Source organism: Chanodichthys erythropterus, chromosome 2 (genome assembly GCF_024489055.1).
Source record: "Chanodichthys erythropterus isolate Z2021 chromosome 2, ASM2448905v1, whole genome shotgun sequence".
Classification (NCBI taxonomy): Eukaryota; Metazoa; Chordata; class Actinopteri; order Cypriniformes; family Xenocyprididae; genus Chanodichthys; species Chanodichthys erythropterus.
This window is the reverse complement of record NC_090222.1, coordinates 21,105,899-21,166,846: the sequence shown is the minus strand read 5'-3', so window position 1 is coordinate 21,166,846 and position 60,948 is coordinate 21,105,899. Positions and strand designations below refer to the sequence as shown.

General features: G+C 36.9%; 1 protein-coding gene across 2 annotated transcripts; it reads right to left on the bottom strand.

Moving 5' to 3' along the window:
- Window positions 1-3,238: 3,238 nt before the first annotated feature.
- tgfbr2b (transforming growth factor beta receptor 2b) lies at window positions 3,239-32,596 on the bottom strand. Of its 2 annotated transcripts, none has more exons than XM_067404723.1 (7): window positions 32,310-32,596; window positions 23,959-24,112; window positions 23,122-23,312; window positions 12,799-13,589; window positions 9,759-9,900; window positions 6,072-6,199; window positions 3,239-3,957 (listed from the first exon to the last, which is right to left on the bottom strand). In XM_067404723.1, the coding sequence occupies exons 1-7, from the start codon at window positions 32,368-32,370 to the stop codon at window positions 3,769-3,771; spliced, it is 1,656 nt and encodes a 551-aa protein (XP_067260824.1). In that variant the 5' UTR covers window positions 32,371-32,596; the 3' UTR covers window positions 3,239-3,768. The 2 variants fall into 2 exon arrangements, with proteins under 2 accessions (XP_067260824.1, XP_067260816.1); XM_067404715.1 differs by having other exon boundaries at window positions 32,356-32,596.
- Window positions 32,597-60,948: the final 28,352 nt, after the last annotated feature.

Here is a 60,948-nt window from a genome sequence, read left to right as displayed (position 1 = left end):
AACATGCGCAGTGCAAGACTCATGATAAATACCTATGATAAATATACCCATGGACTGAAATCACGTGATTTTGGCGCTCCGAACTGCGGATTTGACTGCTACGTCCGAAAACCTAAGTAGCTGTCTTGCTGCCTCGCTATCTCATAAGAGAATGACTTGTACGGCAGCGTTTGTGCATGAAGGTACCTCACGAAATTGACTTCGGACAGACTACTGAAGCAGTGTAACAGTTTAATGATCTACAGCAATATAGCGTGAGCTTTGGTGAGAACTAAACAAATATTTAATTATTACAGTAGTAATTTCTTGATAGAAATGATATCAAAATTGAAATATGTTGATCAAAATCGTACATTTATACAAAGCAGCAAACGCAACCTTCGGACGCCATCTTTATTTTTCTAGCTCAACTGTCACAGAATGGAAAGCACAGGATTGTGGGATATCAAAGGCAGCTAAGGTAGGGGAGGAAGGTATCTCATGAGAGAGGAAGTGAAGCTAACATTGGATTCGGACGTGCCTTGATGCCTTCTTACCTTGAAATGTGTCCTCGGAAGGCAGCATTTTTCAGTTTTCGGACGCAGCCACTGATTCCTAACGCTAACGCTCTGATGCTTCCTGAAGCAGTGTTTTGAAATCGGCCATCACTATATAAGTCGTTATTTATTTTATTTTTATTTTTTATTTGGCGCACCAAAAATATTCTCGTCGCTTTATAATATTAATATTGAACCACTGTACTCACATGAACTGATGTTATGTTTTTAGTACATTAATGGATCTTGAGAGAAATGTCATTGCTCCCTATGCAGGCCTCACTGAGCCATTGGATTTAATCAAAAGTAACTCAATTTGCGTTCTGAAGATGGACTGACGAGAAATAATCTGTTAAAAGTTAATAATAATTGATGTTAAAGGTAGGGGAGGCAATTTTGGAGAGGCTAGCAATAGCAAACTAGCTTTGAAAGCATGAGATCCCACCCTCTCTTCAGAATGCTCTCTAAAGCCACACCTCCTCCAAAACACATGAATGCACCAAGCGGAAAACTTCTGGTCAAAGCCACTGAAAGGCAAGCCTGCAACAGATATTGTATATTAAAGGGAGATGAGAGGGTCTATATCTCTTACCATTTGAGAAAGCGTAAAGGCTAACTAAATCACGTGCGGCACCTTTCAGCCTATCGTGTAATGGCAATGACATCAGTCGCAACATTCCCTAGTCTGCCTTCTCTTAAAAAATACATTTTTATCAAGCTAAAATCTACATGTAGTTCCCAACGAAAGTATTGTTTAGTGTAAAACACGCTGAAGATTAGCGAGCAGGCTGTTGATTAATTAAATGATTAGCTATTTCCCCACAAAAGCTGTTTAATCAGCATAGTGAAGCCTCTCATCCATTGACATCTATTCAAAAAACAGCCTCTGTTCTCCTTTCCTGTGTACCGCCGGAGGTTGAGTGTTAGCATTAGCTGTTACGCTTTTTTGGCTAAAGGTTGCAAGCTTGCCTTCCTGTGGCTTTGCCTGCAACCTTTAAGGCCAGAACACACCAAGCCGACGCCAACGAACTAGAGGCGACGAAAGCAGACTGTGGGGTTGGCTCACGTCGGCAGCGTCTGTGTCCAAATTTGCCCTGACACACCAAACCAACGCTAAACAGCCGACGGCCAAGTAGCATGTCCGTTTTGTGCCTGCGCAAGATGAAATGCCTTTCCGTACCAGCAGGTGGCAGTATCTGAACAGCCAATCAGAATGATCAGATGAGGACCAACTTCAGCTGACGGTGCAGAACACACTGAGAAAACTTAGTCGGCCGACAAAGAAAAACTGCCCGACGGCCGACCGTCTGCTTGGTGTGTTCCTGCCTTTAGCCAAAAAAGCGTAACTATTTTGTCTGAATAAATAAAAAATTCAACACTAAGTCAATCATTTTAAATGCTACAAGTGGCAGCAACATTATTATGTACAATGTGATAAAAATTTACATTTAAAAATTACAATTACATTTACAGTGTTTACAGTGTTTTTTAAAGACTGACTTTTGTTAGATAATTGCCAAGATACTAATTCAATAAAAAAAAAATGAGGTAAATTAGAAATGCGTAAATATCCAGTATCAAGCAAAATATTAAATAAAAAGCAGTACTTAAATTTAAACGAAAAGGAAATGTTTCATTGTTAACTAACTGAAATAAAATAAGTACACTAAAGATGAAATTTAATAAAGCTAAATTTAATAAAGCTAAAAAAAAACAAAATGACTAAAACTTAAACTAAAAAAACTACAGAACTAATTCAAAATATTAATAAATACTATAATATTATATAAATAATATTGAAATAACAATGCTTAAAATCCCCTACAGCAACAACAGCGGGTTTGGGATTTTCTTTTGAAAATGACAAAAATCCAGTTTTACACTGTTACCCACTGGCTTCTGTGGTAAAAGATACTTTCTCACAACAACTTCTTGATTTAGAAACAGCGAAAGGTGTTCTTGTAGTAGAAACCCTGAGGCCTATGTGCTGAAATGCAGGTGTCAGTTCTCCGAGGCATATTTGACAACCGATTTTCATTAAAGAGGTTCGTTTCCCACAACACTGAACTAGTTGGCGTGCGTGACAACTGGTTAATGGAATGTTTGTTAAGACTAACTGAAAACATTGTTGCAACCCGCAGCGGTATTGCAGTTAATAATGGCTGTCAATCATCATTAATATGAAAGGAACTGTCACACATTTCCCAAAACTCATAATTCAAAGAATACTACACAATGAACAAAATAAAAAAGGTGACCCATTTTTAGTGTCAATACTGTACATAAATGTATTTTAATCAAAGATTTACAATATATTACATAAAAAGTAGTAAAAGAGAGGCACAATTCAATACCCAGAATATGTGAACATATGAGGCATTTTGCGATTTAAAAATACTATTCGATTAACACATTTTTTGGTATGTGTAGGGCTGGGCGATATGGCCAAAAAATCATATCTCTGTATTTTTGACAGATTGGCACATGGCAGCGCTTGTTCACTGAAGTCTGGTAAGTCTATCTCTCCTATCACTCCTGACAGTAAAATGCATGATCTTCTAAGAATATACCTGTGAAATGTAAGCGATGCACTGAGGAAAACACCACATATTGATATAAACAGTATTGCCTCATCCTATTTAGTTTATAAAAATATATTGGTATACCGTACAAATGCGATATACTGCCCAGCCCTAGGTATGTATAGCATATTCTTCCCTTTTTTGGCTCTCTCAATAGTGTGGGTTGATTTTTATGTCGAAAACAGTATTTACAACATACTTTTTCTTTGGCTAGCAAGAACAATACACTTCTCTGTAAAAGCAACACCAAACATACAAACACACACGCTAGTATTCTTACACACTCGTGCACACAAACACACAAACCTCTCACCAAACACATTCTTTCATAAATCCAGAAAATCCTGAACTGATCTGTAGAAAGTCTTACAATCTCCTATGAATCTTTAGTGTCGAGGCAAAACATTTTCCTGATTACATTTGGCTCTTGGTCAGCTGTCAGAGGAGAAAACCCAGCGTCTGTCCAGCTCCTCTTGCGCAGTAGCCTGACCTTCCTCAGTGTGAGCTATGCATAATCTGATAAAGTGCATGAAATCTTTGGTTATGAAACAAAGCTTAATGAAAAGGCCATATTCTTCCACTCCATCTCAATGGAAGGATCCAAACATTCAGTTTTTGCAGAGAGAGGGTGACCTTCCTCTCTCTCGCTCTCATTTGTCATCGCTCACGCTCACAGAGCATTCTTCTGGAATCTTCTCCTCGGAGCTGCTGCAGGTGGACAACTTGTCTAGGTCGTCGTCCATGTCGTTGAAGCGCTCGGCCACACACTGCGCCGTGAGCCGGGCCTCGGGATCGTGGTCCCAGCACTCGTTGATGGTGGCACAGACTGTAGCCACACCCTGGAGACAAAACAAAGTGTTTGAGCGTGTATTTGCCTACAATACAGTGTTTTGTTTTGCTCATAGTTTTTGTCTTTTGATGAAAATGCCCTTTAACTACAGCTACAGTAGTTGAGCTAATCGACATCTTTGGGTTCAACACTAACTAGAACTAAACTCTACATCCCTGGTGTTTTTTCCTCTTTAAATCTCCATTTTAGTCAGTCAGTATACACTACCGTTCAAAGGTTTGGGGTTGGTTTGACAGTCAAACTAATAAAAAATTTAAACAAGCACAAGCACTAAATTGTTTTCTTAAAGGCCATTCACACAAAACACGTGAGACGCAGGCCAGTGAAGTGAAAAAACGAAGCGCCGTCAAGAGCATGTCAAACCAACAGGTGGCGATATAACCCTAACCGTAAAGCCATGTTGGCCAATCAGAAGACTGAAAAAAAAAAAAAAGGTTATTACCAGTGCTGATTCCAACGTCACAAGCCAAAATCTGCAACCGGATTTTCTGAAAACCCTGGCAGTTTTCAAAAACATTCAGTTTCAGCGACCGTTACTGCGTTTGTGTGTGGACAAATGGCCAAACCGCATAGAAAAAGCTGCGGTTTTGAAAAATACCCGTGTTTGTGTGGACAGGACCTTATTTTAACTTGAGCACCACATTTTTAGAACTCGACGTCATGAGATGCTGCAAAAGACGTGACGCAAGCGTGGTCAAACACGTCCATCTAGCACATTTACATTGAAAAACAAAGTGGAATGGAAAAAACATGTTCTTTGTGAATTACTCTTTACTCAGTATCTCGTTTTCAAGCAAAAATATCTAAACATCCTTAAAAGAGAAAAATAACATTTTATGTTAAAATGTATGTATACTACAGTTCAGAAAACATTTTTTTTTTTAACGAATTTTTAAAAAAAAAATCTTATACTCAAGGCTGCATTAATTTGAACAAAAATACAGTAAAAATAGTAACATTATGAAATATTACAATTTGAAATAATTTTTTTCCACTTTAATACATTTTAAAATATGATTTATTTCTGTGATGGCAAAGCTGAATTTTCAGCATCATTACTCCAGACTTCACATGGTCCTTCAAAAATCATTCTAATATGCTGATTTGGTGCTCATTAACATTTCTTCAAAATCTGAACTCTTTGATTCACATGATTTATTTAAAACAGACATGTTCTGTAACATTGTCTTTACTGTCACTTTTGATCAATTAAATGCATCCTTGATGGATAAAAGTGTTAATTTCTGTTTTTTTTTTAATCTTTCTTACTCCAAACTCCAACGGTGGTGTATTAAAGCAATAAGCTCTGCTCCGTGTCGTGCCTAACAACGCCCCTTAGCTCTTATAAATTCACTGTAAACCACGGTGTCACAGGACTTATTGCTTTTATAAAACGATTACCACACAATACAAATATTAAAGCCAAAAAATATGTATCAATGCAACTTTCAAAAATCATTAAAAGCCTTCCTTCTGCTGGAAGGAAAGTGAACGGCAAAATAAGCTACATTATTACACCATTAGATGGTGTCTTTATAAGAGAGTCACTCACTCGCAAAGACTTTTATGATGAAACACAGAAGAAGATGCAAATGCTTTGACTAGCACTGTCAGTGTCAGCAGTGCATGAGAAATCCCATGTTAAAAGGAAAAGATCGCAGCGGACATTCAAACGGATCTTTTATGAACATAAGACTGACCTGAAGGAAAATGCTAAATTTGCATGCAGGTAATAAACTCGGTCACTCGATATCTCTCTCACAATACTCTTCTACATAATGCAGTAAGCTTTAATGAACAAAATCAATAGAGAACAGACATATGTTTACGTTGCTAAGAGACAGAAGCAGCAACAAACACATTCCAGTGGCGCAGCGATACTTATGTAATTCGGTCAGCTGTATGTTTTTGGGAATTTTGCAACAGCTTCGAATGTGGCTCAACCAATCAGAATCAAGGGCTGGAACTATCCGTTTTATAATATATAATTAAAGCTATTTTTCCACAGGAGAGCTGTTCGCTTTCCAAAAGTTCTCAATAACAGTTGACAAAATTCTTATCTCTCATGTTCTGAGATCAAAATACAACCCTATGCTCTTTTACCTGGTGTTTCATCCAGCTGTTGGGGATCTCTGGCCTGCCCCGGTCTCGTAGCACGTTGTCTTTCATGCTCTCCACACAGGGGTGCTCTCGGACTTTAGAGCCGAATGGAGGTTCGTAGTCCTTAACCTCTGTGAAGACAGACACAAAACAATCAGATTATTAGACATATGATCTATCTGCTTATGAAAACTTGAAGAATCGATCTTTTAGAGCATTTCAGAAGAAGCTGGAAACTCCTAAAGCTGGAAGCAAGCCCTGACGGAGAGGGGAAAGCATGTTTCATAAGTTTCAGAATTCTATCCAGTCCTGAAAAACCTAAAGTGTAAATGCAGCAACTGGAGAAAAATGAAACAAAATCAGTTGCTCCATCAGAATGCCAACAATTTACAATGCTGAGTTTGTGGATCATTTGTTTTGTTCATGAAAACAAATTGGTGAAATACGAGGCTAATCACTGGACTGTGCCAGCGAGCTCCAAAAACAGATTTTCCAGCTGCAGAGGCCCAATCATATATCTGTCTTCAACCTCCATAGCCAAGTACTCGACCAGAGCCAGCTATAGATAACACGCACAAACACGGGGGGCTAAACAGGAAAAAAATCTGAAAGAAATACCAAAACCTCCCATAAAACAGCAGTTATTGTCCTCTTCTTGGCCAATATAAAACCCATTACAGCAAATGATGGTTGATGAGTACGTTTACTTTGGAGCGGCTTGCTCATGATTGGAGAGCGTGTTTTGTGGTTCTTGCCCTGCACTCTGGGCCCACAGGAAGGGGCTAGGCCAGCATACAGCCCAGGACAGGAAGTAGAGGACTGTGATTGGGACCCTGCGGAGAAGCTGACTCCACAAGCGAACGCATCCTGTTTTTGACAAGTGGACTTCCCCTGTTTCAGCTCTTAAACAAAATACTCCCGCCCCTGCGGTGCTATTTCTGCTGTCCTCTGTGCCCTGTTTGTGGCTCTGACCCCAAAATGGGAATTTAGCATGCATGCAGTCTGCAGATGAGGACAAACAGCTGCCTGTCTGCAACATTAAGGTCACCTAGTATCTTTCTTTTTTGGTCTCCATCTCTTTTTCTATACGTTTTGCTTTGCTTAAGAGGCCAGGCTCCACAAATGCACTCGCTATGTGAGGAATGCCGTGGTTTTTGGGAACAGATGTCCTGCCGGCTGAGGCCTCCCACCCTGGGCCCAGCTAGCGCTATCCAGGGAAACGCTTTTTTACTACAGTTTCCCCTTTAGATTAACTGTCTGCTACCTCCACAGACCTGCCTATCTGAGTCTCTGTCTGGGAAAGAGTGCAAGAAGAAGAAAAAGAAAAACAGTTTAAGGGTGTTTCTTCATTCTTGAGCACTTTTAGGTCCCAGAGGCTGAATTTTATTAAAATTAAAAACAGCTTTTTTTCTTTTTCTTATACAGTAAGGCCACACAGTAAAACTTTCTTGGAAAATTTTCATCATGCCTTCATCATTCACTTTTGTTACGTTTTCTTGTCCCAGACATAGGCTTTGAAACGTAAAAAAAAAGAAAAAAGAAAAAAGAAAAAAAAAAAGTTTAAAACTAAAAGTGATGTAAACAAACTATTTTAATATTTACTATTTGAAAAGTATTTATATAATGAATAAAATAATGAATTAAAAAAATATATAAATATATATTTTGTATACTTATTTCTATTAAAAAAAACTGTCCAACAGTTTTTTTATTACATTATTTCAACCACTCTGAACAATTTTGCCCCAATAATTTTCAAATCAAAATTTTCAAAATAAAAAATCAAAAGTTAGTGTGCTAGGTCACTAAGAAAACAACAGTATCGTTGAAGAGTAGCTTGTGATGTTAAAAAAGGTAAATTACGCAAAAAAATTTAAATATTATTTGATTGCATTTAGGATAAATAAAATGCTAATTGTTAAATTGTGCAAGATTTTATAAACTGACAGTTTAGAAAAAAATAAAAAGAGATACTATTTTCATTAAATAAAACATCCATAAATCACAGTGAGTGAGACAGTCAATCAGGGCAAACGGGAGGTAAGATTCCTGCTTAAACACTTTGACCTATTTTAAAGTTGCCTAGAGAGCAATGCAGCAGCAATGTTGCCGGAGGATTTTTTCAGGCTTCAGTCAGTGTCTTTTGGGGTGGATCATGAGAACACAACTCCCTTGACTCTTCTGCACGTCTGTGAAGAGCTTGAGTCAGTCAGAGGCGTGGCGGCAGCGAATCTGAGACCTGTACTGATTGATGGCCACCCTGCATGGGGTTCTGCCACCTGCTAGCCAGCTGCTGTCCTCCATTTACTTGTTTTCCTCTCTTTCTCTGATGAAGGGAGGGAGTTCTCCTTGACTGGCAGTGTCTCAAGTTTGTTCTACTACTCTAGACCAGGCAGGCCGCACCCCGTGCTAATTCAGGACTTACTAGCATACACACTGAGCCGCAGCAGCAGAACAACGCAGCCACAGCTTTCCATTTCACCATCACCCACACATTGACTTTCTGCAGCCGCTGTCTGTCCCGAAAACTTCCTTTACCCCTTTTTGCAGGAGATCCCAGGTTTTTAACATTGCATTTAATGGAAGGTGGTAAAAAAAGAAAGGAGCAAGGGCTTGAAGAGACAGACCCTGGGATGTCTGTCTCTACCCCCCTCAACACAGGCTGGAATGAGACAGTCTGTCTGGCTGAAAACACCTCCAGCTCTTCAGATAAGCTCCAAGCAGCATGACAGGAGGCCTCCTGCAACCCCTGTCAACCACAGAGGGCATGCCAAGGCATGTGGGTAACACAACTCTACAGGCACAGGGACAGGGAGAGAAACAATATACACTTGCAAATACACTCATACATGCACACTGTCACTCATATTCCCAGAGCGGATTTAAAGGGATTCATGAGCTTGCGATTAGATTTTGATTCAATATCTATTCATTTGGAGGTACATGGATATAGTACATGTTAATTTTTCTTCATCCTTTTTAAATGCAAAAGGATTTTTAGCACTTAGGCAAAAAAATGCCAGATACTTAAATTTACTTCAGTGGACTGTAATTTCACATGGCAGCTACTGAAAAATTTTCAATGCAGGAAAAACCCTGATCACAACAACAAAAATCCCTCTCTCTTCCTCAATTTCCACATGCATTTATGTTTATATTCACACCATAACTAATTCCAATTTTTGCTGTTGTATTTCATAAATATGAGAGCATAAATAGTCAGTGAGTGACAGCTATATATTGTCGTTTACGCCTATATCTTGGTGTGCCAAGAATCTTCCCACCTGACCAAAAAAGGGAAAGTTCTTAGGAAGCACTTGACATTTCACACATTCCTTACATTCCCCAAATAGAGTGAGTACACCGTACCATCTCTGCTCGTTAAAGAACGACTCCTTCAATAACAGGAAGCTGCAAATCGGTCAAAACACAGTGTGGGCCGCAGTGGGCTTTCCATGCAGTGTACTGAAACAATAGCCCAATGATGGAAGAAAAAAACAAACCAAAATGCCACTGACAGAATCAGACAAAGAAGCAAGCCTATTTTCATCCCTGTTCTCCTTGAGGGACAATTACAGGCAGAATAGAAATAGAATAGCATTGTCTCAAGTTTACTAACCATATTGATTTGGGAAATGCCAAAATAACAGTAATGTTTCCAAGTGAGATCTTTATGATGGTTGTACTCACCACCGATGGCATTACACCTGGACGTGATCTCCCACAGTACCAGGGCCATGGAGTAGACATCGGTTTGCTTGAATGACTCGATGTTCTCAAGGTTGATCCTCGATTCCAGCACTTCTGGAGCCATGTACCTGGCTGTACCCACCTGAGAATCAGATAAATAAATAATAAATAAATAATTTGTCTATCAATCAATGTCATGACAACACAGCACTTTTAATAATAATAATAATAATAATAATAATAATAATAATAATATATTTTGTAAATATTTGTTATATATATATATAAATAATTTATTTATTTGTTATATATATATAATTAGTATAATTATTAGAAAATATTGTTAATAATAAAAATAATAATAATACATTTATTTTACTATTATGTCATGACGACACAATCACATTATTATAAATAATTAGTTATATTAATAATATATTAGTAATATATTTTTATATATTTGTTTTATATATAATAATTTAACATTATTGATTATTATTAATTAGAAAATATTATTATTATTATTAATACATGTATTTTTACTATTATGTCATGACAACACAACTTATTATTATTATTATTATTATTATTATAATTAGTTATATTCCAAAATAACCATAATATATATTTTATATATTTGTTTATTTATTTATATATTAATAATAATTATTTATAATTTCAAAATATTACAAATACATTTATTGAACTATTATGTCATGACAACACATTATTATTATCATAAATAAGTAGTTTTAATAATAATAATAATAATAATAATAGTATTTTATTATACAAATGTAAAAATAAAAGTATTATTTTAAAAAATATATTATTATTATCATTAACATTGATCTAAATGACAAGTTTACTCACTCCTTCCATATGGATTCAGATTATAAATTCATCTAATCGTTCATTGATTTCAGAAAACTGTTTTGAGGGTACCAAGCTTCTTTTGCACCTTTTTTAAAAAGAATTTCTTATCTTTAAAACATGCACAACTCACTTCATTACTAAACTTCACTTTAAGAGTACAAAAGGTCACACCGATGAACCAACAAAACTAAAACGTGATAAATTAAACAACCTCAGCACTGAAATCTAAACTCCCTTTGAAAGTGTTTAGGGTCACTGCCTGGGACCAGCAGAAGGATGACAAACATCAAAGCACTCTGGGTATGGAGAGACGACGCTCAGAGTCAGGCGATTGTTAGCTAGTTCATTACTGATTCACTCAGCGCCTTTTGTCTTTTCATTTTTAGCCTGTGAATCATAAATTTGAGCAGACAGTTTGTACAAAGGGCACACATACATACATACACATCTGCACATGGTGAGATGCCTGAGGGGACTTTCCCTGCAAGTTATGACAACGGCCCTGCCGCTGTAAATCTGCACAAATTTACGTATACGTCAGCGCTTTACCTGGTACTTACAAAGCTATAAAAGCATGTGAATCTAAGTAGTCTGATGCACTGGGGCTGATAAAATGTACGTTAAGCTGCTTCAGGTGACAAACTTTGTTATTGAAATTAAAGAGGTACAATTTAAGCAAAAAAATATGAAAATGAGGAAAAATTGCTTCATAAACATTTTTTATGAAGGAATTACAATCCCATAAAACAATGGATCTGACGTAAATAAATAAAAAACAATAGTATAATATAAAACCATTGATTTATAGTCATTTGTTGGAAGAATAATAACTATTTAAAATTTATTGCAAAAATAAATAAGATAAAATGTAAATAAATAAGATGCCTGGCCTTATTACACGATTCACATTCACACGGGTGGACGGGATCTCTGCTGATCTATTTCATTGCTGATTTCTCTCTTTCATTTGTTCACAGATTGGTGGATCTTAAGTTGAAATTACGTTGACTTATGGCTTCAACAGTCTTCAGAGTTTATGGTAGGTCTGTCTTGAAAGATTTATATAAATCGATTGATCACTCAATAGAGAAAACAAATGACTTGAGTTTACATTAATTCTGAAGAAATTAAATATATAGGCCTACACTGTGCATGCATATATAAAATTTTGGTCACACTTTAGTTTAGTGTCCAATTCTCACTATTCACACACAATTCTCTCAACTATGACTTTTGCCTCAAATAAACTTCTAATTACTGCGTATTAATGGTTAGTAAGGTAGTTGTTAAAGGCATAGTTCACCCAAAAATGAAAATTACACCATAATTTACTCACCCTGAAGCCATCCTAGGTGTTTCTTCTTTCAGCCAAACACAAGTGTATCCACTGATGATAAAACGTACTCCACGCAGCTCCAGGGGGTTAATAAAGGCCTTCTGATGCGTTAAATGAGGATATTTGTCTTACTCAAATGCACCGATTTGCTTCAGAACGCCTTTATTAACCCCCCGGAGCCACATGGAGTACGTTTTATAATCAGTGGATGCATTTTTTTTGGGCTTCAAAATCTCATCCTCCAATCACTCCCATTATAAAGCTTAGAAGAGTCAGGATATTTTTAATATAACTCTGTGTTTGGCTGAAATAAGAAAGTCATATACACCTAGGATGTCTTGAGGGTGAGTCAATTATGGGGTAATCTTCATTTTGAGGTGAACTATCGCTTTAAGTTTATGTATTGGGTAAGATTAAGAGATGTAGAATATGGTCATGGAAAATAAGGCATTAATATCTCCTTTATAAGTACTAATTAACAGCTAATATCCAAGTAATATGCATGCTAATAAGCAGTGTTGGGGGTAACACATTACAAGTAACTTGAGTTATGCAATCTGATTACTTTTTCAAGTAACTAGTAAAGTAACACATTACGTTTTATAAAAAGTAACTAAGTAACGCAATTAGTTACTTTTTTAGGGAGTAACACAATATTGTAATGCATTACTTTTAAAAGTAACTTTCTCCAACACTGCTAATAAGCAACTAGTTCATAGTGAGAATTGGTCCCTAAACTAAAGTGTTACTAAAATCTTTTGTGGCAATAACAAAATTTAGCAGTAAACAGACAGAATGCACCATATGAAATATTGTTGCTGAATCTACCTGCCCACTGTTGGCCAAGTCATCCACTGACAGTGAGTTGTCAAGACGGAGGCCAAGCCCAAAGTCACAGAGGCAACAAGTGAGGTCATTCTTCACCAGGATGTTAGAGCTCTTCAGATCTCGGTGGACGATGGGCACTTTGGGCCTCCCGCAGGGGGTGTGGTCACTATGCAAATGAGCCACACCCCGGGCCAGCGAGCCCCCGAGCACTCTTAGATCCTCCCAGCTGATGAGGTGGCGCGTGAGGTACTCCTGCAGGTTCCCGCGTGGGTGATAGGCGGTGATCAACCAGTACTGTTTCTCCACCTTCCTCTCCTCGGCAGTCAGGAAGTGTAGAATGTTCTCGTGCTTCAGATCGATGTCCGAAAAGATGTCCTTTTCGTTCTTCCAGGATGCGTACTCTTCGTAGGGGAAGATCTTTACCGCCACTGTCTCAAACTGTTCCGAGGGGCTTTGTCTCAGTTTGGCTTTGTAAACCTCAGCGAAGCGGCCCTTGCCTACTTGAAGGTCCAGCTCAATGGGCAAAGGTTCTGTGTTGTGGTTGAGGTTGTTGGCGTGCGTGGAGCTGCTGTCCGAACGGTCGTCGTCCATCATGATGGCGCAGGCGTCACTACAGTCCAGCGGGCCTTTGGGGCCCTTGCGTTTGGATGGCTTCTTGGTCTCCCACTCATCAAGTTTGCGGCGACGGTACATGCGATACCAGTAGAAGGAGGCGATGACCAGCACAGCCAGAACCAGGAGGGGCAGCAAACTGACCAGGATCACCAACACCACCTGGTTATTCGTGGGGTCTGGACCAATAACCGGAGAGAAAGCAGATGATGTCACAACATTTACCTCTACACAGCACAAGGCAAATGTTTGTATCAAATCTAGTTATGTACATCTTATAAATCAATACAATTTAAATAGTTAACAGTTCAAAAAAGTAACAGTTCATCATGTATACAGGAATTTACGAGACCAAGAATTTTGATCATTTTACAAAAAATATTTTCTATGAATCTACATAAAAACACATGTTAGACAAACAATATTGCCCATATGTTGTCCCAATTATCCTTAAAGAGTTGCCTGAACAAAACTTTTTTCAGAGGCCAAAACTTTACCTAAACAATATAGTATTACTGGGAACATTTATAAAAATAAGTTAATAAAAATAGCATTTATTTATTTATTTAAATTAATTTAATAACATTTAATTTTATTTACAAATTAATAAAAAAATTAAAATAATAAAAAATAATTATTATCTTTATTATTTTGATCAAATTTAAAATAATATATATTTTTCATTATTATAAGACTAATTATAAGATTAATTCTATTATTACAAAATGTTCACCAAAAATTATTAAAACTAGGAGTTTATAAAAGATCTCAATGCATCATGTCGCGTTGAAAAAAAGTGATGTTATGTAGTAAGAAGTAGTGATGTTTTGTAACACCTTTGTGTCCTAAAGCAAAGTTTACTCTAAGTCACTCTGAATCGGTTCATTAACTACTTAGCAGAAATGTCCAGAATTTAGAGCCATTTCAAATACCAGCTATAACCATTTAGCTGTACCTAGTTTGACTGAACTCTTAATCATTAACTCAGTTTGTGAGCAGCTTTTCCTGCCACATCAGGAAGCATGAGTGAAGCTCACACAGTGGGAGTCTGTTCAGCGACTACATCCTTCAAGGGAAAGTTTACACTGCTACGGTGTGCGCCTGCCAACCGGAGGATTGGCTTGGAAGCCCTAGCGCTGCAGGTTCAATCCAGAGACAAAGTGAGACCTGCCAACTACGTGGGCAGAGAGTGGAGTCAGTGTTTCGTCTGTCTGCATTCTTCCATCAAACACAGAGACACGCCTTATCATTGAGACACAGACATAAAAAGAACAGAAATGGATACACGACACTGGGAGAGGGAAAACGTCAATAAATGCCAAAGCGTTTGGCAGACAGAACAGTCAGCAAACGCATACATAAAGCATAGATGTGTGGTGCAGAGGGAACACTCAACCCTTCACATACAGCAGCAGAATCCTCTTCTTCAGCCAAACAACCAATATAAACATGCATGAAATCACAGAGCCTTTTCCAGCCACATAAAACAGGATGCCAGCCACACTGCTGTGGTCCATGACATTATCAGCTAATAAGAGGTACTTTTCTGCAGGCTCTACTGTTAAACACATCACTGTACATCTGTGCCAAGGTCTTAACAAGAATCAAGTGGATTACGCTTTCCAAAGCCTCTGACTCACAAGTTAATCTATTAAAATTTAATTGCTTCTCATGTCACACCAATAGACATGTTTCTTATTAGTGCATTAACAAGCACCACTATTTCTATTACCATTGCTCATACTTACTGGAAAAGGATTAATTAAAAGGAACAATAAATAAGATTTTTGTATTAAAATCCCCCCCCCCAAAAAAAAAAAACAAACAAACAAAAAAACAAACTAGAACAGTGTTATATATTTTGTTGACTTACATTATCCTAAATGTTTCCAACAAATGTTTAAATCCGCAATTTGAACCAGTGTAACGACCCGTGTCACTGCGACGCCTGTCAGTGACGTCATATCCGCGCTACCGTCGATTTCCAGTTTTACTTCTGCAGAAACCAATGGAAACACCTTAGACGCTTTTAATATATTATGTGTTTTATTAGACAGGTGAGATTTTGGGTACCTCTATTGACAGAATATTAGTCATTCTTATATAGCTCAACACGGTTGAGCTATTGTTTGCATCTCATTTTCTTGATTTACCGCGAGTAACATGTTTGTACCATGCCTCAGAGACAACACTATTTGGTCAAGTGGCTAACATAGCATAATCAGAAAGAGCTTTAATTGAAGTAACAATAACACAGCATTTTCTCTGCCATACAATATATTCACTCCACCGGCCTTGTTCCGCTCCCACGGCTCTTGGCCCCGCCCTGCTTCATACTACAGTAACGTTAATAAAACATGATTTTTGCTTGAGACCCGTCGGATTGCTTTCCATCAGCTGTGGAGGTGAAGATGACAACTGTACGTTTCTCTGCTAGAGGTCGGTTATTCGAAACAATAACAAAGGCATAGTCTGATGACACTGTGAATGAGTATGGAATCAATCATGGAATCATTCCATGCTCATTCACAGTGTCATCAGACTATGCCTTTGTTATTGTTTCGAATAAGTGACCTCTAGCAGAGAAACGTACATACTGCGCCTATAAGGGGATCCAGAATATTGAGTTTTTAATTCAACAGTATTGGTCAATATTAGATATTAATTTGGTTATTTCTGCCTACGTTTACATCACCTTTGCCTTTCTGTAGCTTAAACATCAAAGCTTGGCACAAGCAACGGCAAAGGTCATGGGTTCGATTCCTAGGGAATGCGTGAATTGAAAAAATGCAGTGCAAGTCACTTTGGACAAAAGTTTCTGCCAAATCTATAAAATAAATGTAATTTTTTTTTTTGCCACCATCTAACGCTTACTTAAAAAAACTCTAATTTAAAACACTATTACACAAACTCAATATTAATAAACATTTTTCATATTGTAATTGCATTGCCTATATTAACTAGCATTTAAACAATTTTAGTGTTTAACGATTTTTTTCCTTAGATAAAATACAATACATTTTTTAAATAAACATTTTACTTTTTTACATTTATAGGTTAATATCTTAAGCCATTTCCTTTCTATCAAAACATGACATTTCACATATCCTTTAAGTTTACTGATTTGACAGGCCAATTCTCTCCACCCTACTGCGAACAAGCAAACAAGCTTCTGCCTGCTTTGATTTGTTTGCTGGGCACATTGTGAGCTTGCTTTACTTTTGAAAATGTCAGAATTCAAAGTGAGGATTCCCATACTGTATGTACGTGTTATTGCCTTTTGGATTTGCCCTGTCCTGATGTGGAGTACTAAGATTGATAACATGCTCTACATGAAAAAGACAGACCTGTTACTGTTTGTTTGTTATGACTACGGCTTTGTTTTATAGCATGTCTCATTCCGCAAACAAGTCTGACTTTTCTTTTTTCTCTCTCTCACTAACACCGTCTTGGTCTCTGGTTGGCTTTCTCGGTGTGACTAAGACCTTTTAACTATCTGCTCTATAACCAGAGGCCAAGATTCCTCAGCATGTGAGCGTGGGTGTGTTTGCAAGCCAGCATATATACGTGCAGGTCAGGGTTGGGTTGAAAATAAAGTCTAAACAGACAGACTGATCCTCAGTTTGCACTCTTCTTCCTTTCCTTTATGTTCTTCTTTCCATCAAAATAACCTATGATAAAAGATCAACTGAGTAGAAACATATTGTCAGGTTGGAAATATTCCAGTGAGACACAGACACATGCTGCTACTTATTTGTCCTGTCAGGCAAATGGCCTGGATTGTCATCCTGGGAAAGAATAATGAGTACTTTCCACAAGATCTGAGAAAGAATATTTTGGCATCTATCGTTTTGTGTTTTTGTGTGAAGATGACACTGATGTGTCAAAATAAGCACATTATATATATATATATTTATAAAAAAAAAAACAGTACATAGATGCATACATACATACATATGTGTATATAAGTTATTTTACCTGGAATTACATAATATGAATATAAATAATACAATAATTAATGATAATAATAATTAAATATATAATGTTTCTATGTATATGTACATGTATTTTTCATTGAGTAGTTTTTTTTATTTAATATATGGTTGCTGAGAGAAAATATCTGCAAAAACTAATAAAAAAAATGTGTCTATGGAAACAAAGTTGTCAAAAGTACGGACCGCGATACAAAACGCTTTGAGCGCTGTTGAGCAGATTCGTAAACACCTCTGATTGGCCATTGTGTTCACACACTAATCAGATATGTCTGTGATTGGCTACAATGATCAACACACGGGAGTGTTTAAATTTGAAAGAGTTTTGAAAGTGTGAGCGGGAGCATTTGAAAGCAGGCGCCTATCAGCGGACAGTTACATTCCAAAAATGTAACAGTGTTACATAATTAGTTGCAGAAATCAAAGTGCAGACAAACAGGAAATCCGAGGAAATTAAACTACAGAAATGACCTACAACAACCTAGTTGAGTGTGAATCTCGTTCAGTGTGCCACTGTGATGGTATATACACTGTTGCATTGCATGTCGTGAAAAAAAAAAAACACGAGAGGCTTCCAGGACCTCTAAATCAAGACGCCTCCAAGGTTCCATATTCACTTCATGTTCCTTCCGATTGAGCCAATCAAGTTTACAAGTCGAATAACAGAAAAACATGTGTGCAAACCACAATGAAAAGTGCAATGCTCCTGACAAGCTTTACGAGTTGCTTATTAGAAACAAATGTACACTTGCTGGAGCACTCAGGCAATAACGGCCATCATTGTGAAGAGAGTAGCAGCAAATATGTCTGCATCAATCATCAATGACATCAATCTGTCTTCATGTCTCATCATCCCATTTCAGAGCCAAATTGAACAAACTGTAGAACATGTTGTTACAAAATCACTTTCACTTTAAAAACCAAACATTTCCATGGTTCACTTTCAAAAATGTTTCTGTGGTTTGTACTTTCACTGATTGTTTTCATTCTGGAATGTCCATTTCGAGGAACAGCTTTAATATTCTGCAGGTGAATTAGATACATTTCAGCAGAAACTACATTACAACATTTAATTTTTTTCTTTTTTGGTAAACTAATGACAGTAATCCACAGTTAACCACAGTTTCTCCATTTCCCTCTTTCGCTCTATTCATTTTTCTGGAGTTTTGTCTAGAAGACATAATGATGTCTTCATGCTGACAGACTGTTTCTCATTTAAAATATTCAGCATTCATGCGGCATTCAAATTTTAAAAACACCATACTTGGTCTGAATGTGGAACTGAAATCTTGCAATACAAACCCACTGAGATATATACTTTGGATAAACCAATAAATCAGTTAATATTAATAAATTTTGATAATCCGTTCGTTTTTCCATCACAACCAATATGGAGAACATTTATACAGCCTTAGAAAGTAGATTTAGGGGGAGTTCTCTGAATAATTTCGTGATTAACCTCTATATAAACTTTTGATGGTTTCTCCGGTAACCCATCAAGAAGAATATATGCTTTTTTGGAGCATATATTATATATATATATATAAATATATAAAAAACACAGAGCTCAGCGTAAATGAGTACACCCCCTTTGAAAAGTAACACAAAAACAATTTCCAAAATGTTGACAGGACTAAGTTTAATATAACATCTGTTTAACTTATAACATGAAAGTAATGTTAATAATATAGCTACATTTTAGATTACAAATGTCTAATTTAACAAGAATTCAACCACAGGTGAGTCTAATAATTCATTACACAGGTGTCCAGCAGACAGTAGACTATAAAAGGGTATTAAAACCCCTTCCCATTTCATGCTGTCAGCAATGGCACCACATGGAAGAGAAATGTCACAAGACCTGAGAAAGAAAATAATTTCTTTACACCAGAAAGGTGAAGGCTACAAAAAGATTGAACTGCAACCATCTAACAGAGACGTCCAGGTCGTCCACGGAAGTTAACATTTTGACAGGAGCATCTTCCGATGAGAAGGGTTTAAGAAAATTAGCATGCAAGTTCACTGCAGTTATCTAAAGAAGTAGAAAGCCAAACTGGGGTGACACAATACGGCGTACACTGCAGAGGAATGGCATGCCTGGGTGCCATCCACGAAAGAAGACCTAAAGCCCAGGCACAAAAAAGCCCACCTACTGTTTGCCAGGGCCCATGCTGACAAAGATGAAGACTACTGGGACTCTATACTCTGGAGTGATGAGACCAAGATAAATGTTTTTGGAAGTGATGCTTCAAAACTGTATGGTGTTGCAAAGTTGAGGAATACAAAGAAAAATGCATACAGTGAAACATGGTGGTGACAGTGTCCTTATGTGGGGCTGCATGAGTGCTGCTGGTGTCGGGGAGCAGCATTTCATTGATGGCATCATGAATTCACAGACGTACTGCTCTATACTTAAAGAGAAGATGCTACATCACTCCGTGCCCTTGGTCTTCGTGCACTTTTCCAACATGAAAATGATCCTAAACACACATCTAAGGCCACTGTTGGATTTCTGAAGAAGAACAGGATGAAAGTGATTCAGTGGCTCCTGATCTGAACCAGTCGAACACCTATGGGGAATTCTGAAGAGACAAGTTGAGCATCACTCTCCATCCAGCATCCAGTCTCTAAATGAGGTCATTCTTGAAGAATGGATAAAGATACAGTAGATGCTGCAAAATGTCGCCAACTTGTTCATTCCATGCCTAGAAGTCTTGGTGCTGTCATTAAAAATCATGGAAACCATACAAATTACTAGATGTAGTAGTTTTTGTTGTTTTTGCATCACCCTGAAAAATGTGTAATCTAAGTTATATTAATTTCATGTTACAAGTTAAACAAATGTTATATTATACTTATATTAAAATTAGTCTTGTCAACATTTTGGAAATTGTTTTTGTGTTCATTGAGATATTGTTTAAAATCTTACTATATATATTATATATATATATATATATATATATATATACATACATATATGAAAATGTAATGTAGTTTCCTAAGTACACAAAAGGGATATTTGAGGCACCTTTAGTTTTCACAGTGTACTTTCCACCTAAAAAGTCCACCTAGGCCAAAAGTAGTGCAAGTGTGACTTTCTGTTTATTTGATTCAGCAAAAAATATGTGTAAAATTGCTATACGACAAAGCTGTGCTGTGCAGGATATGATTATGAGCTGGTGTGTACACCCTGCAGCTGCCATAATAAAGTCGAAAGAAATGTCGGCGTCTCCAGTCGAATACAGAATGGGGAGCTTATCGCAGCAATGCTCAGGCTCTCAGTTCACAGTTAATGTCATAAAAATGTTATGGTCCGGGAAAACAATGCCAGGCATTTCTGGAGAAATATGCCATGGAACTGTTCCAATAAGTAAACATGGACTTCCTGCAATACTTCCCCACTCTGGCAGGGAATGAGGCCTCGTTCACCGGATGGAATTACAGCCTCCCTCGACTGCTCCTACCTACATAGTCAACACTACAGGCATCAAACACCTGCAAACAAAAGCCATATTTTTGTAACTTATATCCACAATTTAACATCATATCATCTCTCTTCAATAGCTTACGATAGATGTGTTTACATACTGAAATAAAGGAAGCGCATTCACCTCAGGATACTCCGCACCTCAGAAATCCCCACGTACTGTTTTAGGTTTACCAAAACACACAATGTGGATGTTCCTCGCATAAAAAATGAAATTGTGGCTTTTTAAACGTATGAAACATGCTATAAACTTTCCAAATAGTGGTAAATAAGGTTATTTTAAAGCATGCCTAGTGCACACAGCTGTTTTGCCATGTGGTTGTGATGTCTCTGCTTCAAGTTACACAGACAGGAAACCACATGTCTGAGATCCTCAGCCGTCCACACAACCAGAGCCAATAGAATGTCTGCCTGAGACAGCACAGCCTGGCTAGCAACAATGCAGCTGCTTTAGAACGTTACGACAACCTGAGCTCACATACCAGATACTACACGTTATGAGCCAGTGCTAAATAGTTAGCATTGTATGCTAATGCAGACTGTTTCAGCTTGTAGTTAAACATGTTCTGCAAGGGTTTGGGATTATATTCAGTTGAATGTTATTTATCTAGTGTGGTGAAGTGTAGCACTAGCAAAACTGAAACTAGCTGAAACACAATTCATTATTTATACAACTTTTCCAAGTCTATGGAAATCCTCAGAGAGGTGTGATGTAGGATTCATCACATGAGACGGCTGAGAAGGTTGCAATGCTCTGGTTTTCGCTTATCAATTCACAGGCCCACACGGAATCTGCGACTCACTGCAGAACGCTGCAGATTTCCATAGAATTGGAACAACTGTCATTCGTAAAATTCCCGCCCTTTCCATCAGTGTTATTTTTGCATTATTTACATACTAATATGTATTATCATTTTGAAATAGCTTACACTTTTGTATTTTCAGTATTCATTTTAGTTTATGTTTTAGTAATTTTATGTGCTTTTGTCATTGTATTAATTTCAATTTTTTTCATTCAGCTATTTTATTTAAGTTTTAGTCATTTTATTATTACTTTAACTTACTTCAGTTAGTTGTCAATGCAACATTTCTAATGAAGTGTTTTTCATCTAATATTTATATTACACTTTATTTCAGGTTTATTCCAATTAACAAAAAACAATAGTTTTTTTTTTTAATAGTTTTTGTTTTAATTAACAATAAAACTGCTTGGCTTCTAAATGGTTCACACCTAGTTTCCGTAAATCTTTGTTTCCGCATCCTACTGTATTTCAGAGTAAAACAGGATGTTCAACAAGAGAAAAAAAATAACATGGGGGCAGGGCTTAATTTGATCCGTAATTGATTGGATTTTTAAAAGTGGGTGTTACCAGAATGGAGCCATGTGACTGGCAGGAAAGTTTTGTAATAATTAAAAGGTGCTCTAAGTGATCCTGGGTGGAGTAACTTTCTGTTGACGTTCGAAGTGGTATCAAACAAAACAGAGGCTAGCTAGACCTTCCCTACCTCCTCCTCCTCCTCCTCCTCCTCCTCCTCCTCCTCCTCCTCCTCCTCCCCCTCCCCGCTTCCTGAAACAGTCATGAACGCGCATTTAAAATCATTCTTGTCGGTTATTGGCTGGAGCGTGTTTATTATGTTTTGTGGTCCAGGCTGGACCAGTTTGTTTTTATTGCCGTTTTCGGAGCTTGTGGCGACTATAGACCGCGTTTTTTTACAGTGTGTTCAGGGGACAGGCAGCTAGCGCATAGTGAGGAGATGTTTGCTGTATGTGACAAAAAATGTTTTGGCCTAAAAACACGTGACATTACTAAGAGCACCTTTAAAAGTCAAAAAAGGAAAGTCACTTCAGAGACGATGATGATTTTGATGAAAAATTATGACATCACACTTTTTCTTTGGAATAAAACATTGAGACAAGGAACATGTATAAACATAGTAAATAGAGTCATGCTGAATTTGACTATACTTTCATCTACAAATAAATATGTACTATTCAGCTCTGTTAAACAAATTATCATGTTTAAATCTATTCTTGCAGTTTTCCACATCTCTTCCTTCAAAATCAGCAGAGAAAACAATCCTGCAGATTCCGTCTGGGCCTGTCAAGCTGAAGTAGCCTACCTTTCTCAAGGACACAATGGTCTGAAATTACAACTTTTAGTTATTATCCTAAACCACTTCTATCAATGACAAAAGGATAGACAAGAAGGAGGAATGAAGAGGGAAACTAACGGAGTGTGAATATCAGCTTGTCGTTGCACTCTTCGGCGTTGCAGGAGCAGATGTGGAAAGGGCCTCTGTTTGACATCCTCTTTCTCATTTCACACTTGGTGTTGTTGTAGTTCTCCACCATGATGCCGTAGAGGGGCTCAGAGGGTTTGTGGCACAATGTCTCAATCGTGGTGTTGTCATTAATCTTTCTCCTGATGTCATAAAGAGGACACAAATACAATTACACTGCGTTTAAAGGGATTATGATATCAAATGACAGTCAATTTGTCAATTCAAAATACAATTTTGTTATTTTACTTTTTTAATTGACTTTGACAATAAAATATAAACTGCATATCCCTTTGTTGCTACACCAGTAAATATAATAAGCACTTAGATACAGCAATGACTTGTTGCTATTTTTAACTGCACTGTTTCCATAATTAAAGACAACATGAAATGGTATTCACAGCTCATTTAACTTCAATGTCACATATTTCAGAGTAAAACAAGATACTTGATATTATTTTTAGCACTGGACTATGAAGTATTAGACTTTTATTGGATAATATTATTTTTCCCCTAACCATTTGGCCTTGGTTATGTCAGTAGAAAAGAAGTTGTTTCAAAAGTGGCAAAACTCTGATCAAAAATTTATTTCATTAGAATATATGAGACGAAAGGCATTTATTAAAGGTAATTTCGATGTCATGTTTTTTTTTAATGAGAATAATATCTGTAAACAAGATGCAGATTTTTGACTGTTGTGCAAAACAGATGTTTCACACGTGCATACAGTACAACAGATGTTACACACATGATAAAAAGTTAAAAAACAAGGCTTTGACAATGACATACCAGATAGCCACACAGATCTCATCAGGCTGGGCACAGATGGACGTGATGCTGCAGTTGGTGTCACAGGTGCCGGTGCCGTTACAATTGGATACCTCCAAGTCACAGAACTTACACAGTTGAGGAAGCCGAAACGGATGTAAAGGATGTATCCCATCTAGGATAAAACAGAAACAAGATCACCCATTAAATATTTACCTGTGATCGACAGAAGTGCAAAGTGACATTTTACGACAAACCCTAAATAATTAGGTCCAATTGGATGAGTTTTTCAGGGGTTGTTTATATAATATGCAATCTTGGCTTGTATTCAAAATGAGAGTTCTCAGATGTGTTTGACAAAGTTTAACTTTTTAAAAGCATCACAAAGCGAACCCTGGAGATCCACTTTGGATAGCGTGAGGGTTCGTTTCTCTTAAAACTCAATGCTTATGGGCATTACACCGCATCTACAGTGGATGTGAGCGGCGAATAAAACCGATTATAATCAGTGATGCTGTCTACACTGGATGCAGCACAGCGCAAAAAATCCCCAACAGTAAACTGTTGCCCCATTTGATTTCTGACATACTTTAAGGGCTCACGCTACTTCTGACACAAAGAACAAATGGATTTTTGCAACCGTTATGTCTAGTCAGGGTTGCCAGGTTTTCACAACAAAACACGTTACTCAAAACTAGCCCAAAACCAGCCCAATCGCGTTTCAGGGGAATCCCCTGTAAAAATCTATGTTTTTGGAGGGGTTCCTCTGGTAAAATTCACATTCCAGGGGCAAAATATCATGTTATTTGGGGTCGCTTCAACTCACGGATATCAAAAATAGCCTGCGGCAACAGTGTTAAAGTATTCCAATTGCACAGGAAAATTGCAGACTTGGCAACACTGTGTTCAATGTAGACAAGGTGTTACACTAAAATATCAAACCACAGTATCTGATCAAATTAAGAAGTCTAGAGATGTGCAAGATCTGTATAAAGTCCAATACTGCATCTACTACCCTTGAATAGTGTCCTAAGGGACTACAAAAGAGTGCAAGATGAAATGCTGGATGCTTGTGTTATCAGATATACATGCTGCTCTCTTTTATCTGCTTTTCAACGCCCTGTTTGGACCTGCTTTCATCTCCAGTACTCTTGTCAGGTTCCTGAGACTCTGACCTAAATGCACTGATGCGATCAAGCAAACACTAGCATAAAGAGACTAAATGGCGTCAAACTCTTGCCTCTGCAAAATAAAGACTGACATCAAGACCTCAAATCAGTGGAAAAGTTATGCTTCTGCCACTGGTTTAGTCTGTAAATCTCAGAAACCCAAAAGGTGAATTCAAGAACACGTAAGGGGTTACTGGTCTTGTATGAGTCATTTCTAAGTGTGTATGGTTTCTCAATTGCAGCGTGTCTGTATTTGGCCAATCCATAAGACGTCGTTAAAACTGTATTACGTAATATGTTAGTTTAGCTGCTCTTTGGAGTACCACACACCTCCAAGACTTTCCTGTGATAAAAGACCACCTTGGCTCTCGGGGACTGGAAGGGGCACCGGTCATTCAAACACACTGAAAGACATAGAAGCCAACCCATACTGCAAAGCCCAACTGATATTTAAACACATTAATCATACAGAAAACTAATCAAAACAGCACAGTACTGTTCTAATGTTATAATGAAAAGATTAATTGGGGAAAATTGGGGAAAAATGAGAAAATACATAAACGTGCATTCACAGCAGTGTTGTTATTATGAACTAAAACTAAAAAAAAAAAAAAAAAAAATGTTTTTGTTAATTGAAATATAGTTGAAATAAGTTTAGAAGAAAATTAGTTGAAATAAAAGGTAGAAATAAAAATGACATTTAAATGAAAATATAAAATGTTGCCTTTGTAACTAACTGAAATAAAAATAAGTTGAATTACTAAAATGAATAGAACAAAACTGAAATAAAAATAATGCTAAATTAAACTTAAAATTTTAAATATTAATAAATACTATAACAATAGTATATAAATATTACTAAAATAAAACTGATTCACGCAGCATTTAAATTAGGTGTGGACAATATATTGATACAGTATCAGTTATCAGCAGATATTAGTTTTTGTATCATATTGGCTGTTTATTAGTACTTATAAAGCACATATTAATGCCTTATTTTGCATGACCTTATTGTACTACATCCCTAAATCCTACCTCATACCTAAACTTAAACACTAACAACAACCTTACTAACTATTAATAAGCAGTAAATTAAGAGTTTATTGAGGCAAAAGTCATAGTAATAGTGAATGTGTGTTCCCAATACCAAAGTGTTACCTAGGATTTTAATATCAGCTAGCCTATATACCATGAAATGAAATATAACTTGAAAATAATTATCGGCTTATCACTAAATTGCTAGAAAGCATCCGACTGTATCAGGCAGCAGATCATGAGACCTCCACTGTCTGCTCTCCCATTGGCTGTTAGCGCATGCACATTTGAATAAAGTTTGATCATCAGTGGTCTGCAGTCTCTAATGACACCTCAAATCACCAAATTTCACTGAAAATGAATGACATAGTCACTCACAAAGTGCAGTTTCATTCAGAATGACAACAATGTAGAGCGACAATCGCAAAACCCTTATTTTCCTTTAACTCCGCTCTCGCTCCTCAATCTATCTCCACTGCTCCTCTGGAAAGGACGGAACAGGTCACCTGATCGAGGAAGGAAGCACAGATAGAACGGATGTGTGGTTTTCCTTCCACAGCTAGAATAACAATCAAGACACTTCTACTGAAGAAACAACCTACCAACCACTACACAAACTCACCTTTGCAACACTAATAAGCCCATATTATTATGCATGTTCAAATTATGGCTGAAAATAGATTGCAAAATATTTCTATTATATTAATTGTTGGTTAAAGGTCATCACTGTTTTGTGGAATAATAGCTTTGGCTTGACTGTAAATTAAAACTACATATATATATATAATACCATCTGTCTTATGATCCATCCACTGTCATTTTTAGCTGCTTTAGCTCTGTCTTTGGAGCTGGGCAGATAAGCAGGACTATGTGCCCTTTTAGTCTCTAGTTCATTGGAGCGAGCCAAGAGGGGATTGTGTCGGCCACGAGGATACGAAGACAAATATGGTCAAATCAGATGCAGCCATTTTGAGGTTATGCGACTCCTCTTCTCATCCCGAGATAGCTATTTTTGAGTTCTCTGTGCAGAGGCCCGGAGAGACTTTGGTAAACATAAGCTTGGACTCACAACCTTCATCCACTAGCCTGAGTCTCACATGGCTTCAAGGGCCTACAAAGGAGCTTTTTTACTCTGTAAGCGCTGCTCACTGACTCTTTATCTACTGCTCGGCCTGACTGGATAACACTGCAGAGCTATTACCTCACACTATTTCCTTTGGACAGTATTCATAACATAGCTGAAATTATGAAATTTGATTCTTTAACTACAAATATGTGATTATTGTCCAGAAGGCCAAAGGGAAATTACTTGCACTAGTTTGGCACTTTAAACGGTTCTCTATCAGGTCTTTTTTCAAATGTCATTTAAGGACTGAACATTACGATAAGCAGTGCACAGATCTAGATAAGCAGAACAGGCTCTTGCAGTCCGTTTGGGCCCCTAAATTGGTGCCTAGAGAGAGATAGTAGTCAACTTCATTTTAAAGATGTGTCTGTTTTTTTGATTTGTCGGTATTTTAAACAAAACAAACAAACAAAAAAAATTGACAATCTGAGAACTGTTAATTGCACTTTAAAGGTGCCCTAGATTCAAAAATACATGGAAATGACATACAGTGAGTCTCAAACTCCATTGTTTCCTCCTTCTTATATAAATCTCATTTGTTTAAAAAACCTCAGAAGAACAGGCGAATCTCAACCATAGATCTCAACATAATACCGACTGTTACGCAACAGTCAGGGTGTACGCCCCCAGTATTTGCATATGCTAGCCCCTGTTCCCAACATTATGAAAGGCATTAGACAAGGGCAGCCAGTAACGTCTGGATCTGTGCACAGCTGAATCATCAGACTAGGTAAGCAAGCAAGAACAATAGAGAAAAATGGCAGATGGAGCAATAATAACTGACATGATCCATGATAACATGATATTTTTAGTGATATTTGTAAATTGTCTTTCTAAATGTTTCGTTAGCATGTTGCTAATGTACTGTTAAATGTGGTTAAAGTTACCATCGTTTCTTACTGTATTCACAGAGACAAGAGCTGTCACTATTTTTAAACACTTGCAGTCTGTATAATTCATAAACACAACTTCATTCTTTATAAATCTCTCCAACAGTGTAGCATTAGCCGTTAGCCACAGAGCACAGCCTCAAACTCATTCAGAATCAAATGTAAACATCCAAATAAACACTATACTTACGCGATTAGACATGCTGCATGACGAACACTTTGTAAAGATCTTATTTTGAGGGTTATATTAGCTGTGTGAACTTTTTTTATGTTGTTTAAGGCAAGCGCGAGCTCTTGGGCGTGGAGCACCAGATTTAAAGGGCCACACACCCTGAATCGGCTCTTATGCCCCAAAATAGGCAGTTAAAAAAATGAATTAAAAAAAAAATCTATGGGGTATTTTGAGCTGAAACTTCACAGAAACATTCAGGGGACACCTTAGACTTATATTACATCTTTTAAAAAAAAAGTTCTAGGGCACCTTTAAAACTTTCAGTTTTAAACTTGAGGATAAAGTGACTAAACAACAATGAAAAGTGTATGAGTTTATGACGTTTTTGTGCATGATGCAAGATAGGATGAGCTCAAAAACAAACATTCTGTGTAAAGATTCCTACAGGAAGGCAAGTTTCGTACCTGCATATGTGGGCATCTTAGGATATTTGTAATGCCTAAAACAAGCAGGGCAAAACTCTTGCACGTGGCTCAAACGTGCCAAAGAACTACCGCTATACTAGCTCTAGCTTGATTTCAAGATACTACAATGTTTAAGGACATAATACTGTGGGTTTTTTGAACATTCATTATGTTTTTATGTATTTCTTTCCATTACTATAAATTAACATTAAGGTCATCTTAAACTAGTTTGGATCATCTTAAACTAGTAAATCTATCTTTCTGTGTTGTCAACTTCACTATAGATAATAAAACATGCACAAATATAATGGTTTTACAAACACAATGACACCTCTGCCCAAGTCATATCAAGAACAGACGTGCAAAGTTTAGTCAGCACAAGACAATAAAACTGCATTTTCTGGGGCTTGTGTCATCTCAAAACATCTGAACAATATGCTGCTTCTTACGTAACTCCTGAAAACTGGACAGAAATAAACAACAATGCTGAAGTTGGCGTTCACTGAATAGGATCACCTGTTGCACGCTTTAAAAGTAAGCAGTCAAGAAACATACGCTGCTCTATGAGCTCACGAGCCACAGCGGATCATAAAAACACGGTCTTCTGCACAAAAACACATTTAAACACTGTACCTGGCAAGCATGTGAGAAGTGTCAAGACAGTCACTGACCGACTACGTTCCGATCCATGACAACTATAGAAATCAAAAAAGTCAGAGCAACAGAGCAGAGAAATCAAATATAAATGCAATCCTGTCAGTAGCCCTTCACATTAATATGAACGTGATCAAGCTGGTGCTGTTTAGAAAGCGTAGTGATTTTAGCGTGCGAGTGGAGTGAAGGAGAGGTTCTATAACAGATTTGAACATGTCTTTTTTCTAACATCATTTAAAGGATTAGTTCACTTTAAAATGAAAATTACCCCATGATTTACTCATCCTCAAGCCATCATAGGGGTATATGACTTTCTTCTTTCTGACAAACACAATCTTAGTTATATTAATAAATATCCTGACGCGTCCAAGCTTTATAATGGCAGTGAACAGGACCAATGAGTATGAAGCTCAAGAAAGTGCATCCATCCATCATAAACATACTCCACATGGCTCTGGGGGGTTAATAAAGGCCTTCTGAAACAAAGTGATGCATTTGTGTAAGAAAAATGTCCATATTTAACAAGTTATAAAGTAAAATATCTAGCTTCCGCCAGACCGCCTTCCATATTCAACTTATGAAGAAAGTGTAAAGCCTCTCGCAGTTCAAAACACTTACACTACATCCTACAACCTTCCGTATTCAGCTTACAAAAAAACAAAGTCACGTCAGTTGCTTCGTAAGTTGAATACGGAAGGCGCTCTGGCGGAAGCTAGATATTTTACTTTATAACTTGTTAAATATGGATATTTTTCTTACACAAACGCATCACTTCACTTCAGAAGGCCTTTATTAACCCCCCAGAATTGTGTGGAGTACGTTTATGATGGATGGATGCACTTTTCTTGAGCTTCATACTCATCAGCTTGGATGCATCAGGATATTTATAAATATAACTCAGATTGTGCTCAACAGAAAGAAGAAAGTCATATACACCTATGATGGCTTGAGGATGAGTAAATCTTGGGCTAATTTTCATTTTAAAGTGAAGTAATCCTTTAAGGACTGTGCATTATTATTAAATCTAAGCACAATTATTTGCACTTTAAAACGTTCACTTTTAAACTTGAGGGTAGAGTGACTCCAAAAACAAAAATGCATGAGTTTATGTGCATGATGCAAGACAGGATGAGCTCATAATGACCTATGTGGTCATCTATGTGGGGAGGTGAGAAATAAAAGTAACACTTTAAGTAAAGATACCAACAGAAAGGTGCCATACCTACATATGGGGGTGTCTGATGCTATTTGTAACACCTAAAACAAGCAGAGCAAAACTCCTGCATGTGGCTTAAAAGCAGCACACACAGTGCTAGTGTGTTTCAGCAGCGAAGTGTGCCGAACTACATGCAGCCAAGCAAGACTGGAAACAGGAAGTGGCAAAGATGTAGCCGGACATCTGGAAAATATGATTTCTGTAAGAAATATCTCTATGTTTCTCCACCAAACACAGCATATGCCAGTGCTGTGTGACAAACATATCCTGCTGTATAATCACAGGCGTGAGGTGGGGAGGAGTTCAGTGAGTGTAATTAGTGTCTAAAGTAACCTGTAATCACAGAGGCTGAAATTAATGACAGGACAGAAAGAGATAAACAATTTATACCAATGGGAGGAAGGATGCAGGGCTGGTTGAAATGGAAAAAAGTCTTGAGTGCACTGTCCAACACTTCCACTACAACTGAAAACACAAACTCGTAATGTTTTTCAGCTGTCAGCTCATAAGGGCGTTCCCTTGTGCGCACACACAAACAGGTTTGAGGGAATAACAACAGAAACGGTCTGATGTATTAAAATGTTAAAATGTCATGAACTACATTTCAAAGCTACAGGAGACAGAACGTATCATAAACAAAAGTGCCAAAAAAGTACAACTGTACTAGCATTATTTAGTAACACTACAATGTTTCATGTACTTCTATGGGTTTTTTGAATATTTGTCATTTTGTGTGTTTCCTTCCATATAAATTAGCATTAAGGTCATCTTAAACTAGTTTGGGATGACATAATGGACATAGTTCTGATATCATGTCATATTTTAAGGCAATGTCTAATATACTTTATCTGTAGGCTATTCGCTGTACACAAATATGTCGGTAACACTTTACAATAAACTTAATTTGTTAACATTAGTTAATGTATTAACTAACATGAACTAACCATGAGCAACACATTTGTTAATCTTTGTTAAGGTTTGTTAATAAAAATACATGCACTGTTCGTGTTCGTTCACAGTGCATTAACTAATGTATTAGTAAATGTTGAAATGAACAAAGATTAATAAATGCTGTAGAAGTGCAGTTCATTATTAGTTCACGTTAACTAGTTAACTAATGAACCTTATTGTAAAGTGTTACCAATATGTCAATCATTCAACATCATGGTTTACATCAAAGCACCATACTGATATCGTCTTGAGCCACTTCATAAGGAGTATAGTATAACTTACACATTGCATATACACAAAGGCCTACGTACATAACATATCTATCAATTTATCTCTAATGAAACATGAAACACAAAGATAACGGTTTTACAAACACAATGACACCTCTGCCAAGTCACTCATATCAATAACAGACGTGCAAAGTTCAGTCAGCACAAGATAATAAAACTGCATTTTGTGGGACTGATGTCATCTTGAAACACCTGAGCAATATGCTGCTTCTTACGTAACTCCTGAAAACTGGACAGGAAAAAAACAACGCTGAAGTTGGCGTTCACTGAATACGATCACCTGTTGCACGCTTTAAAAAGTAAGCAGTCAAGAAACAAACGCTGCTCTATGACCTCACGAGCCACGGTGGATCATAAAAACACAGGTCTACTTCTGCATAAAAACACATTTACACGCGTAAATACCTGCCAAGTTGAGGAGCGCGCGAGAAGTGTCAAGACATTCACTCACCGACTGCGTTCCCATCCAGGACAACTGTAGAAATCAAAAAAGTCCCCCAACATAGCAGAGAAAGCCGATATTGCTCCATTAGAAACACAATCCTGCCCGTAGCCCTCGCATTAATGTAAACGTGATCAAGCTGGCGTTGTTTGACCAGAAAGCGTAGTAATTTTAGCGTCTGATCCGGAGTGAAGGAGAGCGTCTCATGCTGCTGAAGTGAACAGTCACTGTGAGGGAATCTGTGGGCTTTAGTCACTTACTTCTGCAAGTCAAACAGGAAATCTTTCAGAAAGGGCAGGACTTTCCTCCGTCTCCCTCCCTCTCGACACAGTCTTTACTCTAGCCCTGTAATTATACATATGCCTTCACTTCTAATTTTATTGTGTCGAACTTTAAATAATACGTTGACGGCATTATCGTGGGATTCGTGTCGTTTAGAAGACGGGTGTCTTCATCGCGACGCTCTCACTTGATGCGGTTCCTTTATGGCATTTTTGGGGTGGAAATATCTGTCTGCAGTGCTCACGATTATGTGTATACTTGTTTCATGTGCTCTTGTTATGCTACTTATTTAATAATGAAATAAATGTAAATGAAATAAACAGTCCTAAACGACAATCCTCGCTAGTAATGAACTTTAAAAAAAGGTAAAAATGTCTTATTTCATCTATCTATCCATCTATCTACAATAATGCCCCATTTAGACAGCTATATTTGTATATTGTCTAATATATATTATTCATATTTAATTATTATATAATAAATGTGTATATTTGTCTCATTTCATTTATAAGTGGCTAAAATGCATATTAAGATATCTTCAAACAGTCAAGTTTAGAGTAGCAATCATAAGTGACAATTTAAGTACAACAGAAGTCAATGACAAGTATATGGTATGTCTATATGGCATGACTTCATTGGAAAACGTGCATTCACATGTATCTGTGTGGCCCCCATTTGCCTCTACAGAAACAGTTGCTGCCCTGTAATCATTATACCATAGCACTTGTTACAGTGGACAACATAAGTGATCATTAGCTATGTCAGGCATCAAGTTTAAACCTTACCAAGTTACAATACAGCTGTCTCTGACTGTGATTTAAAGTGTAGGCCTACATAAGCTCTCTCTTACTTGATTGCTACAGTGCTTTAGATTTTGTTAATGCTTTTTTTTTTCTCTGAGAGGCAGCTAATGAAAGACAGAACAATGTGGTGTCTTAGTATTTAAGTCAAACTTGAGGCTTGTTTGTTGGATGGAGTAGAGAAACAGGTCTGAACGTGCACAGCCTACCACAGCAGATACATATAGAGATAGAGAGCAAGAAAAGAGAGAAAGAGGTCCACTTAGAATCAAAAACAATCCAGCAATGATGCTGACAGGGGTTGCAGACCAACATAGCACAGCACATAGAACATTTAAAGCTGGGGCTGCCAAGATCTGAGAATGATTGATTATTGTTTGTGTATGATTATGTTGAAATCTTTCTCTGGATTTATATAACAGTGCTAAGAGCACAGCTAGGCTCTCCAACAAGCATCAGGACGCTTCATCTTCTCCGTCCATGTCGTCATGCTTTTACCCATCTCTAATGTTAATGCTTCTATCTAAAGGGGCATTTAAAGAGTGATTTGAAACAACAAAGTAAATCATAAATTTTCTGGCATGTTTAGCTACTGTATGTAACAAAAGCATTGCAACTACTGCATATAATGATGCATGGAAATAATTAAGTTATGCATTGATAATCATGTTGGATTGCTGCAATTTATCTACAAACACTTTCCCCTCAAGAATCCGATTCATTGTCAAATTAGTATTAATAAATTAGAAAATCATATTTCTAATGGCAATAAATTTCTAGCTTTCAAAAGGTATGGCCAGTTGTTCAGTCCGTTCGGTTAAGAAAATATCATATTCTTGGTGCTGATGCACATGCCAGAGGTGAATTACATCTCTCAGAGGTCGGAACATCCTCTTGGAAAGAGCAGAGGGACTTATGAAAGCACTGGCGAGTGTGTTGGAGATCATGTTGCTCAAGTGCAGCTTTCAAAAGGTAGATGAGGATGCCTGAGAGGTTAAAAGAACAAGATATGTAAAAGAGAGAGAAACTCACTTGCACTAGGAAAAAAATTATGGAGGCTGTAACGTCTGGATGGGTCCGTTCAGAGTCAATAAACTTTGGAGTTTTCAGAACGCTTTTAACCTGATGAACTTTGTTTGTTAATCACTAACTCGGCTCCGGACGACTGTGACTTTCGGCAGGTTTGTGGACCTGTGACAGAAAACTGCAACTTCCTCACTTTGGTGACTTCAAAAGGAGCACCCCCCCCAGAGACTGACCAGATCCCCATTCCAACACCCACACACACAAAACACACACACAGACGCATACAGAAACACACAAACATACATTTTTGACTGTATATGTAAGATACAATTATGCCAACATATACCCATCCTGTATTTTGAAGCGTATGCATGTTTCCTAGTGTTTAAATGAGTGTATTTGTGCTAGTGTGCATTTTAATGATAGAATTCTGTCTGTAAACCATAACTTCTTTTATAGGCATTTCTGATGTACCGAGTTTGATCTCTCCATAAAGCTCCGGACACGAGCTATTCACTGAGATATGTCACACAGCTGACAAATGCATTTTTCTATGTGTTTAATGATACTGTGAAGAACGCACTCCATTTCGAAATCCGATCTGATAATCATAAATCATGCAGATTAAGTCGTGAGGCCAAACAAAGGGAAAGCTTTCCCGCCAACTTTGCACCCATGTTATTGGCTACCCCACCTCAAGGAGGTGTGTCGGCTTATCTGTCATAAAAGCAAAGACGCACAATTTCTTGGTGTTCTCCCCTGTCTCACGAGCATCTCGTGCATGTTTTTCCCGGACATCTCCGGTGACCACGGGCTGCCATCGCGCTCAGCTTCGGGACCGCCATCTTCCAGCGAAACTCACTCTCAAGTCCTCAGTTCAAACCTTCCCGCTGAACGGAGGAAGCCAACGAACTGCACCAGCGCTAACCTGAAATTCGACACACAAAACCGATGCAAGTATACTGCCGTTTCTCAATCTTAGATGATGAAACTGATTTCCGTGCTGGCTTAGGACTGGTTGTGAGTTTGCTACTTGCCTTCTCTCTTTCCTTCTCTACTTCTTGTACATAGGAGTGTATATTCTTGTATATATATTTAGACGTATAACGAGGTTAGTAGATGGGGGAAGAAGGAGGCGTGAACCGGCGAACATTCAACAAACTTTAATATAAAATAAACAAAGAACAAAACGAAAGTAATGCACACAATCCACACAAACATAATAAAACATAACAAAGTCCAGGCCTGGTCCTCTCTCGTCCTTCACGGTAGTCACTCCTCCTTTTATGCTCCCGGAGCTCCTCCGTGAGGGACTCAAGGCCGGTGCGCCTCCCAGGTGAAGCTCATTAACACTCGCGCCACCGGCCTCGCGCCGTTCCCTCACGGCTCTCGCCCGCCCTGGTCGCCACACCTCTGTATTCGTAGTTTGCATATATTAAAACGTTATTCAAGCTCGATTGTTCTGTTTGTTCTTTCAACTGAAAACCAAATCACTTTAACGTTTTTCAATCGCTTTATGCTTTGATGCTATTATAGCAAGTTATTTTCATGGCCAGAGAATAACTCCGTTTATAATATTCTGTGAGGGACTTAGTTTGCTGGACAAATGAACAGTTTCTCTAAATAATTATTAAACCAGAACTAATCTGTAATTGATTATAATTCGTTGTAATTGATTCACAATATATGTTTAATTCCCCGTTGGGTCGATATATGAATCATAATTTATTCATAACCTTATGAATTATTATATTCATATTTCATCCATAAATTGATTAATAACCGCTACATTCGTTACAAGGCTAAAACAAACAGCTGTGAAGTGCTCAGAATTAAAAAAAATGGTGTAATTTAAATCTAAAAATGTTTTACACCTAAACGAAATACATTTGACAAATATGTTTAAAGTCACCATAAAATCACAATTCTTATTTTTTTATGGAATAGTGCAGTAATTATTATAATAATTATATATTAAAGGGTTAGTTTACCCAAAAATGAAATTTCTGTCATGAATTACTCACCCTCATATCGTTCCAAACCCGTATGACCTTTGTTCATCTTCAGAACACAAATTAAGAAATTTTGTTTTGGATGAAATCCATAAGCTTTCTGGCCTCCGACAGATTGCAACGTTACTACCAATTTCAAGGCCAAGAAAGGTAGTAAAGGCATCTTTAAAATAGTCCACGTGACTACAGCTGTTCCACCTTAATTTTATGAAGCGACGAGAATACTTTTTTTGTGCAAAACACAAACAAAAATAACTACTTTATTCTACAATTTCTTCTCTTCCATGTCAGTCTCCTACGCTGCTGATGTAGTAAACAGTGCAGCGCTTCCAGGTTCTACGTCAGAATACCGACTCGTTATTGGCCGACGCTGTTCACATGAGCACTAAGATGCATGTGTGTGATTCTGACGCAGGAACCGGACAATAATGAGTCGGCATTCTGACATAGGACATCGTTGGAAACTGACATTGAAGAGAAGAAACTGTTGAATAAAGTCATTATTTTTGTTTTGTTTTTTTGCACACAAAAAGTATTCTTCTCACTTCATAAAATTAAGGTTGAACCACTGGAGTCACGTGGACTATTTTAACTATCTCTTTACTGCCTTTCTGGGCCTCGAAAGTGGTAAGTGTAGTCAACGGTCAGAAAGCTCTCGGATTTCATCAAAAATATCTTAATTTGTGTTCCGAAGATGAATGAAGGTCTTATGGGTTTGGAACGACATGAGGGTGAGTAATTAATGACAGAGTTTTCATTTTTTGGTGAACTAACCCTTTAACTTATGTGTGCTCATCATTTTTTGCAAATTCATGTGCCCAAATTTCCATCAACTGGTCACTCACTTGAAACGATTGCAGCATTTAGCAAACAACAATGATCCAACAATCAAATGAATTCACAGTGGACAAAATCAAGTCCTACATTTGGTTGCAATTCTCAGTTCATGCCAACCTTAAAAATATAAATACTTGCTCATGGTGAAAACTTGAAAGAAAAATCGCTCCCCACCCTTGGGCGCAATGTTGAGATTACATGACCAGCTGAATACTACTTTGTATGTGGATAAAGATTAAGTGATTAAGACAAGTAATAAAACAATCCCAGGTCTTTACAACTTGTTTGAGACTTTTATGTGAGAGCATGCTTTATACACCTGCCCCGCTGGCATCATCTATCACTCTGGCAATAATCTAACATTTCAGAGTTGACAGGTGTGTGGTCAGATCCCCTCCTCAGAAACACCTGAAACATCTGTTGTGACATCCATCGGTTCCATCGCAGGCCTGAAGCCATAAACGTAAACAAAACTTTACTGCGGTTACTTTCATCTGTTATATCAAAAAGCTTAAGTGTGTCGCGTGTGTCTTGTTGGCTCTTTTCTGAGCACACAAAGGTTAAGGAGAGGAGAGGAGTTGGGTTTCTGATGGCATGCTTGCTATGACAGGCATGCCATGTGTATCTCTGCTCTCCTGTCACCTGAACCCATTGCTCTGGAAAGCAGGGGAGGGATGCAATAGGAGGACACAGAAAGCTGTAAAAGAGAGCTGAGTTGTTTATATGGCTGAGATATTCATAATGAGACGGGGAAAGATGAAAGGTAATCTAAAGAAAGTAGGCTGCTAACTTCACCACACGGCTTTATGTATAGCTTGATTTGAGTCAGACCTTTACCATTCCATTCTGTACAGAGTTTGTTGTGTGGGAGTGTGAGTGTTTCTAAGAAATAAAAGTGTTTCTCAACCTGTTTTTCATGCATAGTAGGCCATGACCCAGATTTTTTTCATTGGGTATCAAGCATGATGCATTATATTATATAAAGCATTGTGCCCAATCAAAATATCAAATAATTTGAATATACACACAACAAAGGACATCAACAACAAAATATATGTATTTTTTTATTTTAAAACTCAATAGGCCCCATTATCTTTCCTAAATATGCACATATAGCACTGTTTTTCAGTCCAAGACATTATATCAGGCTTATTACCTATTTTTTGGACCACAACACACCAAGTGAGAACCACAGAAATATACAAACCCGATTCCAAAAAAGTTGGGACACTGTACAAATTGTGAATAAAAAAAGGAATGGAATAATTTACAAATCTCATAAACTTATATGTTATTCACAATAGAATATAGATAACATATCAAATGTTGAAAGTGAGACTTTTGAAATGTCATGCCAAATATTGGCTCATTGTGGATTTCATGAGAGCTACACATTCCAAAAAAGTTGGGACAGGTAGCTTTTAGAGGCCGGAAAAGTTAAATGTACATATCAGGAACAGCTGGAGGACCAATTTGCAACTTATTAGGTTAATTGGCAACATGATTGGGTATAAAAAGAGCCTCTCAGAGTGGCAGCGTCTCTCAGAAGTCAATATGGGCAGAGGATCACCAATTCCCCCAATGCTGCGGCGAAAAATAGTGGAGCAATATCAGAAAGGAGTTTCTCAGAGAAAAATTGCAAAGAGTTTGAAGTTATCATCATCTACAGTGCATAATATCATACAAAGATCCAGAGAATCTGGAACAATCTCTGTGCGTAAGGGTCAAGGCCGGAAAGCCATACTGGATGCCCGTGATCTTCGGGCCCTTAGACGGCACTGCATCCCATACAGGAATGCTACTATAATGGAAATCACAACATGGGCTCAGGAATACTTCCAGAAAACATTGTCGGTGAACACAATCCACCGTGCCATTCGCTGTTGCCGGCTAAAACTCTATAGGTCAAAAAAGAAGCCATATCTAAATATGATCCAGAAGCGCAGGCGTTTTCTCTGGGCCAAGGCTCATTTAAAATGGACTGTGGCAAAGTGGAAAACTGTTCTGTGGTCAGACGAATCAAAATATGAAGTACTTTTTGGAAAACTGGGACGCCATGTCATCCGGACTAAAGAGGACAAGGACAACCGAAGTTGTTATCAGCACTCAGTTCAGAATCCTGCATCTCTGATGGTATGGGGTTGCATGAGTGCATGTGGCATGGGAAGCTTACACATCTGGAAAGGCACCATCAATGCTGAAAGGTATATCCAAGTTCTAGAACAACATATGCTCCCATCCAGACGTCGTGTCTTTCAGAGAAGACCTAGCATTTTCCAACATGACAATGCCAGACCACATACTGCATCAATTACATGGCTGCGTAGCAGAAGGATCTGGGTACTGAAATGGCCAGCCTGCAGTCGAGATCTTTCACCCATAGAAAACATTTGGCGCATCATAAAGAGGAAGATGCGACAAAGAAGACATAAGACAGTTGAGCAACTAGAAGCCTGTATTAGACAAGAATGGGACAACATTCCTATTCCTAAACTTGTCTCCACAGTCCCCAGACGTTTGCAGACTGTTATAAAAAGAAGAGGGGATGCCACACAGTGGTAAACATGGCCTTGTCCCAACTTTTTTGAGATGTGTTGATGCCATGAAATTTAAAATCAACTTATTTTTCCCTTAAAATTATACATTTTGTCAGTTTAAACATTTGATATGTAATCTATGTTGTATTCTGAATAAAATATTGAAATTTGAAACTTCCACATCATTGCATTCTGTTTTTATTCACAATTTGTACAGTGTCCCAACTTTTTTGGAATCGGGTTTGTAGTTCTTTATGTGTAGTTGGAAATTTCCTGTACAAAGTTTATCTGACATGTTTATTCTTTAAAATACATTTCCAGTGTTAGTGATGTAGTATCCCAGAAGTCCAGAATACAATGCAACAAGCTCAGTGAACAAAAGTCATCCAAGATGACAGATGATGGAGGCAAGAATAGTAGCTTACGTTTGACTTACTATTTACGGGGACATATCATGTAAATCTGACTTTTTCCATGTTTAACTAATGCTATAATCTGGTCCCTGGTGCATCTACCAAACCAGAAAATGTGAAAAAGGACAACCTACAGTAGTAACTTTGTTATGGTAAGCCTTTCTCTGCAAGCATGTGAAAAAATGAGCCGTTCAGATTTTGCTCCCCTTGTGACGTAGGAAGGGGACCTTATTATACTATTACCGGCCCCTGAATCTGTATGTTTCCACCCACGACACCGCCATTTTGTTTCAGAGCAAAACTCTGCAGGACAGCATTTAAGAACAACCGTCCCTGAGCTTGTGAAATGTCTCAGCTATGTAAACATTATCACTGATCTTTTAGCGGCTATAATAGTATGAGTCTCCATAAACTCCTGACATCTGAGCCACTAAGGACGCAGTGGTGTAATTTTATTTATGAAGGGAATGTGTCCAGATAAATTCATATACCAGTATGTGCAAGTCATTTTATACCAGACTGCTTTGCACACAAGGGTCAGTAAAACACAGGATTTGCTCAGAAGATGGATCGATACCAACTGATCCAATTTCATATTTTGTGATGTTTGCAAATTGTCTTTCTGAACGTGTTTTGTTAGCACGTTGCTAATGTACTGTTAAATGTGACTTAAGTTACTATTGTTTCTTACTGTATTCACAGAGACAGAATCATGTTGTTATTTTCATTTTAAACCCGAAAACACTTGCAGTCTGTATAATTCATAAACGCATCTCCATTCTTATTGTGTCTCTCCAACAGTGTGTAGCTTTAGCCATGTTAGCTGTGCAGCATGCTATCAAACTCGTTTAGAATCGAATGTTAGCAAACATTCACAAAATACATGCCATACCTACTGATATGCTGCATCACAAACAGTTTGAAATGATCCATTTTGAGACTTATATTTGCAGTGTGAGCTTCTCCTGTATTATTTATGCCTCAGTGTATTGGAATCGCGAGCTTGGGGGCGGGGAACACAAGCTCATTTGCATTTAAAGGTACACACACCAAATCGCCACCCAAAAATAGGCAGTTAAAACATGGTAAAATAAAAAATCCAAGGGGTATTTTGAGCTGAAACTTCACAGACACATTCTGGAGACACCTGAGACTTATATTACATCTTGTAAAAAGGGGCATAATAGGTCACCTTTAACTGAAGATTAAAGGTGCTGTAGAACTTTTTTTAAAAAGATGTAATATAAGTCTAAGGTGTCCCCTGAATGTGTCTGTGAAGTTTCAGCTCAAAATACCCCTTGGATTTTTTTTTTTAATTCATTTTTTTAACTGCCTATTTTGGGGCATAATTTTAAATGAGCCGATTCAGGGCTACTGGCCCTTTAATTCTCCTGCTCCATGCCCACAGAGCTCGCACTTGCCTTGAACAGTGCATAAACAAAGTTTACACAGCTAATATAACCCTCAAATGGATCTTTACAAAGTGTTCGTCATGCATGCGGCATGCATGTGTCGGATTATGTGAGTATTGTATAATGTCATATTGTTTACATTTGATTCTGAATGGATTTGAGGCTGTGCTCCGTGGCTAATGGCTAATGCTACACTGTTGGAGATTTATAAAGAATGAAGTTGTGTTTACGAATTATACAGACTGCAAGTGTTTAAAAATGAAAATAGCGACGGCTCTTGTCTCTGTGAATACAGTAAGAAACGATGGTAACTTTAACCACATTTAACAGTACATTAGCAACATGCTAACGAAACATTTAGAAAGACAATTTACAAATATCACTAAAAATATCATGATATCATGGATCATGTCAGTTATTATTGCTCCATCTGCCATTTTTCGCTATTGTTCTTGCTTGCTTACCTAGTCTGTTGATTCAGCTGTGCACAGATCCAGACGTTACTGGCTGCCCTTGTCTAATGCCTTTCATAATGTTGGGAGCAGGGGCTGGCATATGCAAATATTGGGGGCGTACACCCCGACTGTTACGTAACAGTTGGTGTTATGTTGAGATTCGCCTGTTCTTCGGAGGTCTTTTAAACAAATGAGATTTATATAAGAAGGAGGAAACAATGGAGTTTGAGACTCACTGTATGTCATTTTTATGTACTGAACTCTTGTTATGTAACTATGCCAAGATAAATTCAATTTTTCATTCGAGGGCACCTTTAAAATAATCATTATATATAAGAAAACAAACAAACAAACAAACAAACAAAAAATATCCAAAATAAACAGAAAAACTATATTGTTTTTATTTGGTGTGTGTAAGGAGAGAAAATGAGGATATCTAGATGATTTATACACATGACAACTAGGTTTAAAAAAAAAACAAAACTTGCCTTTATAAAAGTAGACAATGATGATATAGGACTGATTAAATACTATGGTATTTTTTTATATATATATACCATTGTACCAAATTCATGCACCAAAGAATTTACATGGTATTCAAAGAATGCCAAAGTACTACTATATATAGTATGTCACATCCAAAAAAACCTTATAATGCCATGATACTTCAGATGTTATTGTGATAGTTGTTTAGTTTACCTTCAAAGTCATTCACAAGCTGATCTGAATAAATACATTCTTCTTTAATTATTTGTTTCATTTTCTGTGCTCTAAAGTATTGCAATACAACGTGAAAACTGCTTTCAAGGTTTCAGCGTGAGCGTGAACTCTCTGAATGATTTTAACTGAATTGTGAACTATGCTATTTGACAGATTCGTTGTAAGGAACCGAATCAAAAGATTCATTATCATTCATTCACGCGTTTATTCGGTCTAAACACCACACCTTTCCCCACATCAAATGACTCAGACTAAGAACCAAATCCAAGATAAGTCATACCTCACACATTTTCCCATTATCCCTAAGCTTACAGGGATGTGCAGAGTATACAAATGCACTTGGAAATAATAACATCATTGAAAAAGGGGTGAGGGTAAGGAGGGGCTTTTACATTCAGCCTGTTCTGACTAATCTAGTGTATTTAAAAAAGGGACCAAGACAGATGACTCAAGTGGATTATCGGAGGACTTTAAAGTTTTGGTGCACATTGTTCTGTCTTTACTGAGCCCAATGTATCCGATCAAATCACACTCATACAGTATATACACACAGTAAAGGCCTGTATACTAACTCAGACTAAATATGAAGTACACAGAAGATAAACACACGCATTTAAGTTCAAGACAAGCACACAGTGTTTGTTTAAATGTGCCCTAAGACAATAACTGAACTTGCAGCGTTTTTAAAAACAGGATGTGAGTCACCACAAATAGGCTGAGTGTTTCTCAACAAAACTCAGCGCTCGTTCACCAAATGTAAATCACTTGCACTGAAAGGTGACCCAATCACTGGCAAATGCCTGGATGAAATCCTGAATGGCTCATGGGAAGTCCGTTTGGAGTGAATTAGACTGAGTCAGTGCATGGAATCAGTCCCAGGCTCCAGGGCTAGATGTGTCTAAGCACTTCCTGTGGTCTTAATCCCCTTGGAGGGGACCAGTCGCCCACTCACTCAAGCTCATTTGCCAGCTGTTATGACACTTCCTACATTCAGTCACACACATGGCACTGGGTGAAAAACATGTCTGTTGACTTAATCACATCCAGAGTTGTGCACGTTTGGGCTTGTATATGAATGTGGAGTATATCTACACACACGGACAGAGAGGATCTCGAGCTGATCTGATCAGAGAGCTCCTTGCTTTGTGTCAAAACCCTGTTGGGACGGGAGTAGGTAATGTAATAATTACAGAGCTTCTTCATGATTTCAATCCCATCCAAATCAGCCTTGTCAGTAATCTTCCCATGCCGGTAAAGATTATAGTGTATTTTGACCTTCTATAAAATGCTCTGAGAAGAGGAGACAGCAGAAAATGAACAACGAAACCTATTAAGAATGGTCCATTTCTCTGAGGGGTTTTGTGCAGTCACTCTAAGTATACTATAGAAAAATAGTTTGATTGTCCCCTAATAAATCTGCTCATATTTAATATTTCTCACATAATTATTCTGCATAGCTAAACATATTTTGTGATTGGCCAGTTACGTGTCCGCAATGTGTAAATACGCATTCCTATCTCTGTCATTTCAACAGACATCTCATCCCACATCCAAAATAACAATTACTTTACGGACATTGACCAAAATTCTAATCCTGTCCTAAATGTGCTTTATTCACCAAATCTCTCATTCACATCAGCCAAGTTCAGAATTTTGATTATGTGCATATTATGTGTATGAGAGAGAGAGAGAGAGCGAGAGAGGAAAAGAGGAACTGAACTGCATTAATAAGTCCATTGGATTCCAATGACTTTCCATTTTCTACCCACTTCAAAAAGCTTTGCACGCTTGTTCACACAATTCCTCGGGCTTCCAGCTAATTAACAACAAAATAAGCCAGCGGTTCTTCACAATAAAAGCAGAAGCCACATGAAAAAGATGAAAAGGAAAAACAAAAACACTTGCTGTGTGTTAAGCAGAAAATGGGAGGTCAAAAATACAAATTTGCACAAACCACAAAAAATGACTAATTTGAGAAAAAGAAAGAGAACTAGAGTAAAGCTAGTCTTTTGGAAAAAGTGCTACAAGTCATTAATGAAAAGAAGCTAATTATAATGAAGTTTATATATACATATATACATATATATATATATATATATATATACACACACACACACACACACAACAATTTATAATTCATGGCATATAGCACAATGAAGGGTTTTGAATCTCACTAAGGGTGACAATCAATATTGAAAAAAACAACAACAAATTACTAAAAAACTAAGAAAGAAGGTTGATTACCCCCTAATTTAAAAATAAAATAAAAAATACATGATCATATTTATAAAAAGTTAAAAACCTTATGAATGGCATATACATAATATTTGGGACGGATAACACTTCTCAATAAGACTCATTAGTTAACAAGAACTAACAATGAACTGCACTTCTACAGCATTTATTAATCTTTGCTAATGTTAATTTCAACATTTACTAATACATTATTAAAATCAAGTGTTGTACATTAGTTAAAGCACTGTGAACTAACATGAGCAAACAATGAACAGCTGTATTTTTTTAACTAAGGTTAACAAAGATTACAAAGATAACAAACACAGTAACAAATGTATTGCTCATGGTTAGTTCATAGTTAATACATTAACTAATGTTAACAAAAGAACCTTATTGTAAAGTGTTACCGACATATTTAGCTATAAAAAGATTCTAAAATGCTGCACATGGACCTGAATGGGCTATTGATCTTTCCAAATGATTCACTTTACCTAGTAAAAAAGTTAGTGATAGTAGAGTTGCAACTTTAAAAAATTAGTTCACTTCAGAATTAAAATTTCCTGATAATTTACTCACCCATGTCATCCAAGATGTTTATGTCTTTCTTTATTTAGTTGAAAAGAAATTAAGATTTTTCAGGAGAAGGTCCAATCTGCAGTTTCAGTGTTGTCTAGCAAAAGAAAACAAATTCTAGTTATTGTACCTTCTTAATATTTCTCTTGTGGCCCATAGTGAGAAAAATAAATAATTTTTCGTGAATCAAAGTATTTTGTGTTAAACAAGTTTTTTTTTTTTTTTTTTAAATGAGGAGCAAGCTATCTAATATTTTATTATCACGTAGGTATTATGGGGCAAATGAATTGCAATATTAATTTCATATTAAAAGTAGCATAATAATAAGAATAATTTAATAGCCCTGTGTGCCCGTCCGCTATACACTGTGAAGGAACAAATGGCGTTCAGGCATGGCATCAAATCGATTAACTGTTTTCTCCAATGCATGCATGGACCATTCAGTGTTCAGTACTGCAATGTCCAAGTTTCTCCTGTCTCACGGTGTTTCTCATGTGTTTTCAGTCTGCGCAACCAAGAAAAAAAACTTTCACACGATGCAGTGTTCATCGGCACAGTCAAGAATAACTTAAAGAGGTTGCCAACGTTTACTTGACTGTTGACTAGCTTTGACTCTCTGAACAGTGGCCACATGCAGCCAATTTTTTTGACTACGGACGGTGCGCGTACAACAGCACATGCGAGTGAATTGAGTGCTTGAAAAGTCCACTTACGTTCATCCCTCCTCTATTTGCACACGTCATAGTCTTATCCAATTAAAATGTATTCATCGAATTTACTGGACAAAAGTGAGGTTGGCAAAAATCAAGCCCGGTATTGATCCTCTCTGCGATCGTTTAATACATGTTTTGGTTATGTCCATCCATAAATTCTTTTTGGCTATCAATCTTTAACTGTTTTTCTTTAGTGACAAAGAAACAGATCGAGCCTTGCCTTTTGGTTGCATTTTTTGGACTTCCTTCAAATGTTACTGGTTTGCCAGGAAATACTGCAAAGACTTTTGCCTTCTTAACATTACCCAGATAGCAAGCAATGATCAAAATAATGTTAAATCAGTGTTAATGTGTCAACGTTAACCTCATTGAATCAATATCACTTTTGCACCCGCAATTAATGTTGAAAAAATTTTGAAATTTCAACAAAAAGTCAATGGTAATGCCATTGAATCAATGTTACAATGTGATGTTGGTTCAACATCATGCTTGCACTCTCAGAAAATGAAACACAACTACAACTGACTTTAAGCCACACAGCCTGAAATCAACTGAAAATAAAAGAAGACAATAAATCTCTCAAGATCTCAGCAGAAGCTCTTTTTGAGAATTAACAGAGGTTTAGATTTTGATGTTTTATGGTGAAAAGTGTTTCCTTTAGTTGGGCAGTTTGACTCTTGGCTTTTTGTGTGAGTTTGTGGTCTTTGTAACAGTGTTTACCAAGACATAATTTGTTGCAAATAAAACCAGAAACGATGATCAGGTGATATAGTTTCTTGCCTCATAAAAAAGAACAGTTTACTAATCTTGTTCCTGACCAAAAGTGGTTATTTGTTATTAAAAAATTATATTCACCAACAATACTTTCTTGCCACAGATCACATTCAGATTTTTTTTTAAATACGTTATGAGAACAAATATTTTTACACATGCAAAGACATCAAGAATCAGCAAATGAATCTCAACAATGGTGACATCCTTCATGCCGCAAAGCATGCTGGGAGCCACCATAGTATACAACTCATGACTCCCAGCATGCATTGCAGCATGTCACCATTGTTGAGATTTATATGCTGATTATTGATGTCTGTGTGTCTAACGTTTTTACAGATTTGTTGCACTTTAAAAGTCATGATTCAGAATGTCTGCTATGTGGCAAGAAAGTATTGTTGGTGAATGTAACACTTTTGGTCAGGAACAAGATTAGTAAATGATATTGCTTTACGATGAGGAACATTATATCACCTGATCATCATTGTTTCTGGTTTTCTTTGCAATAAATTATGTGTTTTGGTAAACACTGTTACAAAGGCCACAAACTCACACAAAAAGCCAAACTGTAAAACTAAAGGAAACACTGATCACCAAAATGGTGACCATTTTCAGTAAAACATCAACATCTAAACCTTTGTTAATTCTCAAAAAGAACTGCTGAGATCTTGAGATATTTATTGTCTTCTTTTATCTTCATTTATTCCAGGTTTGTGGCTTTAAGTCAGTTGTAGTTTCATTTTCTGAGAGTGCAAGCATGATGTTGAACCAACATCACATTGTAACATTGATTCAATGCCATTACCATTGATTTTTTGTTGAAATTTCAACATTTTTTCAATATTAATTGTAGGTGAAAATGTGATATTGATTCAATGAGGCTAACGTTGACACATTAACACTGATTTAACATTATTTCGATCATTGCTTGCTATCTGGCTATTAGATAGACTAATAGCTATCTAATACTAATAATATCTGGCTATTATATTCTCCTGCTGTGAAAACAAAAATTCCCTCCATCTTTCGATGACTGGCTGAGAGATTGGCTGAGAGAAAAAAATTAGGTATATGTTAAAGGCATGGGTGACATGGGTGACATGGAGGGGGGCATATTTTTCCAGATGTGAGACGTCCACGATGTGGATCGTGTAGCCCTTAGAAGCGGCACTGAAACTGTAATTTGGACCTTCAATCTGTTGGTAACTTCTTTTCAAATGAAGAAAGAAAGACACAAACATCTTGGATGACATGGGGATGAATAAATTATCAGGACATTTTCATTCTGAAGTGAACTAATCCCTTAAATTTGTTGATCCTATACTGACTTTGAGAACATCCCAAACACATTGTCCTTAAGATGAATTGTGGGAGAGTTCAGGGAAGGAGGAAAAGGAAATGAAGTGTGTATCACTCACAGCAGTATCACAAAGAGTTTCCCCGCCTCCCCATATCCAAGCCATTGTGTTTAGTGAACTCAAGCAGAGAGGCCAAAAGATGCTTGTGTATAATATAATCGAGAGCGAGCGTGTGTTTTTGGGTGTTAAGCCACTCTTCCTTTACTTGCTGACCTCGTTCTCTTACTTTCTTGCAGCTTCTACATCCATGCTGTCACCCCTACACAATCCCTGCTGCGGGCAGAAACAGTAAGCACTTTGGAGGGCCGGAATGCTGCTTGGAATGTTGCTGACAGGAAAGCAGGAAGAAGGGTCCCTCCACCTTCAGATGCTGCAAAGGATGCCAGCATTTCTTCCTATCTTTTACATTCAAGCATAGCACACGCACATGACCTGAACCACTTTCTTCACAATGAGGGCTTGTTTCTGAGGTATGTGGGATTTGCTTCCTGTTCCTTATCTTCAAGTGGATCTCTGAGGTTGATGGATCTGCATGCCACCCAGAAGAAGCACTTACTGTGTATTAAAGTTATGGTCAGACATAATTTTTAATGACACTGCTCACATTAGCTCCCCTTCACTGCAACACTTCCACATGTTATTTGCCTGACAGAAACTGACTGTGGTTTTATGGCAGTTCTTCCTTAGATGATCATGAAATGATGAGACTAATGGTTAAACAACATTTCCAGAGCTGGGTTGGATTGGGGCAAAACCAACCCTCGCCCACCCCCGTTCCCCACATAGCAAAGCTCACGAGAACAGCCTGATTTGGGTGGAAGAAATGGCTGCTTGGGTTTGGGGTCTGGCAGGCTTTGAAATTCCATAATGAGGAACAGGTCTGTCATTAGAGGATGAAAGGAAAAGGAAGGATTTGAGGAAAAGATGCTAACCATCCTAAAAACAGAAAAGACTTGATTACAGGGCCCGACGTAAAAGAGATACAGATATCTCACAGTAAGAGCTGAAACATACTCTACACAAGTACAGTACATGAATGAAAACACTTCTATATGCAACATTAATTTTGGACATTATTGTATTCTGAAATATGTCAGATCCAGGGCTGGGCTTTTCAGGATTTAAAGACTTGGTTTTATCCATCGGTTTTTGACTGGATGGAGGCAAGTTTTATGTGAGCTTGTCAGATGTATGTCACCAGAGAGAAGTCTGTTGTCTTAGCAGCACATCATCGTCTGAGCAGACGTACGCACTTTTTCTTGTCAGATTACTGCAGGTTTTTGGAAATCTAAACTATTCTTGCAGCTCGCCATTCTAAATGAAAGGATTTGGATGATGACTGGTGGTCTTTTATATGTAAATGACATTAATTAGGTGTTGTTTACAATGCGGAGAACTTAAACCAGCAATTCAAGATCATTTGTGATTTATAGATTTCACATCTGAAAGAGAGGCGTACGCTCATTTTCTGTATGTACATTCATTCTATGAATCACACATATGCACATCTGAGAAATTATCGTAAGATCAAATATAGGATGGTTTCTTTGCAACATTTTATAAATGAGGCCCCAGATCTCTTCAGATCTCAGCAGAGGAAGATTAAACAACTCATTAAACAACAACAGACTGCCTTTATTTCAGTCATTCATCTACAGAAGTTCTTATTGAGAATTAAAAGTAGTCTAACGCTCATGTTTGTTTCATTTGTAGTCACCATAATGGTGATTGGTGTTTCCATTAGTGGGGCTCTTAACTCTTATAATATATAACTCTTATAATAATCATTGTGAAATAGCATGAATTACTGATGTCATTTGAATAATTGTAATAATTGTTTGTGTTTTGACCTTAATACATTTAAATTACAAACCCTATTTTCACACTGTATTGCAGAAATCAGTTAGAAGCAGAAAATAATAATCTACAAGTATAGCGGCAAGCAGCAATTATCGGGGCCAAGAACAAAGAAGGCACAACAAGCCAGCCAACATGGCTGTGAGCATCAGATCAACTGTAACGGGGAGCAAATAAAATCCTATTAAGATAATTTTAGGCAAAATAGCTGAAAAATCATGAATACAGTCAATTATAAAGATTTACTGGTTTATCACTTTTGACCAATAGGTGGGACTATGATCAAATTAATGTGGTAATGTCAGAGGGAGGTGACAATGACAGTCGCAAAGTTTGGTGTCAATATGTCAAAGCTTTGCAGAGATACAGCCTCAACAGTCATTTTTTGCATCAATCCTCTACTTTGCGGTATACAAAAACGGTTTGACGAATCAACTTGAAATCCATAACTTTTTGTCAGCATGGTCTGAAGATGATACGACTTGATTTTGGTGAAAATTGGAGCAACGGTCTAGGAGGGTTTCGAAAAAGTAGGTTTTTAAGAAAAACAATATGATGGACAGGAAGTTCAGCCGACTATGGCAAATTTGGTATCTGTGTTCTCTGCATGATCCAAGCAATATATTGAGACCAGTCTCATTACAATAAATACATACTGAGTTTTGTAATAGTACACCAATGCATAAAATGTAAACTTTTTTTATCATAATAATGTATTGTAGTTAATGGCAATTATGTTTTGTTCAATTATAGCGCCACCAAGAGGCACAATCCCTTTGCATCACGTCTCAAAGGCGCATCTCGAGACTCGCGTTCTATGCTACGCTTTTTTTAAAACCACTCCTGAGCGCTGCGTCGCGTTTTTGAACGGCCCCTAAGAGGGTCTATGGTTGGAAAATTCTAGAGAAGCCCTGCAGCAGTTAACCTGAAGCTTTTATCTGCACACCCACTGAAGCTAAGCTGGGTTGAGCCTGGTTTCTTTCTGGATGGGAGACTTTCTGGGAGAATGGGTAGTTGTGGGAAGAGGTGTTAGAGAGGCCAGCAGGTCTGATCAACCTGTCGCCTGAGTGGGTCTAACGCCCCAGTCGCAATTAGCTGTACTGTATAAAGGGTGTAGCCCTGGTGTAAAATAGTCCATACAGCGCATCACATACTGCCCAATGCCCCAGTACAGTCGCCATAAACTGTACTGAATAAAGGGTTAAAATAAACCCCAGAAAATAAGGGGTGTAACCCTGGGGCAAAAATAGGCCCTACATTACCATACAGGTAGTTTGCCAGTTTCACATCAAAAAAGATATAGTACTTTATTTAGTTCTTACAACTTACATGGAAGCACTCTATTTTTTTCCATTACTATTTTAGTGGTTTTGCATTTATTTGATCAAAAATACAGAAAAAGCGATCATTATTGAAATCTCAACACAGCAAATCCGACTGTCATTGAAATCTCATAACAGAATAAAACAACTGTCATTGAAATATTGTAACGGAATAAAACCGACTGTCATTGAAATCTCGTAATGGAACAAAACATATTGCACTGTAAACCTGAATAGTACTACTAACTTATAAAGATTGAGTACGCTGCAATTAAAGTCTGTTAAATCACTGATGGAACTAAAAACAATTACATTTTCTGAATGAGGAGTTTAGTTTAGTTTTATTTTTATGAAGCTCAACATTTTTGAGTAAACCCTTACACTTAAATTATTATTTTTAACTTTACTGAGCGATATAAAGTGACGTCATCCATGTCACTTCATTGCCGAAGTTACCAACGTTATCGAAAAAGTCCATTCAAAATTAAACTGGGTTAGAGCAGATTTCAAGTTCCCAGCATGCTTTGCTTCACACTCTGTAAGGGGGAATAAATGTTGAAATGGAGTGTTATTTTGTGTGTTTTTGCACAAGATTAATACAGGGGAAGATGTTTTATTGTTTAATGTTCTGTTATTTTGGTTTTCAAATGTGTTTCTGTGATGTTTAAGTTTTTAGGGTTACCATCATGGTGAAGAGTAGTGCCTGTGGTTAGGTCGAGAATGGGGTGCAAATCTTCAAGTTAATATATACTGCATGTTGATTAACTAACACTTAACCGTAAAGATTAGTTGGTAGTTTATTCAATACTTAATTTAAAGTACAATTACTGAATTTGTGAAGTATAAAATAAATTTTTGTTAACTCAAATGTTTTGAGTAATCTGACTTTATTTGGTTTTACAACCATTGCATCAAAATAATTGAAAAATAAACAACATCATGTATGGTAAACAATAGTTTTAAGTACAGTGGACTTAAACATTAAATAAAACTAAAATAAAAAAAAAATCAGTTTGACTGTCATTTATAATTATTCTTTACTTAAAAGATTTGAGTTGCTTTACTTACATTTTTTTGAGGTAATTGGAGTCTACAATAATTTTGAGTACTCTGAACGTACTGGGTTTTACAGTGTGTATTGAGATCTCGTAAAGGAACAAAACTGACTGCCATTGATATCTCGTAACCGAATAAAACCAACCGTCACTGAAATCTCAAAACACAACAAAACCGACCATCATTGAAATCTCGTAATGAAACAAAACCGACTGTCATTGAGATCTCGTAACCGAACAAAACTGACCTTCATTGAAATCTAGAAGGGGAACAGAACCAATTATCACTGAAATCTCATAACAAAACAAAACCATCAACCATTGAGATCTTGTTAAGTCAGTTTTGTTCTTTTATGGAGATCTCGATGACCGTCAGTTTTGTTTCATTTTGAGATTTTAATGACGGACAGTTTTGTTCCTTTGCGAGATTGAACAAAACCGACCATCATTGAAAAACTGTCATTGAGATCTAATAAAGGAACAAAATCAACCATCATTAAACTCTTGTTCAAGGAAAAGGGCGTACGTCTGCTTACACCCTGACGTGGCGCTTAAGCGTTTTTCCACGTCAAAGACTGTTTTTAGAAATATGAGCGCTGGCGTGGATTTAAGCGTACAAACACTCAAAGATCACATCTGTGCGTACGCACGCTTTATAAATAAGGCCCCTCAAGCACAGGTGGAGTGCCTTCAGGAGGATGCCAGATTATTCTATAACTATTCTAAAAACTTTTAGAGCTGCTTGGATTCAACCCACCTTATTTTCCTCATAAGAAACAACATTTATGGGACATTTCATTGTAGATTTTGTTGCTGATTTGAAATATGTTATTTAATTGTGAGTTCGACAAGCAGTTTTTGAGATTCATGATTCCCCCATTCAGATAGATAGGTCTTGGATGCCTGAAACAGCTGCCTGGAGGCGTTGCAAATATGGCCGCTGAGTGAACATTTTCTCCTTGAAAGGGACTTTGGCTTAAATCAGAGCTCTGGCGAGACTGTGCACAGCACGTTACAATACTGAGTTCTGATTGGTCAACTGTATAAATTACACATAAAGAAGTTTTTAAAATAATGTTATAACACATTCTTAATTAATGTTAATACAATTATGGTTTACTCATTTTTAATATTTTCTACTAGTTTTAAACATTTAAATGGTGGCTGTCATAAAACAGTGTTCAATATTGAAGCACATGTTCAGTACAATGAATAAACAATGGCCTATATTCACAGAGGATATATATCAAAATGCTGCTTTCCAAGTAGACTTGTGCCGATATTCGGTAATGCGATAAATCGCGATAATGAATATGCACGATATTGTAATCGTCGGCACTTCAGAATACCATAAATAATAATTTATTACCAATTATTAATTTTTTTATAAGGCAATTAAGAATACTTTACCCATCAATCGTATAAAATGCACAACACCGCTGTATTCTGCGTCAAAAGGACACGCGCTCAGATGTAAACAATCCCAACATGGCGGAACCAGTGAAGGAGACGAGCTGAATGAAAGAGCGCGTTCACTCTCTGACAGCAGAGGGCGCTGATAGAACAGCAGCGTGCAGCGGTTACCACGGAAACCGTACAAATGCTTCAAACAGCCATTCTTTTTCTTGTAATCTCAGTGTTGTTCATCACAGCACTAAATACTGAATACTTAAAAAAAAAAGACTTAAAAGGATATTTATTTTCAAACTTAAACATTTTTATATTTTAATCTGGACTACAACATGCCCTAATGATTAGAAATGTTCTGATTTTGTTATTGTTCAGTAAAACTTTGAAAACATACAGGTTCATTAGTTAACATGTTAATTCATTATCACTAAACTGACAATAAAAATACCTATAAAGTATTAATTATTATTAATTAATGTTAATTTCTTAGTTACTATTTAATAACATTACTAAATCAAAATAACTTATTTAATGGATCTGAGATAAAACTAACAATGATCAGTTGTGTTTCTAAACTAACATTAACAAAAAATAACACTTTCTGTAGCTATTGCTCAAATCTTAGTTAATGCATTAAATAGAGTAAAGTGTTATCTGTTGTTCTTTATAGCCTAATTCTTATGCATTTTAATCTGTTTGAAAATTTCAGTCAGAGTTGTTTTTGTTTTTAATTACAAAAAGAGTTCTTAAACCTGTTAATCTATGACAAAAATGGTTTTGCAACTTATTTTAATACCGCAATAATACCGTATTTGATACCGTCACATGCCTATTTCCAAGTTCATTTTTGAAGTTGACTAACAAGTTTTTGGACATTAAATGGCTTTTCTGAGGTAAATTTTCTGAGGGACTCCTCGGTTGAAATACGGATTGATGGATTAATATTACATGTGACATGATACGGATTCCTGTTGTACTGTATCTTTCAACATACCTTCGGATATTCATTCATGTTTATTTTGTGTTGTAATGCAGAAGAGATGATTTGTTCATGTGCGTTCTGCATCTGTTTGAACTGAAGTGCTACACACTTGTGTCAGTCACGCCACATAGCGCCAAAAAAGATCATGGCAGCTCGAGAGACATCTATGGTCTCACTCTATGGGAAAGTAGCCCATTTTCGATTCTCATGAGGTTTATTGTGCTTGTAAACTCAACCTCATTATCAGTTTTGCCACAGGGGGCGCTATACCATTCATGTGGCTTGCAAGCTAACTACAGAGCATAACAAGGTTATTTTTTTAAATACCATGCACAAAGTGAACCAATTACAGATAGATAACTGAAATAGATGTCCTTTGCTCTGCAATTCATTAGCCATGCATTCATGTCTGTATTTGTAGGTTGAATAGCTAAAGGCTTGTCTTTCTAAAAAACATACAATATTGACTGCATATAGTGCAAAGTTGGCTTAGAGACAGAAAGTAGGCCTAATAGTCACACACAGCATTTGAATGTCATCATCTGATGTTTATAAGCAAAAAACCACCGTGCGATACCACAACAGATATGCTACAACCTGAAAAAGTATGATTTTATGTAATGTAATGGAGACATCACATGGATTGCTCTGCATGTTGCTTTCTGAAGTGGCTCATCTCTTCACAGTACATGCACCCAGCAGTGAGTCTACAGGCAGCCATCAGGCCATAATGATTTACTGCAAGAGCCTTGTGTGTGGCGGCCTTATCTATGACATGAGAGGGAGGAGGGGACGCTAATCTTGGCCTGAGAAGAATAACAGCTGATAAGTTTTTTGGTAGGATGATATGTGTGCGTGTGTGTGGATAATTGTCTTTCAGTACAGGTCTGGGGGAGGTTTCACTCCCCACAGGAATGGGAACATCCCCACATAACAGTGGGTCAGCCACATAAATCATCTGTGCCACTGTGTCAGCGTGAATGTTATTAGGCCGATGTGGAATGGTGTTAATGTGAACTGATAATTATTCTCACCGCAGAGCAGATGAGAGAACTGAGGAACTTGAAAGCAAAAATCAGGATTGGTTTAACAGAAACTCATGTCATTCCTTTGTCACCACAGTATTTACTGCAAACCAAGTAGCAGTGAGAGAAAGTGTAGACGGATATTAGCGCTTTGAGAGTAGGCTTTAGTGCAGCGCACAATGCAGCTTATCACCCATTGCAGAAGTCATGATTAGGAATTTATGGGATCCGTTCAAACTCATTAAGTGCTTCATGTCGACTCAGTAGATGGAGTCGTCGCTGTGCAGGGGTTGTTAACTTTACTGCCAGTCTTTAGTGCTGCAATTTAACAGTCAGGTGAATAATATATGGAAGTTTTTTTTTAAGACAGCTATTTGATTTTTTTTAAATACTATATTATTTTTTACATTATATTATGTTATTATATATACATACACTATCAATAGAGACAAGATAGAGAATATATTTTAATTTTTTTTAAAACAGAAAACAGTGCTGAGGGAGTAAAGCTGTGTGACTCATGTCATTCTCTCTTAAAGACATATTTAAACAGAATTTTATGAATATGTTTACAAGCTCACTGGCTCAGTAGATGCAGGGCCAAGGACAGCTGCTGTCACCCTAAAGAAATAAGTATGAGTGACTATACACTTTAGAGGCTAAACACATTCTTTAGCAAATACCACACATATCATTTAAAGTACCTCCTTGAACACTGGACTTGAAACTGGAATAAATAAGCCTACTGTATACGAGAAAAACACATTGAAACCGTTTCTGAGAAGTTATTGTAACAGGGTGGCAGCACGATTGTGTGTTATTGCTTTTATCCATCCATCTCAAACCGCTTTATCCCCTGCGGAGTCGCAACTCGCGGGTATTGCTTTATGCAACAATTAATTCCACAAACAGTTAATACTGAGTAACTTACATTTTAGACAAGACCTCTCCAGTTACTTTCCAGTCTGTTTCGCTCCGCCAAAGAAATTAGGGACTTTAAGCAGCAGCTGCTGATACAACGGCAACAGAGTTCTTTTGCGCATGCGCGAATTTAACTGTTACTTCTTGACGTTCTACATGACGTTAAACTGTTACTTAAAATCCCTACTAATTTCTCAGCAGAGGACAGACGACAGCAGAATTTACGTTGAGTGAATTTGAGCAACACACAATAGTGTTTCATTTTCGAATGAATCAGTGTTATTGAACGAATCGGTTTAGTAAATGATTCAATGAGTCAATTGGTTCCTGAATGAATCAGCATTTTGAACAAACCGGTTGAATGAATCAATGGTTAAATGACTCACTCATAAAGACAGTATCTTACTGCCACCTATTGGCGTAACTTCATGTTACCTGCAGGAATAAATTCATGTTACAGTACCTGCAGGCTCTGTGAAATTACTTTGTGTTGAAACTTTATATTTGCCTGTATATGGCTAAAACATTTGGAATTATAAAAGTCCAAAAGTCTGAGTTTTGTGCACTTAAAATGGGGTTAGAGTTTGTTTAGAGCATTCACATAAGCCAAAAGTTTTGTGAATCACTCTCAGACCCTTGAAATAAACCGAACATGGCATATATTCAACCACTCTCTAATCCAAAAGACACATTTCATTTAGCTATTGAATGATCCATTAATTCTTCACGTACTGCTGTACACTTCACACTACAGTGATAGTGGTTTAGCTGAACAGTGACCCAAGGACATGTATTGACTTTGCATTTGTTCAAAACAAACCATTTGGGCATGTCAAACCAAACATTTTTTGTGATTGAATCACTGTTCCTAATCACGCGGATCCAAACAAATGACACGCCACTAGCTACGAAAAAGAGCTTAAAGACACAAGTGATGTCAGAATGAATGAGGTGATTTCTTCTTTGAAATGGGGCGTCTCCTCCTCGATGAAGCAGTAAAATAGTTGAACACATGCCTGTTTGGCTCTTTGGAGCCCCATCAAGGGATTTGACTGATTATGTGGTTGTTATTTGCATAGAGATTTACTGAGATTTTAAAAGAGAGAGAGACACTGATGGGAAAATACCTCTATGTCTGCTGCAGAACAAATAAAAGAATACAGATGTCTGGCCAATACACTAAAACTTTATCAAAATAACAACCATACAAAAGAACCTAAAACAACGTATTTTGAGATCGGTAATAATGTTAAAGGAAACACACATTCATAAAACTTATTTGAATACTGGTTGCGCCAACAGATCACAGTGGATATGACTTTTTTTAAACACAATGGTATAGGTTTATTTATTTATTTATTTATTTATTTATTGAAAGAAAGAAAGAAAGAAAGAAAGAAAGAAAGAAAGAAAATATTCAAGAAGAAATATTGAAGAAATATTTAAGATGCTGCACTATTTCTCTTTATTCAATACACTTGTGACAATGATCGTGTGAACTCATCTATAAGGTTAGATTTTCTTATTTCTCCAATTTCATGTTAATTGTTAAATTCACTTTTCACTCAAATTGTTTTTCTGATCATTTAAAATGAACTTAACATTGAATTAGTAACATACAAAGTAGAGGCATCAACTTTAGACTCCACATTATACATCAGAAGCTTTCAAGATTCCAGAATGAATATTCAATGTTCATTTATCAGCACATATATTCCAGGGTTGGGTGTGAGAAACCTCACAGACTGCAGTGTAACTCTACCTTTCCTCTCAGCCACCGGTAACACGAGGGGCTCCAAGTTCAGCTGTTGAAACAATCAGAAGAAAAATAGCGAGCATAAAATGCCATCTGCTTCACTGCTCAGCGCTTACAGGATTGTGAATAATGAAGGGAAACTGAGAAAAGCTTTGACTACAGAATTTATGTTGACTCAACAAAGCCTTGCTTAAAAGATTAAACAATCTGAAAATCTGAGCGGTCCAAAGCTTCTTTTCAGCTGCAGCTGTAACACCAACAAAATTAAGAGGTGTAAATCACCATATGAATGAGTGAAACAGCTCCTTCCTGAAAGAACAATGCAGAGAGGAACAAGAGATCAATATGAACAAATTATATTCAAAATAAAAATGCTTGAGCCATGTTTCAAGTTTGAGAATGATAAGAAACAGGTTTTTACGTTTATAAAGATACCTGTAAACTTGTTTATATTGGAAGGTCAATTCAGAGCTAAAAATCAGGACAAAGTGGTCCATCTGTGCACAGGGACAGATCAGAGAGGGGACCATAGGCTGGTTATAGAGATGTGGTGCTTTTCTCAGAATAAAGTGTTTGAACATCTGTTCTGGGCTACAGCTTTCTAACGTCATCCAATGCCACAGACAGTCTTAACAGACAGCCAAAATAGTAGTATTTACAGTAAAATAACCTCTTGACATAAATACACTCGACAAGCTGGAAAAATCTCACTTACTCCTTAAGATGTTTTCAGGTGTGAAAGTAGCAGTGAAACAGCAACATGTACAAGAAAAAGGTTATAGTGTGTGCATTGTCGGAATACGTACACAGCCGGAAGTCCAAGCTGGAAGTTATGTTTTTGAACATGGTAACTGGTTTTTCATTGGTCCAGGATGCTCATTACTGGCTAGTCTAAGATGATTAGCTGGTAAGTGAAACATTTTTGTTAAGTGAAATAAAAATAATATTGAAAAAGATTCATATTTTATTAACAGACTTCCATAAACTTGAAGATTATATAAGTTAACATTAACTTTGACGGCACAAAAATAATAAAAGTAAAATATAAACAAACAAACTAAATAAACTAAACAGTCACAGAGTAAGTTATGAGTTTTAACATTACGGTGCTGACAAATTTAGAATGTTAAATTTATATTATATATATATATATATATATATATATACAGTACAATCGAAAAGTTTGGAACCACTAAGATTTTTAATGCTTTTAAAAGAAGTTTCGTCTGCTCACCAAGGCTACATTTATTTTAATAAAAATACAATAAAAACAGTAATATTGTGAAATATTATTACAATTTAAATTTTTTCTATTTGAATATATTTTACAAAGTAATTTATTTCTGTGATGGCAAAGCTGAATTTTTAGCATCGTTACTCCTGTCTTCAGTGTCACATGATCCTTCAGAAAGCATTCTAATATGCTGATCTGCTGCTCAAGAAACATTTAATGTGTACAATTGTACAAAATATTTGTGTACAATATTTTTTTTCAGGATTATTTGATGAATAGAAAGTTCAAAAGAACAGTGTTTATCTGAAATCTAATCTTTTGTAACATTATAAATGTATTTACTGCCACTTTTGGTTGATTTAATGCATCCTTGCTGAATAAAAGTATTCATTTCTTTAATTTCTTTTCAAAAAAATAAAAATAAAAATTCTTACTGACCCCAAACTTTTGAACTGTAGTGTATAATGCTACAGAAGCTTTGTATTTCAGATAAATGCTGTTCTTTTGAACTTTCTATTCATCAAGGAATCCTGAAAAAAAAGTACACAACTGTTTTCAACATTGAAAATAATCATAAATGTTTCTTGAGCAGCAAATCAGCATATTAGAATGATTTCTGAAGGATCATGTGACACTGAAGACTGGAGTAACGATGCTGAAAATTCAGCTTTGCATCACAGGAATAAATTACTTTGTCAAATATATTTAAATAGTACACAGTTATTTTAAATTGTAATAATATTTCACAATATTACTGTTTTTTACTGTATTTTTAATTAAATAAATGTAGCCTTGGTGAGCAGACTTTTAAAAACATTAAAAACTTAGTGGTTCCAAACTTTTGGACCACATATATATATATATATATATATATATATATATATATATATATATAT

What these genes read in the sequence shown, in the direction of transcription:
- tgfbr2b (XM_067404715.1), bottom strand. Translation starts at nt 32,434, where the DNA reads ATGGAGCAATATCGGCTTTCTCTGCTATGTTGGGGGACTTTTTTGATT. An exon ending in GAGATCTGTGTGGCTATCTG is followed by an intron (nt 23,313 to 23,958) that starts GTATGTCATTGT and finishes TTATGACATCAG; the next exon opens with GAGAAAGATTAATGACAACA. An exon ending in CAGGTGTAATGCCATCGGTG is followed by an intron (nt 6,200 to 9,758) that starts GTGAGTACAACC and finishes CTGTCTTCACAG; the next exon opens with AGGTTAAGGACTACGAACCT.